Source organism: Platalea leucorodia (genome assembly GCF_965183815.1).
Source record: "Platalea leucorodia genome assembly, chromosome: 7".
Classification (NCBI taxonomy): Eukaryota; Metazoa; Chordata; class Aves; order Pelecaniformes; family Threskiornithidae; genus Platalea; species Platalea leucorodia.
In genome coordinates, this window is record NC_138829.1 from 59886403 (window position 1) to 59954000 (window position 67598).

Here is a 67598-nt window from a genome sequence, read left to right on the forward strand (position 1 = left end):
CACTGTTGGCAATGTCAAGGTAAGCCATGAGAAGACTGCAGGAAAAACAGCATTGGCTTCCAGTTCAGGTAGATGATGTGACTGATTTTTACCATGGGAATGAAATTGGTACAAGGAGATGAACACAGAGAAGTCTTCACTGGGAACAAAAACCACATGAATAACAGTTTATGACCTCTACCTTCACCATCTAGATAGCATCCAGTATTGTCCCTATTACTCAAGTCCTTTCGTGTTGCGCTTTCTCAGTGTGCCTGTTTCATCTGAATCACTGGCTTTTTGCTTTTTCAGTGCTGCATTTTCATTTTCTGACTCCACAGACAGGTCCTCTTGGGCTGCCTCTTCTGCTTCGCTGCAGCTCTCAGAGTGGAATCCAGCATTCTCTGCTATGACAGCAGGATCGTCATCCTCATAGCAACAGCAGCACCCTTCAGTGCTCTGGCTGTGATGAAGGTCCCTCTCCTCTTCACTGATGCCAGCTACCTCATCCTTTTTCTGCATTAAATCATGACTGCCCCTTCCCATGGTCAGCAGCGTTTCATTGCACAGATGCTCCTCATCTTCCATGCCCTCCATTCGTTCTGCCAGCTCTTCTGCAGAGGGCTGGCTCAGGTCAGGGTAATCTACAAGGATTGTGTCCTGTTTGCGCTTGAAGCAATCAGAGTTATCATAGACAGGATAGGTCTCTTCTGGATAACCTTAGGAATAAAGTGATATGCAGCTTAAAGTTTTACCAGCATTTAAAGATAGTACTGAGTTCAGTGATGGATGCACAAGTTTGTTTGTTAGAACAGTTGTTTTTAGCATTGCCTGTCACCTATTTAATGCCATGTATATGTCACAGTATTAAATCCATGGCAAGAATGTGCAAAACATGACTTCTTGGGAGATGATGAGAAAACTCCACCTATTTTTAGGGAGCCAGGATATCAACCTTGACTTTCGGGAGTGAATATCTGAGCTTTGCTGAAAGCTATGGGAGCTAACAGGTGAAAATTGCATGTCTTAGATCTTTAAATAGATCCATTTTTTTTGTTTCTGTCTACAGATTGACTGATTCATGTTTTGAAGACCTTTGCTATAAACAGCATTATTTATAAAGTCGAAAAAACAGATATGTCAATGACTTTGTGCCTTTCATTGTACAAAATGCATCATATGAACTTGACTTATGAAAACAGAGCTCGAGGCCACTGTTTATGCTTTATGTTTTGGATCATTTTTGAAAGCTTCTTAAAGAGCAAGGAATTAAGTCTGCATTTAAAATTATGATAGTGAGCAGCTCAACTAGGATATCTTGAAAACACATTTATGTAACAAGTAAACACCAAGGAATGGAAAGGACATTAAAATAAAGAATTTTTAAAAGACAGACTTCCTGGAATTGACTTTTACAACATTGGGAGCAAATAAAGAACAACTAATCAAAAGTAAAAACTGTAAGTTATCCAAAACATACTGATTCTGATTTCCAAGGGGTTTATGATTTTGCATGAAATCTAGCCCAAGAGAAAGATATAAACCTACAGCAGCCAAGACCCAGCAGCAGATGGAGCATATGTGAATATTCATATGCCACTTTTGGCAGCAGATAGTGTAGTGTTTACACTAAAGGAGATGCTGGATGCCTCCAAATCTATTTTCTTTCTATTAAGGTCGGGAAAACAAACCACCTCTTGCAAAGTTTTGAACACTGACTTCTGAAAAGGAAGGATAAAGTTAACAAAAAATGTTGAAAGGATCTGAGACTATAAGTACTCCTTATTCCATTTTTCTCACTGGGGTAATGGTAAGAAAGACTCTTGCTTACCTTCCCAGTCCTCCATGTAAGGAGCTTCTTCAGCTTCCTTCTCAGGAGAGATGCCATCTATGAATTTTCCTTCTTTCATAACTCTAGTAATTTCTCGGAGTTGCTGAAGTAACCTTTTTTCCTGGTCTGTTGTAACATTTTGAGTCCTGCTAGAAAATATTAGACACCAAAATTCAGCCCACTATCATTACAAACTGTTAACAGAGTTTGAACCCAACTGTCTGGTCCTTCCCAGCAGCACAGTCTGAAGAAACCTGGCTGCAGTGTGATCACTATTCCACATCTGCATGTGGTCTGCACTTCAGCTTGGTATAAAGGTTTATCCATTTATCCAGAAAGCCTGCAAACTTAAACAGGTAAAGGAAGGCAAGTACAACCAATGTGAGAGCAAGATGAAAGTGACACGCAAGCAAGAGTTATGCTACAAAAGACACTACAGAAATTTCTGGCCTTTAAAAGAGTGTTAGGTGAGAATTAGAGGGCCATACCTTGTTTGAAGCATTATTAGAAAATGTAATTCAGAACCTATGCTACATTTAAAACAGCTTGTGGGGATGATCAAAATGTCTCACACAGACATTAGTCTCAAGAGCCTAATGATCCCTAATTATGACCATTAACAGTATTATATTTGCAAGGCCTCATTAAGAACTGTCAGTTGGACAGATCATCATGTTATTATACAGAGTCAACAATGCTGCCTGGCGGGGAGGTGAGGGGAGAAGCAGGAAGGAAGGTTTAAAAATGAAAAGAAGGTGTTACATTTAACTTCAACTTGCCCTTTACAATCAGAGGGAGAGTGGGAGAGGACTGAGATTTTTATCAGATTAAAAGCAAACTATAATTTTGACTGGTTCTACACTGCTGATTCTAGTAATTACCACTGCTCAGGTAATACAATTACTTACTGTAGTAACAAAAATGCTTCCAACAGATAAGATCATGTAGTCATTACATGTTATTTTCTCTGGAAAAAAAATAGTCTTCTAAAAATCTTATGGACAAAAAAGAAGTATTTGGAGGGTGGTGATCTGAGCTCTACTAACTCCGTAGGTCAGAATGAGAAAGACACTTCCTGTACTTAGGGGTGAAAATGGTTCTGACTGTTGTGCTTGTTTCATCTTGAGTTTCAAGTTGCTCTTGAGTAGGTGTTTGATCTCTGTGTAAGTAAGTGCCAGTTCAAGCCTCTCAGGGGACTGAGGCACTACTCTGGCGCTCTTTTGAATCTCGCTGTGTTTTAGGCAGGATCTATTGCCCCTAGTTACTCAGAGAGGGTGGCTCCTGGCATGCGCAGAATGCTGAACTGTAGGTGGTACGTGAGGTCAGACAGACGATCTCTGGTGATCTCCAGACCATCGGATAGACAGATAATCTCCAAGATTAGACAGCTGCTCAGTGAATCTTAGGGATGAGATGGGAAGAGGAGAGCTGGAAACAGATTAATGATTTTGGATTTAGGTGATTAGTATCTACCTAAACCTTGTTTCAGATACCTGAATTCTCATACTTAAAAACTTGCAGCATTCATCTTCAGTTTTTCCTCTTACTAACTGTCGTGACTAAACCAGCACTTTAATAGGTACTTTGTGCTACTCTACATACATGGGAATGACGGTGACACGACAGTTACTCCACTAAAGGCAGCAGAGTCATACTGGTTTAAAGCCAAAGAGATTAGCGTCATACTGCTGGTTTGTGTGATGGCGATCAAAGTGCTGACCCTGGGCTAGATTTTGTGCACAGTTGCACACACAGTTGCCTGTAACTGAACTTAGCTCAGGAGCAGGCCCACTGGTTTCATTAGCAGCTACCCAGATTAAACTGTGATCACAAGGCTAAACATCACTTCTCTGCACTTCCCCTGAGGGGCACTTTGCCCCACAGTTTGAAAAGCTGATACGGTCCCAACGCTACACGAAGGTTGCACTGAGTCCCCTCAAGTTGCGGTGGCAGTTTGTTCCACAGAACAAGCAAAGGTGTGAGACAGCATCTTCTCAAAAGCCTGCATCATGCAGATGTAGAATTTGAGATGTGAATTAAGAGGCACAAAAAAATAAATGGTTTCATCAGCTAGCTGCTGTTGACAGAAGCTGTAATAGAACTGCCAAACTAATCTTCCTTTTATAGACAAAAGTGTATGTAATTTGAATATATATCACCTGGATAAAGACAGAGAGGCCTGTCTGTTTAGCACAATGGGGAGATATGCTAGCTCAGATAATAGGATCAATCAATGCAGCTGCATCACTGTGGCATTTCATATAGGAAAATTCCTAATATGCTGGATACTCTCATTAGAAAGCACTACTGTCTTATTGCAACAAAAGGTCTCTGTAGTTCAGAGTATTCCTCCTCCAGACACCTTGCTTAAAAGACAAATTTCCCTGCAGAGAGGGAGAAAGCAAAGCCCATGCACTATTTCTACTTCATTTAAGGCCTCTAGGAAGACTTACTGTAGGATGCTGGCAATGTATAAGAAGACATCTGGCTGCCTGCGTATGGGAGATTTACCAGGGTATAATGCACTTATGAATACTAAGAGGACAACAGATGCAAAAGGTTTACAGTGTAAGAAGAGGTCATTATTTTTGCTCTGTGTTTGTAGCTCCAACACAGCTATTACTTTTCATAGTGGCAATGCTTACGTTTTATAGAGTCCCAAAGTGCTCACTAACAGGTAAAGTAAAGGTTTCTTATTCTTACACTGAGATCAGAATATTTCCGAAAGAGCTATCATGACTGCAGTGAAAATCCATAAGCTAACATGGTATCTCAGACATGTCAACCGGCATTTTTTTCCTTCATGATCTTAAAATAATCACTATTAACATGCAGCTATAGCCCAAAAATGGCACCCCACAGCGTATAGCTTCTTTCTCTCTTCTGTATCACATTTGCTGAGTTTATGGTAAAAAGGGAAGTTTTTCCAGTTGGCAGCCTGGTAAACAGGACTTTAAAACCAGGTAATCGAGCTGCATTATTTCTGCCTTTTACCTAATTACCAGAAATAACTGAGATTTTTTTTACAAGAGAGTATTGTACCATACTCCCATTGAGAAAAATATTTACAAGTATTCAATTTAAAGTGGTTTCAAAATACCAAATTTTACAGACAGCAGTGAAAAGAATATAGGTAAGAAAGACATCTGTGAGAATGGCTAGGGAGATCTTTTGTACCCATTATATCACTGCCCCAACATTGAAACACTCTGCTAAAAGCCTGGAAAAAAGCAATATGCATGTTTTTGATGCAGAGAGCCCTGTATAACAAGCAATCAATCAAGTCTTTATTTCTGAATCATCAAATTCCTCGCAAGGAATTCCTCATCTCTGCTGAGAGATACTGGACTATAAAGGTCTACATTTAGAAACTGGAGATACTGAGGTCCCCTTAGTGATAGGATGTGATGATAAATTACAAAACTGTATAATATAAGTTTATAACCTGTTGAAAAAAGAGCTGGGAAGAGTGCTAGATTTTCTCTGAACTGTGAATCCTTATATCCTTAGGTGCTATGTACTACCCATTTAAGTGTGTGCATTAGATGATAACAATTATCTCTGTCTATCTCTCAGTTTAGGTTTGGTTATGTTGCTGAGGACCCGGCCAGGTAGTTCTTTCTTCCTCGTGCTTTCTTTACCTTCCTTCTAGTCCTTGCTAATGCATGCTAGGCCGTATTAAAAGTATCTGTACTTGTACTTTTTGAAAGTTTTGCATTTCTGCAAGGGGGTTTCTGTACTTAAGGCTGTAGCAATTCCAACTGGTATGCTGGTTTGGAAGGAGGTCTCCTTGGTTGGTTTGGAGGTTGGTCTTCAAGCCTCATTAAAAAAAAAGCAAATCCAAGTTTCTGCCTGCCTACCTTCTACAACACAGGGCTGGATAATACTAGCTATCCCATCTGAGAAAACCAGCTAATAGTATTGAGAGGTCTTCCAGCCTCACTTCACTCAAATGCTTTAGGAAGAAAAAGAAATGAGCAGGACAAGCCACAGCAAGAAACCACCACGTACACTTGCTACAGAAGAAAGCAGTACAAAATCACACAGCACAGCATATATTATCCCTTTGAAACAGGATTTCTTTCTATGGCACAGCATTATCTGAGAATAAGCTGTCCTTCCAAACTCATCCGTATTTCAAAAGCAATGTTTTTTTGAAGAAAATATACAAAATAATTAGAATGTCTTTGGATTCTAAGAATCTTCACCAGAAGGAGAAAGCCAGGATGAATCCTGGAGCAGTTCAGCTGGGAGGCAAATACTCCTGAAGTATAGTGAGAGGACACTGAGGCCCGAGCTCAGACCTCAGCACTATTACAAACACTGTGTCGTGGTGATACATCGGTTTCTGTGACAATGCAAAATACATCCTTTGGTTTGGTTACTAATACTGCACTGGGCAGGCTGGGCATTGCTTTCCCATATCTAGTACAATGGGCCATGGTCTCACCTGGGGTCTTTCAGCATTAGTTCAAATTTGATATCAGGTACTTCTTTCTCTGACTTTTCTTTTGTAAGGATTTCTGTTTAACTGCATATTAATAAATGGAGCTCAAGTAATTTTTGCTCTCTTCTTCTTTCCTTTTTATTTAAATCTATCAACATCCAGATTGAATAAGCCTAGCACTGTACTCTGTGCTCTAATTACACTTTCTAACCATACATCTTATTTTAAGACATTCATCCAGTATTACTGAACTTAATGAGCATCACAGTGTAGATTAAGAAAGCTTCAAAGTCTGGGTGTATTTGAAAAACAGCTATATTTGCTCCATCTAGAGGTGCTTTTCCCCTTCTCTTTAAAGAGGCTACATACAAAATTCTTTATTAGATTCAGATTCTGATTTCCCCTGAGGCCTTTAGATTCATCTATATAAATAGTTCGGTTGAACAAAGCAGGGAAGTTCTACTAAATAAAGGCTCTGAGCCAGTAACACAGAGTGGAACAAATACTGGATCAGACCCTAAACCCATTTTCACAGTAAAAAATATCCTACCCTGAGAGTCAGCACAATATCTGGGCAGCTCATAGCCTATTTCTGGCTGCTTAAAGGTATGCGTAGAGCATTGTGTTAGCTCTCCAAAACAGAGATGAGTAATAGTCAAAATAGCGTCCTTCTGTTTCACTAACAAAACCAGGGCTGCTTAGGGGTTCTCCTGCTGGAACCTGGCCTAACACAGGCAAGTCTGGCACCTCGTCTTCCTGAGACGAGTGCAGCCGCAATACAGGGCACGGTGCAAAGTAGGCAAAACTACATGCTCAAAGAGAATGCGGTTTGAAGCATAAATTAACATAACGTGCAAGTTTGGCACAGAATTGTTCCTACAGAATGTGTTAAAACAGGCATTGACTGATCCAGACAAAATTAACATGCGTTACAGCCTGAACAGCTATCTTTTTTGCTTGCAAACATCACCTTAATATTCATGGTATTTAAATTTTCAAACACTGCAGTTATGCATTGTCCTATTAATGTGTTGTTACGCTCCTTATGAAAAACATAGACTTGTTTCCAGTGTTTCTTTATAATGTACAATAGTGATCTCAGATTTATAGCAAACATTAATAAACATAATAAATTTTTAAATCCTGATTTTACAACTCTTTTCTTCTTTCATATTTAGAAGCAAATGCATGGATTTACTGGCTACAGGGTAGAACTAAGTTATGGAATCAGATTATTATACAATTCTGCCCTTAAAGAAATATTTTATGGATATTCTAACAGGCATTTACATAGATTATAATAGCATTTCTATTTAGAAAAATAATCCATAGAACTGGAAAATAGCATAAAACAAGTGGGTCTCTTAGGAATCATTCAGAATACTACTTTGGGCACGTAAGACTGTTTGTTTTATATGCTTTAAATGTAGATGTTTTATTTTCTGTTTACACATACCTGTCATTATCTTCCAAATAACACACAACACAAAGGGGGAGGGTAGGGAGAGTTGCTTTTCTGTTTAAGGAAAATGAAGTTGGAAAAAATGATTTATTTTAAATATAGACGCTGAAAAGAGAAAAACTGCAGAACAAAAAGTGTGATGTGTAAAATCAAATTTCTACAATTTGAAGTAGTAATAAAAATGCTATTTTAATATAGCCAATGTAAGAAAGTTTAATTTCTAATCAGAGCAGAATCTCTCCTTAAAATGCTGTAATTTGAAGCATACCTGTCATAGTTAGGTCCTACTCTGTTGATTAATTTTTCCATAGCTTCTTCTGTCTCTCTCAGTTTTTCCTGGAGTTGAGTGAGCTGATAGTCAGCTGTAAAACAAAAAATATCCCAAGATCTGTCAGTAGGAGCTTTGAAAATGTATCCCTGTCCCATTATCACAGGTAGCATATGCTGTACCAAACCAAACTGGCTGTGAGGAAACTAAAACATGCAGCTTAAAGAGTTCTACCTACTTTTCCTGGTATAAGAATGTGAAGACTATTGCCAATGGTAATGGGACACACAGAAAGCACCTTCTTTCAAAGGTTCCCGAGCAACCTCCTAATAAGCAGAGTGAGCGGGCCACTGCAAATGCCCTCGCGATTGAAGTGAGGGAAAAGAAAATACCATTTTTTTTTCCCTAAGGAAACCATAGTGTTTTGCTGTCTACTGCAGAATTAATAGTTCTCATGGAATTAAGTACTTGGGAACAGAGACAAAAGGTCACTTGAGCATTTTCTAATGAGTCTAAGGTTTGAGAAACCACAGCTTTATCAGAGAGAATAAAGTTCATGGGCTTGATGGCATCTAACCCTGCACAGGGGTGCCAGGGTAGCCAGTGAGTGCTAACAGTCTGCCAGGCTTACCAGGATGAGCAACACTAGCCACATGGTGTCTGTCTGGGGAGCAAAGCACAGTATGTCCACGGCTGCACGTTTTTCAAAAAATGTGCCCATAGTACAATAGTAGACACACATGCATACATGCAGGAACACCCATACTGGCTTTAATTTAGCCAAAAAGTGTTAACAGTGAAGATGCAACAGCATGGCTGTCAACAGAAATGCTTGAGCTCCTTGTTTGGCCTTTGTAGCTCATGCTCAAAATCCTATAGCCGAGACTTCATTGTTCACAACTGCAGAACAAAATGAAACCAGCCTGGGTTAGTTAGTTCAGCTTCTACAGGCACACCCATTTAAGCAGCACAAAGGCACAACGGAACTCTGACATAGTAAGTATGGAGAAAGCCATCCACAAACGTCCTGCTTTTGGGAAGACCTCCATTCTGCAGAGAATGTCATTACTTAATGCATCACTGATGTCATTATTTTGCATGTCTGAGACTTTAAAAATAGGGGAAGGGAAATTGGCAAAGAGAAAGGATGTTACTCCCTCCAAGTCACTATGTAAGTGGTTCCTAGTCCAGTGACTTGTCCCCTGCTCTGCTACAGCTTGCAATGAACGCTTTAGGAATACTAATGAAGAGCTCTAGAAAAAGGGAGAGTAAGTTTCATCAGTAGTTCTTTGAGTTATAATGACGGTAAATATTTAACTTACTGCAAAGTTAGTTTCTCTTACCAAGCATTAGAGAAAAAAACACAATTACCATTGCTAATAAATTGCACAAAATTGCCAGGCACGATGCAGTACAAGTGCACTGAAAATACAATCTACAGCACTGAGTACATTAGGTATTCCTAATATACGCATTAATGTCAAGATAATTACAGCTATGTTAAGAGAATTACCTTACTGCTAGCACTTTCTATAAAGCCCCAAGTACTCTTCTTTCCTATTACAATTTAGCCAGCTAAACACAACACATTTAAATACTGTTATGGTAACTACTCATCCAATCTTCAATAGTAAGCTTATTAATTTAACTAATAAATGTCTACAAATAGTTGCATCTATCCCACCGATGTTTAGGTAAAATCACAATAACATTTCAGAATACTGTTTCCTTTCTCATCAAAACTTGAAAGTTTTTGCAAAAAACGAAGGGAAAAAGTAGGGAAGTGCCTGGTGATGGCTAAGAATTCACAAATTCAAAAAAATGAAGGTAGCTTTTAATAATATCTTTATATACTATTACTAGAACATTACGGATTATAGAATAATTATAGATGGACATCCTATTATCCATTTTTAATCATTAGCTACATAGCTTTTCAGCAAATCCATACAGTTAATTCAGTGAACCTCATGAAAAGCCATTGCTTCCAGGGGAGCTCGGGATCAGGCTACTATCGCAGAGTCTCATTAGCTGAATGAGATTAGAAAGTGACGGTGCAGTAATTCACTTTAACTCTTGCTCATTCCAACACAGAAGCTTCGGCTTGTTCTTTACAGGGGGAACAGCAGCTTTACAGTGTGCCCAGAATTTGAAGAACCCAGTTGGACCGTGAGTCTACAGAGTCAACAGTTACACAGATACAACTCTGAAGTCATACTCACTGATTTTCCTCTTCATGTTTCCAGGCGCAGCAGTAGGGCATTTCCGCTCTCCAGCAATAGTTTTTCCCTTGGAAGCCAGCTGATGAGTGAAAAAAGACAACCCTTCTATGAGTTACAGCAATAGTAATATATAAGCCCCAAAGGCAATAGAAAAAGGATAGAAAACTAAAATATGCCAGAAAGTAACCACAGAAAAGCATGCCCAGCAGCAAAAACAGACAACCATGAAAGATGCCTGGGAGATCTTGCCAGCTGAAAACTCCTAAAAGGCACTTGGAACAAATGATATTTTTAAGCATAGTGAAACTATAACTCATCAAAAAGAACTTTTTCATTTTAGAATATTTATCTGTTCCAGCCTGATCCCGTAATTCTTCTGCGTATAGGAGGGAAAATTGGGCAATAATTGTGAAATAAAGGACAGGTTCTGAAGGAATTATATGTGACCCAACTTGTCCCTCTTGCAATGTTTTCCTTACTAACTTCGTACCTGCAGCAAAGTTACTGGCTGGCTCTATACAGAAGCTGCAGGCTATCTATTTCTTTCGTCTTCTCTGTGTTTGACCAGCTCACCCAATTCACCTCGGTCTTGCCTCTTGCCTATCCAGAGCAGGCTCAACTGTTTGGACACTGCATGGTCCAGATTCAGCATCCACTCAAAGGAAAAAACATTTCCACAAGTCCACTTCTCCCTCCTCCCATGCAGCTGACTGTCATCACCTAGATGCAAGTCACATCTGCATAAGAAAAAGCCATGAGAAGTTCAAATCACGGGTGAAACACTTGAGGGGAATTTGGGCTGTGCTTTTTTAAACTAGCTTTCAACCAGTTCCTCAGCTGAGGTAGTTCCAGCATGGTCAATACAACCTTACAAACTTCCATTCTCCAAAAATGTGGTGCTTTTTTTCCAGAAGGTATGCAATAATTGTACTTTCTCTCTCCCACTTTAAATGCATAACACAATACATGACATATACAGTATATATAATATGTGGTCACACATAATAGAAAAGAATACTATGTGTATATTCAAAATTAATCTAACATTGTTCTAGACATACACATTTTCCAGGGGGGAAAAAAAATCCTTAAAAAAATTGTAAGAGGTCAGAGGCCAATACAGGATTTCAGCAACCCATCCCTGCATTCTTAGCTACAGTCTTTGCAACAGCAAAAACCACAGGATACACCAATCTTTCAACCACCAGTCACAGGTCCAGCATAAGCATTTTTTTTTGAGCAAGGTTGAAATGGAACCAGGTACAGATATGGGACTATCGTTTCTGTTTGGGGGTTTTTTTAGTTGTTATTTCCCTGACTTTTTAATTTATGTTGGTCTTACCTTAAATAAAATGTACAGGATATATAAGAAGATGCCAAATCCATATATAGGGATAATCTGCCCCACAAGACCTCTCCCAGTTCCACCAGTGCTTCCACCACCACCTCCACCTGCCTTGGCTTTGGCAACTGCTTCAGCAAGGTGAGACCTTGGAAAATGAGGGGCAGCTCGGCTGTCGGGAGTGGCCTGGTAATGCATCCTCGGTGGAAAGCGACCAAGCTTCCCTGCAAAAAAACACACAACGATTATTTTTCTTCTATTACTTTTCACCCTTTTTCATGCAGCCTAAAACTGCAGCAGGTGTGGCTGACCTCTTTTCTCTACTTTTAAATGCACCACCACTGATGAATAAAGTAACTTGTTGGACTGTAAGTACTAAGTCTGTAAGCTCAACCCTCAGTCACTTACTATATGCAGTGCTAGGAGTTAGGTATGCACAATTATTCTCTTGATTTTAAGAAGAGAAAAAGCTGGCATGGCAATTAACAAAACATGGAGTTTAACAGTTATATACTTGCCCAAAGACCCTATGAAGCAGCATTCCTAACAGGATGAAAACCCGAATACTTACTTCTGGTTCTCTGCTCAAAAAAATCCCAACCATCAGTCTTCTGCTGTGAGCTTGATCTTTTAATATTATGCAAAGGCATGCTAATGTATAAACCACTACCCATCTAGCATCCTGATAGACAACTGCAGTGTTCGCCCAGTATGGATTTTTGGCTATTATCATAAGAAGTAGTATTTTACCTGATTTTACCAAAAGAGTAATGAAAGCTAAAGAAAAGTGATGGCACCTCAAACTGTTCTCCTTAAAAAGGTGTTGGGTAAAACAATGTCAGAGAGGAGATTGAATATAGCTTGGGACATATGGTCTTCAGCATTTTAGAGGGGAAAAACGGTTTCTAGCTTTGAGAGAGGCAGAGAGAATTTAAAACAAGAAAGGGGGGTGAGCATAAATGGATGCATGGATGCTAGAGTAAGACTGCAGAGAGCCTGAAATGGTGCCGTGGATGATTTCATTCAACTGAAAGGCACGACAATCTCAATAAATCTAAGCTCATGCATTATTCTATTTTCTTGCTGCCATCAATTCAACAGTTTTGAATTCACTATTTTACACCTCCGTGTACTCAACATCCTGCTCTCTATCTCCATATCCAGCCTGGACTTGCCCCTGCACTCCCTTCCACTGTTTGGGACTGAACGGAATTACTCAGCTACTCCGTCACCGAGTCTGGTGGCAGGAGGCATTAGATGGAAGCACCAGAGAAGGGGAACGCCAGGCCAGGCTGCAGCTCACCCCCCAATGCCGGCTGCAAAACTCCTCCTCCCTGGCACACGCAGCAGGAAAGCCAGGCAGCCTGGACACCGGTCACTGGCGCTGGGGCAGGCTGTATGCACTTGCATAAAGAAAACACAAAACAGGTTTGAAATAGCACCGAAAATAACTAACTTTACTTCCACAAGTACCCAGCTGCAAATATTTTTAAGAGGAGCAAGACAAGAGAAAATTAGATTAAATTAACATTTGCTCTTGCTAGGACACACCATCATAGGCAGCTAAATTCCTGAGCACAGAAAATTACAGTAAATACATATTAGGAAGTGATATCAATAATTCGTGAAGTTCTACCATTAAAACCATGCTTGTCTTTCAGGTGTTGGGTGCTGTAGGCTTTAGTGAAACTGCCCAGGTATACCACTACTGAACAAAACCTCTTTGAGATTAGCTCAGGCTTATCTTTGAGGAAGCTGTTATCATGCACTTTAATTTTAGTGAATTATTCAAAGTCTGTGACGGAAAGTATAGCATCTTATTTACAAGAAAGTCCCATTGCTCCAGCAGGAATGCCTTGTAGCAGTAGGTCACTGGGGAAACAAGTGTGATGTCGTGTAGTGAGCAGTATCACTGAGGTGGGGATGAAACAGCAGGGTAGATAAACCTTTGCGAAACATCTCATACCCATGCAAATATTCTTCATTTAAAAAAAGAGAAAGCAGAAAATAACTGACAAAGGTGAAACTGTATTTAAAGGGAATAGTTTTCTAAATTTTCCACAAGGCCTCCTTTGTGCTTTAAAAGGTTCAACTCAATTAAAGATAATCAGGCCAAAGGCACACACGCACTAGTCATTTCATTATCAAAATAATTTCAAAGGGGAATTTCATGGCGCCTAGTTGTAAATCTTCCCTGTTGATTTTTAAACTTTTATAATGATTTCCTTATTTTTAAAAAAAAAAATCTATTATATTCCATAGCTTTTTATTGTGAAGAACCCATGCAAATTATAGCGGAAATTGACAGCACAGGCAACTTGAGCACCGTATGCAAAAAGCTGCCAAATACACACTACATAAATGGAAATGCCTAGTGATTTGGATGCCACTATCAATTAAACAACATACCTCATGCTATTAAAAAACCCAACACCCTAGCACACCGGTAGGTGATGTGACTGGATTCCACATTTCCACGGATAAAGCAAACCACTTTCAAATGGAGACAACGACATACTCTCCATCAATGAAAACAAGTGACATTTCTACGCAAGCACAGAAGGGCGTGTGTTGGGTCCTTCTTTGCTGCACCATCCAGTTGCCAGTGCTGATAGTGAGTACTTCAACAGGACATTTTCAATGCTGTGGGAAGAGCATCAACCTCCATTTAGCTGTAAAAGGTGCCACAGTGCTGCTCTCCTTTTGAAAGGTTTCTCAGCTCCCCTGCGACAGCCTGAGGGCTGCCTTTACGCAGACCTGACGTCATGCTGCACGTCGTAACTCCTCCGAATACACCCTACCTGCCTTTGCAATCTTTTTACCTAAGGTTTACCCAAGATATTTAATAATTTGTCAGTTTAATGCTTCAAATCAACTTTGCAAACCAGCTACAGGGCAAGCAGAGCATGTTTTGTCTAATCCTGTCCCTTCCATAACTTTAAGTCCAGAAACGAAATTATGCCCCAGCTAATGTTTGTGTTGTTTAAGAGACTGTGGGTTTTTGAATGTAGATGAAGTCCTTAATAGCAGCATCACATTAGAAGTACTGTGTTTTTTTAATCTTTTAATAATATTAACACTCAACTGGAAAAAGCAAATCTTAGAAAGTATATTTATAGCACATCTAATACAACAGCCAACCAGCTGATAATATTCAGACCATCCAAGTGTCTTTTTTCCAAGAAAGCTCTTTTGTGTTCTACCTAATGGGGTTTAGGAGTTGCTACTGAGACCAACTTGACTATTTATACAATTATTTAGACTTAAGTTATTGTACGATTCAGCAACTCTTAGTCTAGATAATATGTCTTTCTGCAACATCTGACCAGCTGTAAAATGCTGGGATACATATATACGCATATAATAAAAAAATAAAGTTTGACATACAGGAAGTACCTATGGGCTGTTGCTATGTTCAGCTTGCACTCCATTCATCAGGAGGTTTACGATACATGACTTCATTTATAAAATGTGCATGTTCTTCAGACCCCAGGAAGCATAGGAGGAGGGTTAGAGATGGGAAATGACAGTCTGGGAAGTGCGTGTGACTTGTCCAAGCTGACAGCAAAGCAGAGAACGCTGTTCTCATAGCTCCTCAAATCTCAACCAAGCTGCTCCTCAGGAGGACAGCAGCCACAGTTCTGCTCATGCTCTGCAGTAGGCGCTCTGCTTTTTTTCTTCGTTTCCATCCCAAACCCATGGTTACACTATTTTGGTTTAGAGATGCTAAGATTAAGTGTGTTTTTTCCAAGTAAGACATTTACTATTCCTTCCTGTGCATGCAAAACCAACGAAACAAAAAAATATAGCCCAAGAACAAGCCAGCTAGACGTTTTGCAAAAGCTTTAACTGAAAAAACATGTCACAGTGGGATACAGAACTACCCTCCTGCCTCAGCAACGCAAATTCCAGTCCTCAAACCTATCTTCACACTGTACTCTAACTAACTCCCACGTTTAGGGGTGCTTAGGTGACATTTACATTTTCCTGGTAAAATTTTCATCATAGTGAGTGAAAAAGAAAACCACCGCTTTTTCAGTCACAGGGATCAGAAATGAAATATGCTCTGTGAGAATCAGAACTCAGCGTTTTGTATGTTTTTCTCCCCTGCTCTGTTGGACTTGATATTTAAAGAAGACGTGTGCACTAAGCAAAGCTTTTGCTAAGTAGGATATGCAAGACTTCCTTCTCTGGTAGATGCCAATAAAGAGGCATTCGTACTGAAGCCTTCTCAGGACACTGGAATCAATCTTTAGCCCCTCAGCAGTTTTGTTTTCATAAAACATTTATTTTCTCTCTCTCTGCGTCCAGTGAGATGAATTGGCCAAAGGGTTCTAAAGCTGCAAGTGGGAACACACAGAAAGACACATGGACTCCATGATAAAGTAAATTGATCTTCTCTAGACTGAAAGTGTCCTCCTAGGTTTTCTTGCATAGCTTCCACATTTAGTATAATAGCTTAGAATAATCTATAAAGAGACTGTTTTCTTGACATTTAATCCAAATTCTCTTTCAAGCCACTATATCATTCCTGATGCTATTCTTTAACACCCTCTAATTTCCCCAATACCTCTGCCCACAGAAAGCCCAAGTAATTAATCCTTTTCATAACACTACAAGTTCATGTTCAGTTCATTGTTGAGGCCACTCTCTACTTCAGTATTATACACTATCACAAGACCCATGTTTTAGATTTTTTTTACACGTGCAGTGTAATATTTTTCTCTTCTAAATCTTTTTGTAAATACTTCCAATTCTGGCAGACAGTGTAACAACAAGATGAACTGGACAAACAGTATGCATTCATTTAGTTCTTGCTCTTTTACTGATATTTACAAAATAGCTCTAGCTGCGTTCCCAACAACACAACTTTAGAAAACTACCCAAAAAAGGTTAGAAGGAATGACAATTTCAAAATTCTTATTTTAAACCACTGCACAGGTGTTTTTAATGGATACAGTCAAATGCCTCAAGATTTTTTATTAAATACTGCAGGTGGAGGTTAAAAAGCAAAACACAAAAACAACCCAAAATGGAAATAACTTAATTTTCTTAAGTAAGGACACCTGCAGGCAACTGATGTGTGCATTGCACAAATCCAAGCTAGGCAGAGGTGTCACCTGAACAGTCATGTATTTTTCTTGTAAAGCTGATGCCACTTTATTCTTCATAAGAATGCAGACAGACTATATACCTATTGCCATGGAGCTGTAAGGTTTTTCTTAAACTACCAACTTAGAGAGTAGTTTTATAAAATCCATGGCATATATTTATGAACACTAGACTTCAAAGCACTTTTTAAACTGGTAGTAGCTCTTTTTTCCCCCTTTGCAAAAGATGTAAAAAAAAAAAAATTTAACACCCGTCCATGAAGTAAACTAGAAATGTGATACATTCACAGTAAGTGCTTTAAATAAGTTCTTTCATATACATGAACTATTACTATGAAAAAGAACAACCTTCCTGTCTGAAAGATAATATTAACTTCTATAGTACTGTGCTCACCATTTTCCTAAAAGAGACCTCTGAAAATGGCTTTATTAGAGAAAAGCATTCCCATGCTTAAAGCCTGTTTCGATAAAAAGCCTTTGGTAACGCTGAGTTCTAACAAATGGTAGTAAACTTTAAGAATGTTTTATTCAGAGGCATTTTGCCCCCAAGACTACAATAAGCATTTTATTAACTTCAAGAATGACATGATTACTTCAAGTCCCTGAAACTTTCATCAGGTAACTGCAGTTACCAGTTCACTGAAGAGGACAACTAATGACAGAGATATGAATTGAACTGTTCAATCAAGATTTATTCTTCCAATAAAAAAATAAATTCAGGTGAAATAAAGTTTGGTCTACAGAGCAGGTGTAATGAAATTCTTGCTATCAAGTTGAAAATATGGACTATAAATCCTCATCTGAAACGGATCAGCTGAGGTGAGGTATTACATCCTCGGCCAAAGACAGGTGCTGGGGTGCAACAGAGGAGCATGCCGAGCGTTCACTCTGCACCAGGCAGACACCAGCTCGTGCTGTCCCATGATCTCCTGCAGGGTGATGGAAAGAGTATTTATGCTACCTACTGATGACGGAAAGAGTATTTATGTTACCTATTTTAAACATTTAACTGTGGCTGTGATTAGTCAGCTTATGACAGCACTGCTTAAAGCAGGCTGTGCTAGAACAGGTATGAACGTCATCCATCAGACAGATATCACTGAAAGCAATTTGGGGGCAAGTTTTTTGTTTGGTTTTTTTTTTAAGCTAATTTTTATGTCAGATCAATTCAATCCAGTCCATCCTGCAGCCAAAGAAAGAAGCACCAGAACATGAACTAACAACTGCCCAAGATTGCACTGCTGTGGGAGAACAGTTTGTCAAACTCCATCACCTGGTATCACTGTGGGATCAGTCAGGAGCTGCACATGGGCAGAAGTTAACGGAGAGACAGGTACCACCTCTCAGAGCATCTGTTCCCATCTCTGCTTCCAGCAGGTGACTCCACAGTCCTCACCGAGCCCCTGTGCTGCCTGCTGCGCCTTTGCGGCACCCAGCATCATGCCCTCGCAGTACTGCTCTTGATGTGCCATCAAAAAAATCAGCTACCATTCAGCTTTTCAGTGTTAGAGATTATGGAATGAAACTCTAAACTTGTAGATCTACAGTGCTGATGAACATATATTCATGTTCTTAAAGACCAAGAATATACACAGCAACAATGGAAAGGTAGCCATACTATAGAAGTCATACATTTCAGTTCACCCTCAGCATTGTTTCAGCAGTAGCTTCAGCCTGAATGTCCTTAAAAAACCCTGCTCAAATGAAATCAGCGTCACTCAAGTGTACGGTCACGTAAGAACCAGGCTGTTGGAAGGATGCAGAAGATAAAGTCACCGAACACAAGTCCCTGTGGGACACCGTCCAGCACAATGCAGGAGTGCTCTGTACTTCCATCAGCCTCACCTCTGGCTTGCGGGCAGCCCTGGGGAAAACTCTTTCTCTGCCAAGGCCTGGGGCTATGATACTAGCTGCTTTTGAGAAGCGCCTTGGGGAGAAAAACCTACAGGAAAAGGCCATAGGAGTACAAGAATGGGAGATGCTTGTATGAACCCATTCCTCCAGAACTTAAGAGGGGACATGCAGAGTGGGAGGGCAGGCAAGAAGCACATAGCTCAAGGGACTGCACGGACAGGACCTGAGTCTAAATGAGTCATCACGTGGCACATTTTTACGAGAATCTGGTGCATGAAAGCCAAGTTTAAAATACTGGAGTAGGAAACTAAATGAAGATGATTCAAATGAACTTTTATTTCATATGCAACAACAAAAGCATTCCGTACAGAAAATAACAAAATAATGAAGCTTTCAAATAAAAAGTGATGTATCACAACACAAAAAAAAGTGGTATGAGTATGCCTCTTTTCAGTAGCTTTGTTACCCCACTCACATAAAACAAAGTGAAATTTGGACGATTTAAAACTATCTTTTCTGAAGGTAAAAGATAAATTACAGCAAAGATGGAATAATAAATTCAGCCTTTGACACTCCACACGTCTTTAGGGAGAGAGCATGAGAGAGTGAGATGACTGACACTTATGGGAAGGAGTAACTACGCTACGTTTCCATACCAGGCTGCCGAGCACCTTCCAGACGCGCCGTGCAACCAAGGCCCGCTCACGCACAGCCCGCCGGGCGGCAGCGGCACAGCCGCGGGCCGAGAGCTCCGGGGCCGGGCCCAGCGCCTGCCGGGCCGGCGGAGACAGCCCGCCCCGCCCCGGGCTCACCGCTCAGCCGCCCCCCGCATTTTACGCTCGGCCCCCGCGCAGCAGCCGAAACGCGGGCCTCGGCGTACCGGGGCGGCGGGGACCGGCGGCCAGGAGCGACCCGCCCTCGCCTCAGCGGAGCCGCCGGCGGCGGCGGGGCCCCGCGGCGGCCTCTTACCCTCGGGCGGCGCGGGCGCTGCGAGCGGCGCAGCCCCGGGCTCCTGCCTCCCGCCGCCCCGAGAGAAGAAGGTCCGCGGCAGGAGGAGGGAGACGCAGAGCACCAGGCAGGAGACCACGGCCACCCTGCAGCACGTCGAGTACGCCATGGCGGCCCGCGCGCCGCGGAGCCGTTACCGGACCGTTACCGCACCGTTAGTCTCTGCGCAGGCGCGGGCAGCGCGCGCATGCGCCCTGCGCCGGCCCGGCCGGGCGGGAGCCTGAGGGGGCGCGGGGCCGCCCCGGCGCCTGAGGGGCGGCGGGCGGGGGCGGCCTGGGCCCGCAGCGGGGCTTGCCGGGGCCGCTGGCCCTGCCTGTGCGTGGGGTGTGGGAACCCCCGGTCCTGGTCTGGGTTGGGTCCTTATGGAAACGGCCCTGAACCTCAGAAACGCAGGGCAGGGCAGGACAGGAGGGGCCCTTGGGAGCCCCTCTTCCCAATCCCGCCATAAGGGTTTTCCAGGTGCTGTGTCCCCCAGTGACTGTAGCACTACGAACTTACGGGGGGAGGGAAAAAACCCCAAACATTGAGCCTTTTTTTGTCCCCTGTGAAGGGTTTCAGTGGTGTCACAACTGCTGGTGGCAGTGATGGCGGGATGCAGCAAGTGGGCCCTGGGTGCTGAAAGCTCTGCGGCATCCCGCCATGCTGAGAGACGATTTCGGTAGCAGCAGTGCGGTTACCGGTGCTCTCCCCGGCCTGGGAAGGGGCCAGGGCTTTACCTGGGGGTAAGGTACAAGGCTCTCTACAACTACCTGAACGGAGGGTGTAGCAAGGTGGGGGTTGGTCTCTTCTCCCTAGTAACGAGTGATGGGACGAGAAGAAACGGCCTCAAGCTGCGCCAGGGGAGGTTTAGGTTAGATATTAGGAAAAACTTCTTCACCAAAAGGGTGGTCAAGCATTGGAACAGGCTGCCCAGGGAAGTGGTTGAGTCTCCATCCCTAGAGGTATTTAAAGAACGGATAGATGTGGTGCTCGAGGACATGGTATAGTGATGGACTTGGCAGTGATAGGTTAATGGTTGGGCTCGATGATCTTAAGGGTCTTTTCCAACCTTAATGATTCTATGATTCTAAGGCTGCGGTAGGGGTAGGAAAGAGTCTTGGCTAAAAAAGCTGGTTGATGCTATGGCTCTCCTGGGCTCTCCATGTGGAGTTGTTTCCGCCCTTTGAGCACACAGGACAGATGTGGAAGAGTCCAGAGCATATTTTAAATTAATTCAATTTACTGCAGCTATCTAAGAAATTTAAAAATTATAAATATACGTATTTTTCAAGAGAGAATTTGAACTTTGCATCTTGTCAATGCATGTGTTTAGGTTGCTGCCGTGCAAAGTCATTCTGAAACCACCCTCCCATTACACTAACCATCAAAGATCGAAGTAAAAAAGGAAGTTCATTGTTTGTACTTGTTCATTTTCACTGACTTAAGCAAAAAACTGCCAGTCATGTCAAATTAAATTATATGGTTTTGTATTCCCTTATATTTATATTACACTGTATTACTGTAGTTGAATTAGACTATTTTCCATGGGGTCTGGGCTGTGACTACTGAATTTAACTCACTTTACGCAAGAGGTACCCTTAATTAGACTTGAGCCGAGGCAGAATTGCTTTGACTAACGCTGCAGACCACTATGGCAGCAGAATACCGCAGACTCTTAAATTACTACAAAAGAGATATCTGCTGTCTGAACGGCTGGAACTGGGCGGACGATTCCAGAAATCGTTCTTAGTGAGCACCTGCGCCCTAGGGAGACGGCCGCCTTTGGCCGGGTCCCCCCAGCTGTTGCCAGACTAACCTGGCTGGACTGTCTGCTTCCACAGCTCCTTTACCCACCAGTCATTCACCAGTTCTCGGGTACTTCACAATAGGACTTCTGGGACTCCCTGCTCTGCTCCTGGAAATAGGAATAGTTGGAACTATCGGTTCGGCATCTATGCCTCTTTCCTAAAGTTGTCAGCAGCTCTTGATGCCTGCAGTGGCAAAGTTAGCAGGTAGGGGCATCAAAAGGAGCATCTCCCTGATCAGAAATGTGTCGTTCGTCCACTAACAACAAATAATTCACTCAATCTGTCACGAAAAATATATTGTTGTTCTCTGGCAATGATGTACTACCATGAGCAGCAGCTTTGGTCACTTCATTGAAGAGGAACAACTTTTTAGCATGGTACAGTGGTGAGATTTTGCAGTTGCTTAGGGCAGTCATCTTCAGCGGCTGATGATGCTGAAGTTACCCAAAGCATCAGTCCTTAAGCCAAAAGCAAAACAACCTTCCATGCCCACAGGGAGACCAGCACTGGCCTGGCACAGCACCCCTGGGGATCGCTTCTCTTTCCATTGTAACTCTTGGGATGTGCAGGAAGGACAAACAGCAACTGGGAGAGCAGCAGCACCACCTGAGCCTTTCAGGAGTTAGCTGCAACTGTCAAAGGGTGGTTTCACCATTATAAGTGCTCTGGGTGATGTCAAAGCAGTCGATTCAAAATGCTGATACTTGGGGGCTTCCTTGGTGATTAGGTTTGGATGAAGCCGATTGCCTTTCCACTCTTGTTCCTAAGAAGGTCACTGGAAGAAATAAATAAATGCTTATGGCAGTTTTCTCAGTATTTTTCCCCACACCATTCAAAGCCAAGGAGGAATGGGGAGACCAATGTTCTGTAACTAGCACTTCACGTGGAATCACTGGCTTTCTGTTCCCACCATGGCATTTGGTCCATAGCCACTCAAGAAGCCTACAGCAGCTGAAAGCCAAAGCAAGGAATTTAATACTGGGGTTATACGTAGAGGCTGCATAGATGTAATGACTCTTTGTGAAGTCTTCAATCATCAAGAGTGATGTTTAAAAAAAAAGGAGAACTTGATAAAACCCATTTTTCTTTTACAGCCAAATATGGAACTCCTGCAGGGGAAGCCTAGGGTATAAGTCTTGGGCTTCACAAAAAGGACAGGTCCAGTCCTGCGTCTGTGGAAGCTGCAGGTGAAATCCTTTTGGTTCAGCTTGCTGTAGACCCGTTTCTAATCGTACAAAACAACCGTGAAAATAGCATCCTAACAAAAAAGATTAAGAGGATGCTTTAGGTGATTTTACCTTCTGGAAAGGAAAAATACCATAAATATATTCTGATCTGAATATGTTTTTTTCAGACCACAGTCTTGAGTACCGGTCAGCCTCGTGAAGTGGACTTTGCTGTATTTATATTGCTTTGAGTTGTGTTTGCCATCACGTAGAAAGAGATGTTTTCACAGAATGATGTCTTCATAAGTGCTAATATTCATAAATATCCTGTTTGATTTATGTTTCCAAACTGATACAAGTACAGCCTTTATAGTATTCTGAAACAACACTTACATAGCAAAATACCTTCCAGGTAATATAATAGATATTCAGAAGGTATCGGTAGCAATCTCCAACAAATGATTTATTTTGAACTTCTGGAAAGGAACATTAGAAATTAATTTCGTTTTCTTGTTACTTTTTTAACCCTGATGTTTTCCCACTTACCTGCCTCTCTGTTATCCCGTGCTTACTTCTCCCACTTTCTCCTTATCATGGGACAAATGTTGAAAAAGTTTTTAAAGACAATTTATCCAGTATGAATCAGACTTTTTTTCCTTGTTTTTATGCTTTTTTTCTTAAGGAAAAGCTACTTTATTTTGCAAGAAAGCTCAAAAACCAGGAAATGACAGTGTGAGTTGTGGAAATTGTACATGTTCATGCTACTATCCACACTGGCAATATCAGCATCGAAGCAACCATCCATTTGCACAAATATTTGCAATTTACTGTAACTTTTTCCTTTCATAAGGGAAGGGCCATCTTCAGAAGCTTGAACCTTTCTCACATGTGCAGGTAAAGATCTGCACAAAGAGCAACTACTTGGAGCCACAGTCTATGGCTCAATGAATACCAAAATACAGATTATGTAAAACAGTATTCAACAGTTCTGAAAAACAGGAAGGGCATGAATGCTCGAGTATGATTGCTGATAATTTAGTGAAGATGATAGATAAAATTAATGTGCAAGAAGTTGAATGAATCATTTTAAGCCTGTCTTTTTTTTGGTCTGCTCATTCTTGACTGGCCACATATAAATTGCTGTAAAAATGAACAATCTTTCTTTGATATAAATGTAAACTAGGATCAAATTTCTTAACTTAATCAAACTAACAAATAACTCAAGAGCCTCCTCCTATGTCTAGGTCTTGCCAAAAGCTGTGCCATCACAGCTTCTCTCACCTAACTTAGGAAGGTGTCAACGTGCATGCTGCAAGCGTACTTCTCATTGCAGAGTATCTTAGCTGTAAAGGGCCAAATGCTGCAGTATTGGGTAAATGCAAACACCAGAGCCTGAGAGCTTTTTTCTGAGGAAGAATGTAATGCCCTGGTGATTCCCAAATCTGCTGATTTGCTGCAGAGCAGACAAAAATCAATGGTTAGGCTGCCTTGGCAGTGTTTGCTGGGAAGACCACCGTGGTGTGTTGCTCGCTAGTCTGCAGCGAGGATTTTGTGCACAGCACAAGAGCTTGCACAGCTAGCGTCCTTGCGGTGCGCTAAGCCAGCGCTGTACCTAAGTGGTAAAAATGGGTCACATCCTCTGTGCCTTCTGTGGGTAGCCTGGAACGAGGGTGTGGTTTCTTGTCTTCTGTGCTTGAGCAAACCTCTTTGGCATATCCTCAAGTCTTCCCCATAGTGAGAATTGGAGGATTTGCCCCTAAAGGAGCAATCTTGGCTAGAGGCTGCCTGCATGTTTGCCAACCCCATGGTGAGCTGATAAGGTAACATCAGGTAACAGATGGGATTGCTTACACACTGTGAGCAGGAACACATTATAGGGGATGGTTTAACCTATGGACCAGGTGATGCCTTGCAAAGGGAAGACCCTTTCCCTGCATCTTTCTTGCTGTCATTGATCAGCAGAAGGAAAGCTCAGACTTGAATTCTGTGGGCCTTCTGTCACAACAAAAATAAGGGAAGTAGTATTCTGCTCCAATTAATTAAACAAACTGATATAAATTCCCCGCTTAAGTCGTACTTTGCATATCCATAATCTCTGCACTACATTTTTATGTATACTTTACCCTTGGGTAAAAATTTGTGAGCATATAAATGCTTTCTCATATAATCTTACTAAAGCACGCTCTTGCCTATAAATATTCATACCACTGCCAAAACATTTGCAAGCTTTCCCCAAAGGTGAAATATGTGTAATGTACTTTGCCTTCTGGGTATAAATATTATCCAATACATTTCGGTTAATATGAATACACTAATTATTCTTGTAACCCTTTTTAAAAGGGTCATCCTCATGATGTGAATTTTTTAAAAATGTAATTACAGTAATTGGATACTTAATCTAATTAAAATTGGCTTTATCTTTAATGGGAATTTTTCTAAAGAGGCAGAATGACAATTGACTTTCTGATAATCACTGTTTTCTTTCAGCTAGAGGATGCATTTAGTACAGTAGGAACGAGAGAACATGGTCTCTTTACTACATGCCAGACACCTTTAGGGCCAGTTAAACTATAATTTTATCCATTACCAGGCAAAACTTTCACTTTACTTCTTAGAAATAAAAGTTCTTCATCTTGAATCGATTTCATTGTGGCTCAGGCACAGATAATTTCGGGAGTGTTTATTGCACTGACTACAATGCAAAGTATCCCTGAGAGGAGACGCTGTATGGGCGAAGGTGCCAACCTCGCAAAGCCTGCCTCTTTTGGTGGCTGTAGGCACAGTCACATATGTGATGAGCTCTGCTGTCTTCAGGAGGTGGACCTGGATGGACCCCAGCATGCTTGGGGTGCATGTAAATTCTCACTGAAGTCAACAGAACTCCAGCGGAGAGATAATTGGGATTATCTCCTGGGTGTATAATTGGGATCAGCATTTCTAGTGTGCTCTTTAAAGGCATGTTCCTTGCACAGTGTGACTGGCAGGACTGTCACTGTTCAAAAAGTGAAAATTATTTTGAGTCCACATTGCCAGTTGTAGGGAGCATCCTTTACTGTGGGAAGCCAAGGAGAACAAGGCGATGGGAAAGCTGGGGGTTATGTAAGAATGAGACTGGAGAAGTGGATTCGTGTTGCTAGCTTCAGATACCTGTGACATACATGTTTATGTCTGAGGCATGTTTGTATTGGTCAGTGGGAAATCGGTACTTTTAAGGTATAATTCATCAGATCATAGGTGGAGGTCTACTTTCAGATGTGATAGATCACACTATATTTTACTTCCTTGACAATAAAGGGTGCGGGGGCGCCTTGCCCAGAGGTTGATGGGCACCCTGTAGATGTGAATATTGAGTCAGATGAATGCCACCAACTGAAAAGCAACACAAACCCCCGTCTGTGGAGTGCATCAGTTCACTCAGGAAGTGCAAAAGAGAATACCAGCATTAGAAGCCAGGCAAGGTTCATAAAGTTTTGCTTTCTGGATTTCCGAAGATGCAGAAACCCAGCTGAAAGCCGGTTTTGAGAGAAGTTAAAAAAAAAAAATACCTTGAGAAAGAAATGAAAATGGAAATTCCCTGGTAATATGGGTGATTTTGAACTCTCATAATGAAACAGTTCAAAATTGGGGAAGAGCTTCCCTGATGGGCTCAACAAATAAAAATCTGGCAAAACAAACAGGAAAGGCAATTCCTGTGAGCAAATATGACTGACCCACCTCTGGTGACGTTACAGAGATGGCACTGTCAGCAAAGACACTTAGTCATTGGACTGGTGCGAGCCCTTGACATGTGGTTTGATCCAGCCATCAGGCTGAACTAACTCGAGCACAACTAATACCATGCCCTGGAAAACACAGCTTCAGGTTGAAGTATCTGGAAGCAGATCTGTTATAAAGCTGCTGCACCTTTCAGGGTCTTTGCTTCTAGCAAAAGTCATTACTGGAAGTCAGGCAAGAAAGAGCTTCTAAGAAAATCAATCAACTGTTTTGTAGGCTCAGCTTGCCAACCGTGCGTCCCTCATAGGCTGGTATGTTTTCACATGACTAAAGACAAAGAGAGATATTTCACAGAGGAAAGAAAGATTGTGTAGAGTGGGCCAAGTCACCACCTAGTGCAAAGAGGCCTCATTCGTTTTGGAGGTACCAGTACTCAACTGATGTCAGTGTCAGCTGGGGAACGATGCAATTGCCAGAAGAGTCCTTTGGGTTTCAGCCCCACCGCGTGGTGTCTGCTACAGCGAGACCCGCTTGCAGGATGGCTGTGGCAGTGTCCGGTAGAAAATCTGTGACCATTTCTCTGTAAATGCTCTCTGTGCCTCTCACAGCTGCCCAGCTGCTGCGCCTGGGGAGTCTGTCTGAGCTGACGGACCAGAAGCACCAGCCCGACAGTTTCTGTAGGAAGTGAGTTTTTTGTGCCCAGAGAGCTTCTGCTGAGCTCAGCCCTCTTGTAGTCTCCTCCAGGAGGTGATCAGCTAGTGAACAAAGAGAACAGGTTGTATTACTGTATCACTTTTTGGGTCAGGGTGAATAAATGTGTATCTAGTTCTGTTGAGCATGATGTGAAGTAACAGTGACTGCAGAGGAGCTGAGGAAAAGGAGGATGGAGATGATGCTGTGATTGAAATGCTATGTTTCAGCAGCAACCTGTACATAATTTCATGATCGAAAAGAGGCTTCTCAGAGAGCTCATGACATTTGTGTATTGAGGAAAATCATTAATTTGGGAGTGACATTAGCACTGATGAAAAGAAGCATTTCTATTAAAGACAGGTACTGGGAAAAGTTGATCATAAAATGAGTGCATAAGTTCAAAACAGCATCAAAAATACCAAGGAAAGCCTCTAGCTTCATTTGAGAACTGCTGGTGGTCTAGAACTGTAGCTTTCAGCTTATTAAAAACATTTGCCATATGAAAAAGTTGGTGCTGAGAATATTGAAAAGCATGCCGTTTCCCATCAGTTTATTTTACCGAAGTGTTATCTTTGTGTAAGCTAAACCATTGGATCAAGAAGTGATGACATCATCTTGTAGCCTTCACTAAGTTTAAAGCTTCCATACTGAAATTAAACATGGAGGTAACACTTACCCATTCAACTGGGGGGACTTCTAGTGGGAAAAAAACCAGTGCAATAATAAGTAAGCGACCCTGTACGTGAGATGCACAGAAATGTGAATGTGGTGAGGTTCTGTTGCTATTACAGAAAATGTGTTTGTAGGTTTGGCAGTACCTCAGAAGTGGTGCGGGAGGTGAGGAAAGGGAGTGTTGTGATGTTCAGCAGCGTGAACTGTTACATTTTCAGAGCTGAAGATCCTTCCAGTTAGGGTTTTTGCTTTGTGGCCACTATTGGCTACTCAGTACAGAGGAGCTGAGAGGATAATGGCTTGCTAGAAAAATCTGAGCTTTTCGGAAATAAATTTTTGGATTGTCATAGGAATTTCTGTCCCTATTTACAAGGCCAGTTTGAACTATGCTTCTTGCAATAGCTCGTGACTGAGGAATCTTGGCAGATGCCCGTCTGAATGCTTAGAAAAACAGAAGCAATTTGGTTTTGCAATCTGTCTTGGGTAAAAACTCTGCATCGTTGATGTTCTGTCCAGATAGGCTTATTGGGAAACTAATATCAAATATTGCCCGAAGCATGAGAGAAAAGTATTGGCGGCTGAAGGGAATAAATGTGTTCGGGGGCGGGGGGAGTCTGTTGCCTCTCTTCTCTTTGCAGACATACAACTGTTCCTATCCTTCACTGGTCCAGTTGCAGGAGGAGACTGCCAGCTAACTGACCTTGGCATGTACATATCCTACAATGCCAGAGGAAAAGTTTTCTTGTCTAAGAGAAAACTTGAAACTTTAAAGAGTTCTTGTAGGTTGGGAAAAAAATCCTCATAGATATTGGTACCAGTATCAACTGGTTATACTGAATGTGTTTAAAAGAAAGTGAAATCCTGGTGCTATTTCATGATTTTAAAAAGGAAGGGCAGTCTGAAGTTACGAAAATTTTAGCAAGTCTATGACAAGGATAAAGAACCTTGCAAGGATATAAGAACCTTGCAGAGGAGCTTAGGTGTTTCTAATAAAAGGAAAATCCTCAACAGACCGGACGTGACTTTTGCTTTGACCACATTCAAAAAAGTGGGTGCCACTTTTCACAATCCTACTATCTACAGGATTATTTCAGAGAGCAGTTCGACACCACGCACAGTAAGAAATGAACAGAGTGTGCAACTGAGTCCTAGTGACTTCCTTTGCAGCAGCTTTGGTATCATGCATGCATCGCAGGCAGAAAAAAAGATTTGAATCCAAAGTATTAGTGAAAGGCTGTGTAATTTCTAGGTGTCTATGAGGCCGGCATCCCTGCAGCATACGGAGCGTGATGGGAGGGGGAACCGTTCAGCTGGAGCTGTGTGCGGCTGGCTGACCGGCCAGCCAACATACCCGTATTCCAGCACTGCGGAGACGGGAATGGGACCAGCTGAGGCAGGTGTGGGAGTAATGAGTCGCCATTACAGCAGAGTGTGGATAATAAAGCATGGATAGTTCAGACACAGCTTCTCCCCAGCAAAGAGACAGTAATTGTAAGAGGAATCTGGTAAAAGAAAAGCTTGGTTTTGACAGGAAATGTGAAAATACCCTGAAAACAAGGCATGGTGAATTTGAAAGTACTTAGAATTGTATTCTAATTTGGGGGAGTGTGTAAAATGCATGGTGCCACAGGTTACCTGATAAGTGCAAGTGAGTAAGAATTTCATCTTTTGTAGTTGAATGCAGTTCCATAATTTAAGGAAGCAGTAAGAAACTGATTCGCTGAAACAAGAGCAGCCTTCCCCCAGCCCTATCGTTATGCAAACAGAAAAGGCCTGCGTGCAGTAGCTGGGCCTGGAGGGGGATTTCAGCTCTGCTTGAGAGATACCACCACTGAGCAGCTACGTGCTTCACCTGTCTGTCTCCTGAGAAAGAGCAGCCCCACGTGAGACATGGGTGCCCATCTCCCACTCATTTCTAGAAGGGGCAGCTGAGGCAGGGAGAAGAGTCCTCTTCCACTGCAGGCAGAGCCACGGCTTCATCCTCTGGCTGGTCTTGGACCCAGACCGAGAAGCTAAGCCTGGGAAGAGTGTGAGGGGCTCTTGCTGCAATTCCTCCTCAGGCTGAAGGTCATACACAGTAGCCAGAGGTCTAAGCTAATTGATGGAAAAGCTGGCATTGGGGCAGAGGACAACTGGGGATATGGACAAATGTAAAATCTGAGTAACAAAACTAATGCAGCACCTAGAGACATGGGAGGTTTGTCTGGACTTGGGGGAGATCCTTCAGTGGCAGCCAGAACCACTGCTTAGTAAGTTGGTAGGATGATCAACACTAATTATCACAGGGTGGCTCAGGAAAGGCCAAGGAAGCAGACAAAAAAAATACCATACCATACCATCTCCTTTCAAATGAAAACTGCAATACAAACCTCTTTACTGCTAAAATCCCATAATCTGAAAGTATCTGTTTCTGGGTTACTGACTGCTGGGGGAATTAAGTAAAGTGATACCGCACCATTTCTTGGTGGGCAATTCATGATGAACTTATGTTTTGTAAAGAAACACCAAACCACTGGAGCACCTAGCTGTTCTCACCATCTCCTTTGGATAGGAGTAGCCCATAACACTCCAAACATCACAACCATTCTTGTTCCTCAGCAGAATCCTTTGATAACAAAGAGCCATGCAGCCATTTCTAACATTGAAACCAGCTATCTCAGCAACTGCTAACCCCTTAAATTTAAGAGGTTGTTGGCTTTTGTACTTAACCTCTTGCTATTGAAGTTTGTTTCATCTCAAGGTGAAAAATTTGGCAGCACAACTTCTGTTTTTCCAGGAGATGGCAGTGCCACTACAGAGAATAGCTGAGCGGCTGCTCTCCTAAGGTGACTGTTCTGTAATTTGCCGGCTCAGAACTCATATATAACAAGTTTTGATTTTTTTTTAAATAGATGATCAGATAATTATACTTCAATGACTGTCAAAAGCAATAATGATAGCACTCATTACAACTTGAAAGTGTGTCTGGTTTCCCAAGGGCTCACAATAAACGTTAATTCATCTGAATGGAAACAGGAGACTTAATTAGGCAGTAACTCATTTCTATCACATACAGTATATGCTATAATTAATTTTTGCTACACGTGTTCACACTGGATGTTGAACTGCCCTCCTAACACCCATCTCCTGTTCCCCTACCTGGGGTAAGCGTAGGTGTTGCAAGAGTTGCAGTAGCGGGCAAGTAGATGTAAACCCTGGATTCAATCCGAGGAAATGGCATAGCACATCTGGCAGCACGCGGCAGATCTGAAGCATAAAGCAGGCGAATAAACGTATTGAAAATTAATAAGGAACACAGCACTGCACCAGATGCAGCGGTATGCTAACTACATTGCTAAATAGATTGCAACATGCTAACTAGACCATCTAAAATATATTCTTGCTTTCATGAACTGTGTGAGCTGATGCCTTTAATTTTCAGGTTGAGCTTGATTTCTGATTATTTTTGTCACCTCATATTTCAAGGATTTTATGTTATGATTACATGTGATTTACTAAAAATAACAGATCAATGAAAAGATGCAGAACTTACTGTGCTTCTCTTTCCATTCATTTATTATATTTTCGTAAGTCTTTCATTACAAAAAAGGGCTCTATTCACACTAGAAAGGCTACCTACCAGTTCAGTGAGAAGAAGGCAAGCAAAGAGTTATTCTACACCCTGCTAACATATTCATATAAAACTCATCCAATTTTGTTAAGACCTTTTGTGGAGAATCAAAAGTTAGCGAAGATTGTATTGTAATTCCTCTTCCTGACCTGAAAGTCACACAGCTGGATTCAAGTAGGCCAGAAATGTGTGCTTTATAGAAACATCTTGTGGTTTGGTGGTTTTTTTGAAGCTCTGAAAGTTTATACCGCTGACCCTGCCCTCCGTACCAACAACCGAGTCTCTAGTAGGAACTCATGGCAGAAGACAATTTGTCACAACTGTCAAATAGTCGGCGGAAGGAAAAATCCACCTTGTTTCATCAGTGTCAGCTTCTACATTTTCCTTGTAATGGGGCAAAAGTTACGTCCTGCTCATTAGACCTGAAATATTCTAGTTTTGTGGGACACAATCAAAATTTAAATACCCTGGAGGAAAATCATTTGCTGCTTGATCCAACAGCGCCTTTTCAAGTCAGTGTAAAAATGTTCATTAGCATCAATGAGATTTGGATTAGATCCTTGTTTCGTAGTCAGCGGCAATATAACATAATTGGCTGGTCAACATCATCTTTTGCAAGTCATAGGAATGCATGGAAAGCCATGTCAACAGCAATCATCTCATTTATTGTAACAGCAGCAGCAGCACCCCAATGCTCTTTACAGCCTTAGGAGCATGCACGTTGTACCATTTGCATCCCTCCTAGATGGTGCTAAGGCCTGTCCCATACTACGCAGGAACGTGTTGCAAACCACCCACTGCAAATTTCACTGGTGCGTGCGGGTAGAAGGGGTTGTAGCACTCGTGATAATGGAGATAACTAAGATATGAGAAGGAAATGCAGGTATTGCATAATATTTTATATATCAGTTACCTTTAATTCTCAGTGTTAAGGACGATGGTGAAGTAACTGGTAATGGTACTTTGCATTACATACATGATAAAAACATCAGGAAATTAATGTGTGTTGTGGGGAATCTCCCCATTATTTATGCCTTTCAATTTATTGCATAGACTTAATGACAAAACACATAAATAAGGTATTTAAATATAACTTTTAAAATATAACATTCCACATATTAAACTGTGCATTGGATGATTAAGACAGGTCAGCACTAAGAGCTAATCAAAAAGGTGCTCAGGTCCTATGACTGATACTCATCATGTTAGGAAAAAGAAAAATATAAATCATACTGATTTCTGACTAAGCAGCACTCCAGCCAGCCTCGCGAAGTCCATCGTATGACTCTGCGCTGGTGGGTAAGACGACAGCTAAGCAGGGCTTGAAGACTGCAAGTCAGTAGAGCCACCTTGTTTTATATCCACTCAGGATTTAATTCAGCGCTTTTATGAAATGCTGTCATTTAATGCAAGCAGTGCCAACACAGATGTCACGGACCATATTGTTCAGAGGTGTTACTCTGTACATGTGAACAACAACGACGAGCTAATACTGGAGGACGTTTCAGTGCGATAGCCAAACAGGCCAGGTGTGTGTGGAGTGTGAGGCATCAGAGCTAGCAAAAAGAGCACAGCAGGTTTCTGTCACACGTGAGAAACAGCCGAGTATCAGGGGTAAAACATTTCTCATGCACATACCTGACAGCACGCAAATGCACAGGCCGTAAAACTCCAACCACATCCTGTAGGAACCCTTCCCCGAAAAACGATGGAGCTGGAAGCAAACTAGAAGAAGGAGACTGATGGATAGGGTGTTTGTAGTCATCTGTTATCACCAAGGTAATTTTCAGAAGTGAAGCCCTGCGCACCTCCCACCCAAGCTCAAGTGCAGCTTACTCTGGGCTGTGATTCAAATGCCATTTTTCTCATGCAAGAAATGCGTGGACAGCCCAACTCTGTACAGCACATCCATCCCTCTGCAGCTCTGCAGCACCAGGTAGGACTAGTCACCAGAAGACAGGCAGATGAAAGAGCAGAACATTAAGGAAGGTCACAGGGGACTTGTTATTTCTGGAGCAGTTAACTTGCTTTCCATGTGTCTTTACTTAAGTCATTCAGGCACTCTGTGCCTTTTTTTTCTGCTTGGTTGGGCTCCTCCAATTACTACCAGGACTTCAGCTATGGTCCCCATTTTATATGTTTAGAGCCTGTGGGCACAACACTATTGCTACTGCTGATAGATTATCCCCACAAATGAGAAAAGGAAGAACGACACGAATACGTCTTGCTGTAGAAAGTCCCACTCTCAGAAACTGTAAGAGGAGGAGGCAGCCTCAAAGAGAGACACTGCAGTCGCAACAGCATAGGGATGAAGGTAGAATCAAGGGCTTGACAAAAAGGGTGGAAATGATAGCTTATAATTTTCAATGATAAAGGCTGAGAAGACATTCAAGTTTAAATAATCTTTGGATGTGCAGCTGTAGGGACAGTTAATACGGAGTTCCCATTAAAAATCTCTCAGGAGATCTTGTAAGATTAAGTAAAATTAGCCCAAAGGCCCAAATTCTACCTGCAAATCAGGCATCATCCACTGAAATTAAAAAGCCCCTGAAAAGCGCAAGATCAGACCAGCCGCATGGTCTGGCAGTCACGCCGTGCTTGTCTTCCCCGCGTAGCCTTCCCCCTCAACACCTCCGGCCTGTCCTACCCGCTCCGTTCAGCTCTGGTCCTGGCCACCGCGACAGCTGATGCTCAAGCTTGTGGTTCTGCTCACGTACACAGTTATGCTTTGAAAAATGCATTGAGAAATGGCCGTTAGCTGATCCCACAAGGACCAAGGCTTGCGCTAGCATGGCATGGATGTGCCTTATGCGACTGCTCTGGAAAACCTGAAAAGGCTGGACACCTGCCTTTCAGCTAGGTACGGCTGTGAGGGCTGGGACTGTAGGCTCACACATCAGTGACTAATAACTACAGTGCGTACCTCTAGTGTTTCCTCACTTCTTATGACTAAAAATTGGTGTAGCTACAAAAATCGGTGCTCTCAATTTTACATTAAGTGATTAAAAAAAAAAAGGAAAGAAAAAGAAAGAAAAAGAAAAAAAGAAGAAAAAGAGAAAGAAATAGAAAAGAAAGGGAAAAAAACCGCAAAGAATTATTAATGAGTATGAGCTGATGCGGCAGGTTTTCCTTACTTTCCCCAGTAATCCCCATTACATCCTTAGGCTGTGCATCAGACCATTGCGTTGTGCAGCAGCCTGCTTTTCAGGGTGTTACAACTACGGCGATGAGGCGCTTCTCCTGATTGCAGACAGTTAACTGGTGGAACCGCTGCCGAACTGGGGGCAGGAGATCTGCGAGCCGTGGCTTTGTGGCGTGCCCAGTTTGTCTAACACACTGGCCAAACTTTTTATGCCAGTCATTACCGCCTGCATTTGGCAAGCCCTGGGTATTGCCAAGTACCTGCACCTGCAAGTAATTCCCTGGGAGTCGCTGGCATTGCTGGTGCGGCTTGGAGCTCAGCAGCCTTGCTGCTGGTCCATTAACTCCGAGAGATGTTTATTATGAAGCTAAAATTTATTCAACCGGATCTCACAACGAATAGAAAGTGTAAAAGATAAATATTAGGGCTGCACTCGATAGAAACAGTACAGGATATGCTGTTTACCAGGGTAGATATGAATGCTGTTTAATTTGTGTCAGAAGTAGTTGCAGGGGGAGACCTCACGACATTGCTACAAAGCACAGCTTTAAGCAGACTTTTCCTCTCTGCTACTTAAAAATATTTCTGTGCAGAACTTACTTACCTTTCTTTTTTCTTTTTTGCCTGGAAGGACTAAAAATTAGTACCTTTTCCTTTTAGTAACAGATTAGTCCCCTGACAGTCTATAGGGCAGGTGAGTGGTTGAAAATACTCACGTACTTTCAGAGAGTGACTTGAGCCAGTCCTTAGGTGCAGATCCTTAAAGTTAGGTAATGTCCAACTCCTGATAAGAAATTACACTAGTGGGAGTTTCTCACCTGTGCTCCAGTCATTGGAAATGCCGTAACCAGTTAAAGGCAAGTGCCACAACACCTTGGGGACCAAAGGCTTAAGGTCAGATTTTAAAGGCTATTGGTGTGCCTAGCTAATTTACAGAGCACCCCAGGGCAGGCCCATGCTGGCTGTTTCAGCCCCCTCGGTGGGGCTGTACCACTCCGGGTCATCAGCAGGACATGGACATTGCTCCACATCTGCCTGTTTCAGGAGCGTGTCCCCGTGTTTTCGGCCACGGGCACTAGGAGTGCCCAGATGCGCCTGTGCTCACAAAGCTGCAGTGATCTAAGGATGAAGCTGGGGCTCTTAAATCTTATCAAAAATCAATGGGATTTAGGCTAAGGAGGCTTATGTGTTTGAAGACATTCAGGTGCCTCAGTCTGGCTGACTGGCTGGTTGGGGCTTGGGACATAGTGGCTGTGCACGGATCCGTCCTGCTGCACTGCCATAGTCCAAGATGTGGTGTAGCTTCTCCAGAAGTGAATCTATACACATCCATCATCAATAAGGGACAGTTTATAGATCGAAACAGAGGATAATGGGAGGACGGTAATTTAAATCATAGTACTTAGTTGGACGTAAGGATTCCTAACATCCTCTTACTTTCCTAATTGCTAATATACTTAACACTTATTTTATCAATAGTCTATGATATATAAAATTACTTCATATCGGCTCATTAGTTAATTAATTAGGGGGGGAGGGGGGAAAACAACAAAGCCAAAAGTAGATTGAGGACCCAAACTTCTCCTTGAGTGAAAGGAGGAGCTCTGCCTCTGGTGCATTGCTACTAATTCTCCCTGGCCTGCATGTTTTTCAAGTTACGTATTTACAGCAATGCAGCTTCGCAAAGCACAAGCAGGAAGGAGATGAGGCCACCACGCCAGAACCAGCCCTTCTTTTCAGCTTTTTGCGACTTTATCTTCAGGGTCAAAGAAGTTCCTGGGTGAACTGCAGCTCAGAGCCGCAGGCAGCAGAACTGTGGCTGAATTAGAAAAACTACAGAATTAAAATTAATATATATGCCAGTTTTTTAAAAAGCCTCTAAATAGCTGAATGGGTATACTAAGAAATGAGATATAAAGTTAGTTTTTCTATGGGAGTTGATATCTCGGCTAAACCAGAGGAGACAAATATTAGTTATAACTACCCAGACAAGCACTCCAAGCTGTTTACTGAATGCCTTCTGTATGACTGTTTTTGGTGCAAATGCAATACCATATATTTTTCCTACATTATGCAAGAATTGGGTGAACTGAACATTTCTGATTACCCAACCCAACAACATAAAGGCATTTCAAGCCACCACATTTTGCTTCTAAAATAAGCTTAGAAAGGGACACAAGGCTGTTAAATGCAGCTCGACTGATGTGCAGTGACCATCTAAGTGATGGTCTGTCTGTACCTGGAGGTCATCTCATTTATTTACAAGTAAAGTTAGGTAGGATTGGTCCCTAGGTTTTTTTGGTTGGTTGGTTTTTTGGTTTTTTTTTTTTTTTTTCCTTTTTTTGCTGGTCAAAGTGGGACAGGAAATGGAAGAAAGCTCCTGCTCCAGTCGAGGGTTTTCATCACACACTGATCTTCCCTGTTACTCTCTAGTGAGCCAAAATTAGATCTATTCTCTGTTATTAACATCATCTACAGAGCGAAATGATCACACTTTCTTCCCAACACTGGCAAATGGATGGTTTCGTTTTCCTCATCTAGGATGTCCCCAGACATGCCTTTTACTGGGATGGAGACCGCTCTTCCAGCCCATTCTTGGTCTTTTGTCCATCACCTTCTGCGTATGATATATATAAAAGGATCTCTACCACAGAAGAAAATCTGATCACCCCACTAAAGCGAATAACGTGAATTTTAGATTTGCAGCCTTTCGATTTATTATCTACAGAGAAACCCAAACTCCAGCGTTGCTTCATGCTGATTATCCTTCTGGGAATATAAAAAAAAGCATCAATTTCTTTTACCCTGATTTCCCCATCACTGCTATGCAGGCAGTCTATAGACACAGTTACATGACTTTTTCCTCCTGTTGAAGACAAAAGTGAGGATTTTTTGCAGCCACAAAGTGTTATGACTGCCACTGTTTGTGCCATTTCTCCCCCCAGCCTACATTTACCCCTCTGGTTTCATGTGATGATTTATTGCTAGAGAGCGTATTTTCCATTAGAGGAGAAGAAGAGGGGGAGTACCAAACAAACTCCAGTGGCTGCATTCAAAGTGTAATGCTTCTTATCACAAATAATTTAAAAAATGCAAGAACCCCAATTTGCAGCTAGGAGGCCCACTTGAGGGATCAGTTAAAATTTACTCCTTTATACGCATGCCAACTTTGACTTCAAAAAGACTTTATTCCCAAGGATAAACAACCCAATATTTGTGTAATATAATTAAGTGAAGGCATCTTTAAATGTCATACCAGCTTGTGCCATGCTTTAAATTGTTATGCATCAACAGAATTTAACGAGATGGCCAAGGATCCTGCTTCCTGCGTGAATGCGATAAGCCACAAATACTGTATAGCTCTTTAATAGATTGCCAAAATAAAGCATTTTGTATGCAAATTATTCATGGAGTGGCAAAGCTAATATAGTGCCAAAATTACGCCCACTGGTCCTCTGCAATTAGTAGTTAAGTTGAAGTATCTTCAAACTGCAGAATTTCTTTCAGTGTCTCCCAATATTTGAAACATCTTTTCATTTATGAAAATAGGAAATAGCAGCTTTTATTTTCCTTTTAAGGTTTAGGGTATGTGCGTTATAGCAGAGAGGTGGCAAACAGGATCTAATCAGTGTAATTGCACATAGGCTACCCTGGAAATAAATATAAAAATCCAGTGACTTGCAAGAAAGTTGAAGGAGAAAGAAAAAAATTTATTTCCCCCTCCCCAGCCCATGCCCCTAAAATAAAGTATGTGAGCCCTGTGAAGTCGGGCTGAAAAAGTTAACTGGAAAAACCACAGTGAAGACTGAAGTGAAAATACAAGCATCTGGCTGGTGGCTTGGAAGGGCTGACAGTGCCCCCCATGTACAGCACCTTCTCGTCTCCTCCAGAAGTTTCCCGGTCCAAGAAACACCCGTGTCCTCCTAACAGCTCCGGGAGAAAACTTCCTCGGGGGCACCAGGCAGAGGAGCCACCACGACAAAAGCCCAGCACCTGTAAATCATTTAACCTATAGCTTCGCTGGCAAGAAATCACGTGAAATGTTATTTTCCAGCAGATTCAGGGATAAACCGTCCATAACCAGGAGTCTCTGGTTTCAAGTTAAGTACACAAATAACCAACAGGCATGTCACCTGGGAAATACTTGCAAAATTCTCAGTTTTTCTTTTTAAGTAATTATATTCTCCTCTGAGTATCAGCAACAGGGATCCTTTGCGGGAAAGGGAAAGGGAGAAAGAAGGAAAGAAAAAGGATTTCCTAGTCTCCAGATTTCCAGTGAAAAACCTCTTTCCCTCCTCTTCTGCCCTCCAAGATCATCTCCCAGACAAACCTAGGGCCGGTGAGGGAGCCGTGCAAGGGGGGGAAAAGAAGAATTGCTCCTTGATGGAGAAGTTTTTGGAGAAACTTTTAACAGTTGAATTAGGCAACTGTGAAGCATTCAGGCAACTTTTACCTTCTTTGGTGTCGCTTGCAATAGCACATGGAGATGAAGCTCAGTGAAGAAGTGGAGGGGCAGCTAGGTCCTGTAGATCATGTCCCCATTCTGTAGAGTTAACGCCAACTGTATTTTTCATTTACAACCTAATCATCAGAAGAGTATGGTAGATGTCAGGGACTTGGGATAGTGATTTAAGGAGTCTGTGTCAAACTGCTTGGACTTAGATGGCCTCTCTAAGGTAACCCGGAGGATTTACTACCAGCTAAACAACAAATGTAATTTCGGTCACAAACTGTTTTATGAAATGTTGTGGAATACCATAAACAACGATATTCAGCCCAGTGAACTCCAAAAGCTGTAATCTACAGCTTTCTCTTAACCTGGAGGGCAGCGGGGGGACCCAAACCCAAAAACCCCCTCTTCCATACTTTGATATGAAGGGAAGAAAGAGATAGCAGGTCTTACAGCAGGAAACGGCAGTCCCTTGGAAAAACAAATAAGAGCAGCTACCACCCGTAATAACACAGATCTTGCATTTTGTCCTTTTTATAGTGATGCCCGTTTAAATGTGTCCTTTTTTATGGTGATGCAGGTTTAAATGTCCGCCCCACAGAGGCGAGCATCACCGCAGCATCTCTGCTGAACAAGATCCAGTGGAAGGCACGGGGAGTGCGCTGCCCCGGCACCTCCGCGTGTGCCCGGCCGTGGCCCACGGCGGCCCTTGCGCCGTGGGGAGGACTTGCTGGATGCTATTGGTCCGGGTCCCACACTGACAACTTGTCATCGATTTTGTTAAAAAAAAAATAAAAAATGGCAACCAATGAAAATCAATCTTCTGATGCTCCGCTGCCTTAAATACCAGTAGAGCAAACAAACAGCCCTAAACAATACAGCAGAACCCATATATCAATTACCCTAAATGCTCAAGCATTTTTACTTCACGGCCTGCAACATCCGACTGTGGTACCCGCACCCACTGCGCCGAGATGATAATGGTGCTGCATTGTTCCTGGGCGCCTGGCGGCCAGATAAGGGCTGCCTGCGCTTAGATGATAATGAAAGTGGGCAGACTTAACATTGTGATTGGAAAATTTCTTGGGTCTCAGAAAAAGGTTCTATTAAGCCCACTGACCCCAATTGAATATTAATTAGCTAATTAACAGATTTATTGTTCCACGCAATTTCTGGAGAGGCAATTTTTTTTCAAGTGCCATTATTTTTTTAAATTATTTTTTGCATTGTGTATAATTGAATCTTTGCAGCTGCCAGCATCTTCTGCATGATTTGGCAAAAAAAAGAAAGAAAAAGCACTTATAGCTTTCCCCTTTTTTTCCAGACCCAAATGTTTCCAATCGCTTTAGTCAGTGTTTGGGGGTGGGGGAGGGAGGGAGGGGAAAAGAGGCAGCTGATCTATGTCGCATTCTACAGATTTATTTATTCTTAAATGCTTAACTTAAAAATGTCCACACTTTTCTTCTCCTGTTATGATTCACTTGTCTGTCTTTTAGCCCGAGGTTAGCATACAGTGCACTATTATTCCCAGGAAAGGCACTGAAGTCTGTGCCCTGCCTCTTTATACATCCTTTTAGCGTTGCACGTCTTTCCTCTCATCTTACCTGTTTGCTCCTGCTCTTTTCTGCCATGCAACGACTTTCTGCCCAGCTGGGGAGGGCAGGGGACTTGGGCAAGCTGGTCTCTGCCCTTCCTGCAGGAGGGTCCCTTGCATAGACTGACACAGTTCACATTTTTTTGCAAAGTATTTTTCTAAATACTGAATTATTCGTGAAGAGAGGCGAGATGATATTTTACCATATGGATGATTTCTGACCACTTCAAAGAAGTTATTTGGCACAGACCGCTCCAAGAGCTTCACACTGAAGTGAGCAAGGGCCCGCAGCGGTCTGTCGCATGATGCTATTACCAGGGCAGGGGGGTTCATTGCAGATTTCTTACAAATCATTTACTGCATCAAATCTTTTCCTAAAGAAGCAGGCTGTCTCTTAAATAAACCATGGTATTTTTGCAAGTGATGTCCAAAGACACTATTGTAAGCACCCTTTAAAGTTCTAGAATTAAAAATCAAGATATTCTTACAATGTTACCAGCTGTAGTGGAAGATGTCAACAGAGAACATCATTATCCTGTTAAAAGCAGAAAAGACAGAAATAATCTTACATTAGAGAACAGAAAACATGCAATTTATATGGTGCAAGAGAGCGTGCAGATCTCTTAAGTCCATGCACCTGGGCTTAGGGCTACTTCTTGTGTCCAAATCCAGGATTTGTACAGTCTGCTGTAGCAAGGTTGGCTCAAAACTGAGACCTGGATCTTCTAACAGTGTCTTCTTATAGGGCATCTATCTTCCTTCTCTGACCACCATGTAAATGCACCAAGACAGCTATATATTAAAAGTGTGGTTAAAAGTTACAGAAAGAGATTTCCTGCAGAGGCCTGTGAAAAACTCCTCGGCACCAACAGAAGTGAAACCGCATTTGCCTCGTCCCCCATGGACAGAAGAGACTACAAGAGGGACAAGCTTGTACCTGCCACAGCTACAGCTGGGTCCAAAGCCAGTGAATGCTCACAGATAGTTCCTCCTCGGTTTCCTCCTCAGACTGATGATTTTTCTGTTATTTTTCTTTTATTTTAATAAAACTGCCAGTGTTCAATGAAATAATTCATTCGTAGCTTCTAAACAATACATATTTCTACAGCTCGCAGTCATGTTTGGAAACCTGTGAAACAGGTCCTCGATGACTCAAGACACTTTGTGGATCCACAGAAGGGCTGTGCTGCCAACTTGAACAAGTCAAAATACATCCATCAAGTATCTCTTTCAACTGTTACGGGTGACACTGGTGCAGATTATGGACTATACTGCACAGTGACATAAAAAAACCAGCTTGCAACCCCATTTCTGAGGGGAAGACAGACAATTTCACTCAATATCCAGAACTAAGTTGTACGACCAGAAGAATACAAGCCACCAGACGCAGCTCTGGGCCCTGGCTAAATTTGGATCCAACCAACGGTTTTACCAGTCATGGGAAGTGTTGGTATCTGGATGCTTTTGTTCATCACAGAGGTATAACAACTGAAATAGTCAAATCTGGATACGGGGCCCATGTTCACAATGTTTTGTCTAGGACCTGCCTCAGGTCCCATGCGATGCTCTTCACCAGATTGGCCTAGGTGAATCAAGATATTTTAATGAACTGCTGTTGTCATAAACTTATTTTTATTTAGATTTCTGTACCTTTTTTACATAACCTATCTTGAAATACGCTAGTTGGGGAGATAGTGTTTAAACCACATGATCATTTACTTAAAAATATTAGATGAAATACTACTGGGGCTCCAAATGAAAACTGATAAAAACAACAAGAAATGTGATTTCTATTTAAGTATAAAAACATAAGGAATAGGAAGGAGAAACACAAAGCTTGCACTAGGATTATAGAGATATGTGAACTGTGTCAGTAAAGAGCCTGGACTAGTCTCATCAAAAGGTTGGTGGATATTATTTCATATTGACTTTGACCTTCTACTCTAATGTAATTACTAGGAACAATTTAAATAACTTTCTTTTTTTCCCAGAAAAAAAAAGAAAGCATTTTCCATTGCTTAAAACTGGAAAACAAAATGTTTGATTGAGGTCATCTTGACATCCATTAGTGTGATAAATGAAGTGGAATTCAAGGCTGCTCCATTATCAAGGTTCATTTTCGTTGTTCAGATCTGGTTTCCCCCTCTCTCTCTCTCCCTCTCCCTTCTGTTTTTTTTTTAAAACAACATGGCCTCAGACTCAAGGCTGATTACAATAATTACATTTTCTACCCATAATAGTACAAATGATTCAAAGAGTTATTCAGAATGTTTCAATGTCAGCACTTAGATAAATGCTCCTTCTTTCCTAGGGATTGCATTTTTTATGCAGAAGGTTAGTTAGCAGCAGCAATAACGGTATAGCTGTCAGAAAGCCGTGAATTTACGTGCCCAGTAACTACATTCACAATTGTTTGGTACTCAGCGTGGCAACAAGACTGAATGGGATACCAGATAATTTATAACTGCTCCCCAATACAGGAAGAACAATTATATTGTGTGCAGTATAAAATGGCTATTATTTAGCTCAATTTTTAAAAATTATTTGAACAAAATGCCTATCCTTTGCAGGGCTATTTTCTTCTTGGGTCTAATTAGATACCCAAGGAATACAGGATATATAAATTTTAGCCAGCAAATATATTTATGGAATTTTAATTCGCTTCTTGTATACCTCTGCCATAAACCTTGTAAGCCTTCTTTGGGAGGTTTTTAATCTTAAAGGTAAAAAAAAAAAAAGAAGTAAAAAAGTGAAAGAAAGCAATAGTCATACAAAAGGTAGCTGCCATTTTTCTGATGAGCAGCAAGCCCCTGGCTGTACGTCTCTCCTCTTGTACCATAAAATTACTGCTGCGTGTTTTATGAGAACAAGTTTGTTTCTGCAGACTTGACAGATTGCATCTCCTTGTAGGCAAGAGCAGGGCCGGCATTGGGCAGAGCTTCAGAGGGGCCTCGAGCAGGCGGGGGTCTGCGGGACCCTCCAGTGCTTGGGCTGAAGCCTCAATCCCCAGCCTCCATCCCCTGCCCCAAGCCTCCCCTTTCGAAACAAGCAGCTCACATTGCTGTGGAGGAAACCTTTTTATCGCAATCTTCCGTGTAGGAATTGTATCATCTCACAGAAAACGAACCTCAAAACAGTTGATGACCGTACGACTGCCCACCTTCCTTTGGGGGTGACAGAGGCAGAGAGGCTTCGCAGCGCACGCCACACCTGGCTGCGGCTTTGGTAGTGCGCAGTTTTTTGCGAAACACGGAAATTTTAGTCTAGAATGCAAAATTGATTTCCATTCACAAGGGGGGTACTTTTCCTCTTTTTCTTCCAAAGTATTTCAGGGATCGACAAAGCATATAACCAAGTATGAATTGGAGGAGAGTCAGGTTTCACCAGTTTCTGTATAATTGTCACCTAGACAATTCAGCTAGAGAAGGGACAGAGAGACAGACAGATGTCAGAAAGCTCAGACTTGTTAGTAGCTGGGCCCAGTTTAAGACCTTGTCGAAACTTAAATTTCACCGATTTTGAAAGGAAATTAGCCATGCTATTACCAAGATGGGCTTTCAATCAAAGTCTAAAATTAGTCTTTCTTCTCTTGAATGAGACCTTAAAATATCTAACATATATTAATCTAATCCAGCTGTCTAAGAGTTGGTATCTCCCATCACCGTATCACCAAGTTGCAAAACATTGCATTAACCCTTGCCTTGGTGTCCTGGTTTCAGCTGGGATAGAGTTAATTTTCGTCTTGGTAGCCGGTATGGGGCTGTGTTTTGGGTTTAGGATGAGAACAATGTCGAGGATACACTGACGTTTTGTTCTTGCTAAGTAGTTGCTAAGTGGCGCTCACAGTGGTAAAGGACTTTTCAACTGCCCATGCTCTGCCGGGTGCACAAGAAGCTGGGAGGGGGCACAGCCAGGACAGCTGACCCAGACTGGCCAAGGGGCTATTCCATACCATATGGCGTCATGCTCAGTATATATATAAGCTGGGGGAAGAAGAAGGAAGGAGGGGGACATTGGGCATGATGGCGTTTGTCTTCCCAAGTAACCATTACGCGTGATGGAGCCCTGCTTTCCTGGGGATGGCTGAACACCTGCCTGCCCATGGGAAGTAGTGAATGAATTCCTTGTTTTGTTTTGTTTGCGTGCGCGGTTTTTTTTTTGCTTTGCCTATTTAACTGTTCTAATTTATTTTACTTCAATTATTAAACTGTTCTTATCTCAACCCACGAGTTTTCTCCCTTTTGCCCTTCTGATTCTCCCCCCATCCCACTGGTGGGGAGTGAGCGAGCGGCTGCGTGGTGCTTAGTTGCTGGCTGGGGTTAAACCACGACACTTGGGTAGGAGGTCTTTTATGGGATTGCATCTGCATCCGTCTAACTAAAGCAAATCCAGTCACGTCTCTTCTAATGGAAAAAAAATTATCTAGGGGAGGCTGGGGAGGCAGCAGGCAGGGGAACGGCTGCGGCGGTGTCCTGCCAGCATTTCAGCAAGGCTGTGCCGCAGCAGCTCCCACCTGCCCTTTCCTTCAGAGAGTCCAAGGGTACGGATGCAGGAGAGAGCTGGGATGAGAGGCTGTGCTGAGTGCAATTAATTTATATCTCCATTTAAATAAAACCCTCTCATAGTCATAGCTTGGGAGGAGACAGCGCCACTTGGCAAACAAAATTGTATTAAGTGCACTCCACTAGAAATGTTTATACTTTGTCCCTGAGAAATGTTTATGCTGGAGTACAGTATTTAACTTATCAATTTGAAAATGAATGACGAGGAGAGGAGTACAGAGGTTTTCTTATTTCAGAAACATTTGTTAAGTGCCTTTCATTTGCAACAGCTCCAAAGTCAGGGTAAGTCATCTTTGTCTAGAGGAGTCTGCAGTGACCAGAGCAATGCTGAGTGTGCTGGTGGGGACCCTCCAGCACATGTATACCCCAAAAATGAATGATGGTTTGGGGGAATTTCTTCATTTCTGATTAAATTCCTTTCTTCTCACCCTCTCCTGAGGCTGACTTGGCCTCGGGAGCCTAAGATTATAGAATCATAGAATCATTTAGGTTGGAAAAGACCTTTCAGATCATCAAGTCCAACCATTAACCTAGCACTGCCAAGTACACCACTAAATGCTAACCCACCACTAAATTACATTAGAACAGCCAGACCAGGGCTTTGAAATGTATGAGATTGTACCTGTGAGTATGAATTTCCAGAAGACTCTATCGATTAATATCTCCAGGTTAAACTCCAAATTCCCAAAGGTCAATGCACCCCCTCACGTCCTTCCCCTGCAATTTGAGCACAGGGTGCAATTGCACTTGGTCATCTGTCTACAGGGGTGCAGGAACAACGTATGCCTCTGTCCAGCATGTGCATTGCAGACTCTCTTTCTTGCCAAGGGTGGCTGGCCTTCTGCTTTAAACACTTTTTTTCATAGGAGAAGAATAAAACCCTTCCTGTATTTACCATCGCAGTCTTTTTCCCCTGCAGAGTGCACAGGATGAGTGTAAGCTAGCAGAATGCTCCCGTAGGATCCTCTCTGGGATTCAGGGTTTTGGATGCTGCTGAATAGTCCATTTTGCAGCCAACAAGAAAGTAGATCCCCACTCTGACCACCCCACAAGCTACCCAAAGATTTTGGCAGCAAGGTCACCTCTGTCCCTCCTACTGAGCAAACCAGTGCCACCACATTTTGGGGGTCCAGCAGCCAGCTGTGTCCACCACCGGCGTGGGTGCTGCTGCTGCTGCGTTACTCTGCACGTTTCTGGGTCAGCCTGCATGGGCTGGATGTGGTGCTTGCAGAGCCATGGGGACCTTTCACTTGCTTTGGAGTTCAGGTTTTGGTCCATGAAAGAGTAAGGCAGCAGTTGCACTGGGGTCATGGCAGGCTTGCCTTTGGCAACGAGTCTTATTCAAGGCCAAATTAACTGAGCCGGGTCTCTGGGAGCACGTTTTTGTCCGAATGCAAACCTGTCTATCCCTGCGTGTGAACCCTGGATATCAAACTGCTGGAGAACCCAAATTACATTGCACATATTTCACTGTACCATCATACCTAAAAATAAAAAGGCCAAGTGTGGAGGTAAAAGACATTGGTACTACATTTCAAAGGGGAACATGCCTCTTAACACGCATTTGCATGAAGGGTGTGTGCCCTCCACCTCTTCTACCACATCCAAGTAAGTGCACACGTGCTTGAGTTCGTGCTCCCATTTGCTGGTAACTTATTCCTTGCAGGAAAGCCTATAGGCTTCCCAAGACGACCATTTTGCCAAGGTGCTCAAGGTATTCTGGGAAGGCAATGGAGTGGTAAAATCCAAATTAAACATTAGTTTCTGCAGAAGGACAATGCAGGGGTTTCCTGCATTGGGCAGCTCCAGGAGGCTCCAAGCCAGGATTATCCTGTCTTCCCCACACAACAGCCCAGCTGCTGGCTACCAACAGGAGTGACCCAAACCATGAGCAATCCCAGCCACCGCAAGAGCAGATTACTCTGCTAAAGGTGAACCAGAGCAGGTGATGTGTAGTAATGGTTTAATGCTCCTTCATGTGCTAGTTGGTGCTACAGACCCCAACTTCAGACCTGAAAAGCTGCCGTACGTCGACCCTGGCTGTGCTGCCGTGCAGGCACCGGGGCAGGCCTGCAGCCCTCCCTGCAGCCGGGCTCCCAAAACAACCCGTGGATGGCCATAACCACCAACCACCCTACCAGCGCTTTAATTCCCCAATCACAGCCCAGCTAAGCTGCAAAGGACCATGCTGCCAGTGTCCCAGTTGCTTTTGCATGGTATAATGAGGATGGGGAAAAGATCCACTGCAGGGGGGAAAATAAACTTAAAAAGAAAGAAGGAATAGGAGCAGGAGGGGAAGGAGCATTGCTCACTCTAACCATCATCTGTAACATCATATTTGATCTTTACGTGAGGCTCCCAGAGAGACAAAGAGAGATGGTGTAAGTATGAATCCAGGAATAACAATGTGCACTTAATAGTTCTTATCGTATGATGAAGTACGACACTGACATTTTACCAGTGTATCTTCAAAGAGTGTTAACGAGGGGAAACCTGCCTGAAGCCTACAGCCCACAACATGCCAAACAAGCGAAATGATTGTTTCCATGAGGAGAAGAGACCCAAGGGAGGCAAAGAAGAGGCACAGAACAAAACCCCTTATGCAACCACAGGATGTTTCAGCGCCCAACAACGAAGAGCAAAGGAGGGGTAACCCAGTGCCGGAGGGAAGGCAATGGGAGGCATTCAGCAGGTCATGGAGGAGGAGGAAGAGGAGAAGAGCTGCACCTCCTCGTGGCAGCCTCCGCATTGGGCATAGCATCAAGCAGGCTCTTCATTGCGTCCCTAATGTATCTGTCCCTGGTATTTTTTCTCTCCGCAAAAGCTTTTCTTTAGAATATACATGACCTGGGTGCATGAATCAGCTCAGGAGCAGCAGCGTTGTGATTAAAATAATAATTATAAAAAAAAGCAGCATGCACGCAGAGTGCGAGAAGTGCGCCCAACCTCTGAGAAACCCAGAAGACTCTGTAACTCTTGGGTACGAGCATTAAATGAGGTTTAAAAGCTTGTCACCCTCTCCAGCACACGTGTCAAGAGCAGAGGTGGTATAAGATTGAAGAAGAATAATTTGCGAAGGAGGAGTGTAATTTATCAGATTCTGGGAAACTCATCACTTCGTGTTTGTCCTGGTTTCAGCTGGGATAGAGTTAATTTTCTTCTTAGTAGCTGGTAGAGTGCTGTGTTTTGGATTTAGGATGAGAATAATGTTGATAAGACACTGATGTTTTGGTTCTTGCTGAGTAGAGTTTACACTAGTCAAGGACTTTTTAGCTTCTTGTGCTCTGCCAGGTGCATAAGAAGCTGGGAGGGAGCATAGCTAGGACAGCTGACCCAGACTGGCCAAAGGGCTATTCCATACCATATGACGTCATGCTCAGTATATAAGCTGGGGGAAGAAGAAGGAAGGGGGGGACGTTCGGAGTGATGGCGTTTGTCTTCCCAAGTAACCGTTACGCGTGATGGAGCCCTGCTTTCCTGGGGATGGCTGAACACCTGCCTGCCGCTGGGAAGTAGTGAATGAATTCCTTGCTTTGCTTTGCTTGTGCGCGCGGCTTTTGCTTTACCTATTAAACTGTCTTTATCTCAACCCATGGGTTTTCTCACTTTTACTCTTCCGATTCTCTCCCCCATCCCACCGGGGGGGAGTGAGCGAGCGGCTGTGTGGTGCTTAGTTGCTGGCTGGGGTTAAACCACGACAGTCCTTTTTGGCGCCCAACGTGGGGCTCGAAGGGTTTGAGATAATGACAGATTTAATTGGAATGTGCTAGACTGAATTTATAGCTGTTAGTGCTGTTTAGGTATGAATCAGCAGGCTTCTGTACTTGCCATGGGGCTTGCTTGCCTTACTGTATATTAGAGTATAGTGCTCGTTAGTGGCTGCTTTTTGCTTTTGCTACTTGCTGAACTGCTTATCATCTTACTGTGCTGTGCCTGGGAACATTTTGATAACAACAACGGCCATGCCCTGGGCTGGCAGATGGCCAGGGCATTGCTGCTGTTTCTGCGCTGCTGTACTGGACAGGCTGGAACTCCAGTGTGAACTCGAGTCAAAGGGACTGTGACCTGTGGATGAGTCCATGTGGGAGCAGGACACCCCGAAGCGCCTGTGGACGTGGATAAGCCCATACCAGAGCAGGTATGTCTCGAAGAGTCTGTGGCCATGGTTATGTCTGTGCCACAGCAGGTATACTTCTTGAAGGGATTGTGGCCCAAGGATAAGTCCACGCTGGAGAGGGTACACCTCGAAGCATCTGTGGCTGTGGATAAGTCCGTGCTGCAGCAGGTACACCTTGAAGCATCAGTGGCTGTGCATGAGGTCATGCTGGAGCACCTCAAAGCGTGTGGCCATGGGTAAGGCCATGGTGGAGCAAGTTCACTTCTGAAGAGACTGTGGCTGCGGGTAAGGCCATGGTGGAGCAAGTTTACTTCTGAAGAGACTGTGGCTGCGGGCAAGGCCACGCTGGAGCAGGTATATCTCTGAAAGCATTGTGGCCCATGGAGAAGGTCATGTGGGAACAGGTGCACCTCTAAGTGACTGTGGCTGTGGATAAATCTATGCCACAGCAGGTATACCCCTGGAGAGACTGTGGCTCATAGACAAGGCTCCGCTTGGAGCAGGTAAACCCCTAAGGGACTACAGTCTGTGGATAAGTCCAAGCCGAAGCAGGGGCAAGGGGAGGAGTCCATTGCAGTGTTAAACCCAATGGTCTGGTCCAAAGGGGCCAGGGGTGGAGATTGTAATGGAAATACCTTTAAATTGTTGTAACCCAGGATTTGAGTTGCATGTTATGAGAATTACTATAACAGGAACCCCTTGTTGCTAGCCAGGCTAGGAGCAAGGGGAGGAGTTCATTGCAATGTTAATCCTGGCCCAAAGTGGCCAGGGGTGGAGATTGTAATGGAAATACCTTTAAATTGTTGTAACCCATGATCTGAGTTGCATGTTATAGGAATTACCATAGCAGGAACCACCTGAACAAATGGAGGAGAAGCCTTACAAGAAGCAGTGCAAGTGCAGCAGTAACCCGACCTGAGCTGGCTTTGGTGCCCAATAACTCCACGCAACACACCACCTCTCCTGTCCTGAGTGATCACCATCACCGATGGAGCCCAGTCACGGACTAAATGAACCCAATGGACATTATGTGGACATTTGTGGATGTTTATGGACATTTTACAGACATTTTACAGGAGTGGTCCATAGAATAAGTGGGGTGGTGGTTAATGAGGATGTATTGGATAATGTGGGACCTGAGCATGACGTAAATGGTATGGAATAAGGGGTGGATACTGTCCTGGTTTCAGCTGGGATAGAGTTAATTTTCTTCTTAGTAGCTGGTAGAGTGCTGTGTTTTGGATTTAGGATGAGAATAATGTTGATAAGACACTGATGTTTTGGTTCTTGCTGAGTAGAGTTTACACTAGTCAAGGACTTTTTAGCTTCTTGTGCTCTGCCAGGTGCATAAGAAGCTGGGAGGGAGCATAGCTAGGACAGCTGACCCAGACTGGCCAAAGGGCTATTCCATACCATATGACATCATGCTCAGTATATAAGCTGGGGGAAGAAGAAGGAAGGGGGGGACGTTCGGAGTGATGGCGTTTGTCTTCCCAAGTAACCGTTACGCGTGATGGAGCCCTGCTTTCCTGGGGATGGCTGAACACCTGCCTGCCGCTGGGAAGTAGTGAATGAATTCCTTGCTTTGCTTTGCTTGTGCGCGCGGCTTTTGCTTTACCTATTAAACTGTCTTTATCTCAACCCATGGGTTTTCTCACTTTTACTCTTCCGATTCTCTCCCCCATCCCACCGGGGGGGAGTGAGCGAGCGGCTGTGTGGTGCTTAGTTGCTGGCTGGGGTTAAACCACGACAGTGTTGGACAGGAACTTGCAGCAAAAATAGCCAGTGGTGATGTGCACGTTTTAAAAGAGGCAGCTACTCAAACAGTGCCCTGTATTACACAGAAACAGAAGATAATTTTAAATTAAAAATAATTTTGCTTTCCCCATCATTCATTTGGTCTCATCCCACTAAGTGAATTAGACAAACAAAAAAGAAAAGCTCTTTGAGAAAAGTAACATGCCTTGGCCCACTGTTTACATACAGAATCATATAGATTCATGTAATTGTAATACCAGCAGCTTCAGCTTTCAGTCTTATTCTCCACCTGTAGTTTCCATCACATCAAATTGTAATGCTGCAAACACTGAGTAACTGGGCAGAGGGAGGGAAAGTGAACCAAGCTCCTGCGCAGATGTGAGTTTTTCAGTAGTTAGCACTAACCTGAAGGGAAAGGCCAGATGCTTCATTGAGAAGAGAGGGATTTTTTAAAAAAAAAAAAATTTTTAAGAAGAGTGGCATCAGATTTGAGATGGCTCAGTTGAAGTACTTTGGAGATGTTAAATAATTAGTTCATTATTTCATAACAAAAACAGGACGGAGAAAAGGATTCGTTTAGGAAAATGTGGGAAACTGTTGTTTTGACATCAGACAACAACAAAATAGGAAGCAGTGATGCCAGACTGCATTAATGCTGTATGAGCTGCCCCAATTCATAATGGCGTGAGCTGGCCTGTCCTTATGCAGTTTATAGCCGGGTTATAAATGCACAAGCTCTCACCTGCAGGACAAGTGTCCTGCGTGATGCACGCCCATGTCACCCTACCGAGGCCAACAAAGCTGCTGCCTTTGGGAGAGCTTGGTCCAAAGGTTGCATTTTTTTCCTGATTTATTTTAGAAAAATTATACCTCATTGTTAAAAGCAACATTCCTCACCAATGCTTAAAAGCATGTTTGTTAGCCTTGAACTACAGGAAAAGTTGTCTCCTGCTAATGGCACGTGCTCCCGGGGATGAGACCTCATGATCATGACAAAGCTTAAAAGATCATGCGCCTCCTCTGGCAATTATTTCTGACTCTGACACATGGTGAACTATGGCCCTGGCATAAAAGCTCTTTTCAAGGTATCGGAGGGGGGGTTGACTGGTCATCGTCAGAGTTTTCCAAAGCAGTGAATCCGCCATGCACCTTAGGCGGCATCCCGGGGTGATCCCTGTTTCTAGCCATGGCTGCTTGCCGGTGCCTGCGGTGTGATCTCACCTAGCCTAGTCCAGCCTAGTTATTTATTTCAGTCTGTCTCCACCACAAGTGCCAAAAGCAGGCGGTGTGCTGCTGAGGCCAGGGTGCGCAGGGCTCGCCCCGACTGTTCCCAGCCACTTGGAAACTGGCCTTGCATCAGCTACCACAGGGCTGAACAAAACCATCCCCCCCATGCGAAAAGCCCCAAACTCCAAAGACAGACCATCCTCCAAGGGACCAGCACATCTCCCAAATGCACAGGGGCAAGACGCACAGCTCAGCAGCAAGCACAGCTTCATGCCTGCAGGGTCCCCAGGGAGCACCAGTGCCACTGCTCCCCCATGCCGGTGGCTTGGCCCCAGGAGCAGAGAGGCATAGTCAAGAGAAATACGGAGTGCTGCCTGGCCTGCCCCCGAGCAGAGGAAACTCATCCTTTATAAATGCTGCCTGCTCCCAAGCTCAGAAACCGCAGGGTCCCTCCTGTTAACCCAGAGCTGAGATTTATATGGCCAGAGGCAGGGGAGCACAAGCGCGCAGGCTTGAGCAACTGGATACCCTTGGATTTATACTCCATTTGGGATGATAATGAGGTGGTTAATACAGAAATACAAGACAGTAATAAACCACTGACTTTTATAGATCTCAGTGTGAATCTGAATCCTCATTTGGCGACCAAGAGATGGGTGATATACAGCAGCCCGTCCCGCTCCCGCTCCTCTCGCAGTTTCCTGGGAGAGAAGCAGCACAAGGGACCCTGCGAGCGCCAAGGCCAATAAATCCTTCCCAGCTGTGACGGGATGGTGTCCACAGGACAGGATTTGTTAATGGAATATGGATCAACCAATCTCAATTAAAAGCATGTTCTTTTTGCATAGAGATCCCTTTTCCTCCATGCAAGTTGTGCTCATTTTTAAACCCCTACTGAAAATGCACGCTGGTAGCTGAAGGCAGATTTTGCTGCTAGCTTTAATAAAAGGACTAGAAACGACTTGGTTTTTGATGGGTGAGAAGGAGCATTAACTACCACTAAATGATCTACTTTCAGGTCACATGAAGTCATCTAAACTTGCATTAATGTGCTTATAACTTTGAAAAATCACAAAACCATGGAATAAGTGTTGCAGATGCCTGAAAGTTCATATGAGTTCAAAAAAAAAAAAAAGCAACTGGACAAATTCATGGCAGAAAAGGTCCCTCAAGGGCTACGATACGACTCTCCCTTACAGCTGCCCCGAAGCAGACACTGGAGGCTGGAAAAACATTGCGGGGAGATGCACAGCCCTGGGTGCTCGTCTGGCATTGCTGCAGGGCTGCTCTTGCAGACGTGCCCTCGGCTGCCGGCTGCTGCTGCTGCAGACCCACTGCCCCGCTCCAGTCCCATGGTCCTGGTTTGAATGAGCCACAGCTCTGTCATGGGCTGGGAGAGCCAAGAAACTTTATATAAATATCTTTCAGAGTGAAATGGTGAGTTTAGGGTACTCAGCTTTAACAGAAAGCGTGATTGCTGAGAGCAGACACTGTCAGCAGCTCCCAGCAGCAGAGGTGCCTGTGAGCTGTTGCCAGCTGGGCTTCCCCAGCAGCAAGGCAATAAAATCACAAGCAGCTTCCAAAAGTATTCTTCCTTGTGCATGTGTGTATTTTTCTGTGAGAGAGACTTAGGAGCTGAAATGATATTTCATTAAGGTAGCCAGAGCTAATCCTTCCTGTCCCTATTCTTCTCGGAGGCGGTGCGGACAGGCAGGGCTGGGGCGGCAGGGCTCCTGCTGCCTCCAGACCCCAAACCTGCCAGTTCCTCTGGGAGTGGAATATATGAGGATTTATATGATGGAAGAAAAAAGATAAAATGTTAGAGGGAATGGTCCAGAAATGCTGAAATAGAAATGAAGGACTGAAATAATCTACCCATACTTTATGCAGTGGCATAGATATAAAAAATACCTTTTTTTTTTTATTGAGAATCCTTTTTCTTCCCAAGCAAATTGTTTATGCAGAATCTCCCGAGAAGCTTCATTTTTTATTTATATATCCATATATATGAGTGGTGGTAATTTGAAGTCCTCTAAACAATCACCTGTAAATTACAGTCTTTCTAAGCAGCGATATATATATCCACAAATCAGTCCCAGGACACTGAAGCTATATGTGAAAAGGTCTATTTATGTCACTGCAGGCAGAGGAAAAAAAAATTGCTTGGTTTTATATAAAAGAAAATTTGTTATTAATGTGTATAGTTAATTGGATAATAAAAAAAGAAGAGCTCTTTAAAAGACCTGGGATGACTAGAAAGTTAATCTACTGAACTCCTGGGCAGTGATACCCGTATCAGGTACAGATTTCTCTGCTGCACAGCACTGAGCACAACGCCGGGTATGGCTCTTGTGCTGCACGCACACACTGGGAGAGCCGCCGCGGCACTGGGGAGGGAGCCGCCGCACTGCTGAGTGTTGGTCTACAACAGAGAAGTCACCAGGAGTGACTCTGCAAAAAAGCCCTGCAAAACCCAGGGCAGAGAAGACATGAGGGGAAGCAGGCTCAGAGCAGGACGCTGAGGGGACAAGACCCCCAATCCCAAATCCCCTGCTCTCAGCAGCTGTGGCCGGCAGGCCCACTGCTGTGTCAGCCCATCACCAGCCGCAGGAAAGATGTACTGCTTTCAGCTATTGCTAATGGGAATAAAATCTGAACTTATTTTACTTGCCCGGTGTAGTCAGCCATCACCATATACACAAGTAGGTGTTGCCCATCACACCTTCCTGCTGAATAAGCATCTGCCCAAGTTACCTCCTTGGGACCCAGATTTGGGAAGGGGTGGGCATCAATGGGCAGAGTTAACTTTGGCCAGATCAGCACCGTCGGTGATCTGCATGTGAGGAAAGACAACAGCAGTTCGAAGCATGGCGTGTTTGTACCTGCAGCATTCTCATAGCCGTTATCTTACCCGTGGCCCATATCTCCTGCTGCAAGTGCAACGTTTTGGGGGTGTGAGGGAGGCAGGTGTCAAGAGCACTGCTAGATCATGTTACCAGCAATAAGGGAGGTGAGTTTCCAGGACCTTGAGACTCCTCATGTGTAACAGCAGAGTCTAGATCATATACATGCACTTTTTAAAATACGCTTTTCCTCGGGGCAAGCTTTTGGAAGAAGCCGCTCATGAAGCCAGCAAATGACATCAACCAAAAGTGCCATTCAACAAGTGGGCACTTAAGTGGCAGGAGTACTTTACAGAGGACAAAACATCTGATTGCTGCAGCTTTTCCTCCCATAAATTACATTCTTGGCTTCCCTCTTTTCCTCCTCCCGCCCAGCTGAGTGCCACCGAAGATGCAAAAGTAAACTACCAGTTGTAGTTGGTTGAATGTATGAAGTTAAGAATTACTGGGCAAATATATCCAGGGAATTCTCTCAAGCACTCAGGTGAGTTTAAACGTGAGCTTGCAGGAGCCCTGCTTAGATGACTTTTGTCTTTGTCTTCTATCAGTGATCAAGGTTTGCCTGCACTGTCTTCTGTGTTAGGTGAATATTAAGCCTCTCCTTGCATTTGCCATATTTTCGGAGAAATGGAATGTTTCTAGGGCCTTCGCCGTGGCCAGGCAGAGGGAATGTGCCGGGGTACTCTGACGAGGTACCAGAGTGAACAACTGGTGTAAGCCATCACAGTTTGCCAGGACAGCCTGAGCATGGCCGGTGCGCTCTCACCCGTCCCAAACCAAAAGGCACAAAAGCAAAATCCATTAATTCTGGGCACCAACAGATTTGGGAAAAGCACAGCCCCCCCGCAGACATTCAGAAATAGGAGCTGTGTTTGTTGAAGAAATTCTTCTCTGTGAATTATTTGTCCTACTAATAAGCTGCTTTCTCTCCATGTCTCACACTCACCTCTCCTCCCACATACGTGGATATCAGTGGGGCCTCGCTCCACTGAAATTACCAGAATCACCTAAAAATTACAGCAGTGCTGGGGCAAGGAGGCATCACCAGCATGCGGGGGCCGAGGGGAAAAGCCCCTGGATCTTAATGCAAGCGAGGAGCCTCTGCTGCAGCCCCGGGCTTGGTGTCAGGGGGCCGTCACGCCGCAGGGTTGCTCTCCTGGAGCAACGCCGGAGCCACCTGGTGCCACGGTCTGTCTGTGGCAGTTTAATAGCGGGAAAGCGAAGGGAGCATATGCTGGGGGACGTGAGGGGATGGGGGAGCGGGATGCTGGTGCTCAGAGCAGATGGTGACGCCCAGAAATAACCATAAATCTGACTTTACAGACAGCGTGCTCCTTCCTGTGGATTTCCCAAGCTGGGGGTTCTGATCGTGAATCATTCCCTGTGGTACCCCACCACCAGGATGGGGCTGCAGGGCAACTCCTGCAAGGCGGCACCATCCCAGGAGCCCTGTGCTCTGCTGCGAGTCAGCGCGGAGGTGGGTCGTGCACTCTGTATGCTGTCTCCGCAAAACTGCCCACTGAAAGTCTGCTTGAGCTTCGGGCTCGATTCTGCAATCCCTCTCCCACACTGCTGGCCAAAATCAGAGCGGGGCCGACATGTTCCAGTCTTGGGGAAATTACAGCCAAAATGGGGCTCTCCCTGCTGTACTGCAGGGGACAGCAAATGCCATCAGGGTTGAAAGGCTTCAATAATTCAAAGGTTTTTGATCTTGCAATAATCCCTTTGCACAGTGCAACTTAGACCAAACTTTGATTAAGGGATATCTTGTTAACTGATGTTTAAAAGAGTTTTGTTTTTTTTTTTTGCAGTTTTTGCTTTTTTAAGAAGGGTTTAATGCTTGTGCTGTCCCCACGCCCGCCTGAGCGCTGTGACACAGCTGGGCATCACAGCAGTCTGGCAATGTCAATGTCCTCCGGCTCCTTCCCCCCTTCCAGCTCCAGACATTGATGAATTTTAAGCTAAAAGGCCAGCCGAATTTATTGTCTTCCATTAGTCTGATACAACACAATTTATTTTTAAACAGCTTCTCTCATGCAAAAGCATCCCAAAATGATTCACAGCAGATGACAGACTCTGCATGCAAATCCGGGCAGTTTATACCCTCCTGTGCTACGTTGCACGGATCGTCCCGCTGGCTGGACCGCACCCAGACAAATTTAATTATCCACTAAATGGCATGATTGTGCTTTGTCCCGGAGAACATGCAATCAAAACAGTGTAAATACGGGCAACAACAGATACAGGCAGAGCCAGGGAAGAGATCGACGTGGATTAAAACACAACACGAAGGTCGAGCAAATCACACTGCAAATAAAGATGCTCAAGAACTTGGGAGGAGAGGGGAGGAACACAAGGAGCGAGCAAGGTGGTGGGTGGAAACCGGCGGCACAGAAAACGGGAGCTCCTAGGGAGGAGCAAGGAGCCAACCCAGGACTCGGAGGATGAGAGCGATACAGCGACTGGATGGGAGATGAGCCGATTTGCATCAGTTCAGGATCTATCCTGGTGCATTTCCACAGACAACAAGCAATTCCCCGAAAAGCAGTTACAAAAGTTTGCCAGCCAAGCCTCTCCCCTGAGTTGTGGTCAGGAGAGGCTTCTTTAAATGATGGGGAACCCCCCGCCGCCCTCCAGCACAAGGGCACGGCTGAGCAAGCACCCCTCCTGCAGCCCTTGCCCCTGGCGGGGGGGCAGTTTTGTGGGATCCCTGTGACCAAAGAGGGGTGTCACTCCCTCCCGCAGGACTGCATGGTGCAGGGCACGTGAGGAGGGCTCGCCCCAGCTCACAGGAGCCACCGGGAGGCTTGGCACAGTGGTGAGCGTGGCCAAGAGGGCCCAGCACCAGCATCTTCCCCTGGCCACATTTTAAAGTGATAAAAATGATAGACTGGCTGGCAATTCAGGAAGGAGAGTTATAATACAGCAGAGATTTGTCCTTTGACTGAGGGGATTTGACTTAACTGGGGATTTGGCATTTCTTCCCTCACATACCATTGCAGCTCTTAGCAAGAAGTCAGAATTACATGGCACCTCCACATACCACATGCCCATCACCTCCCTCCCCACAGGGCTCACCCCATGCCCCAGGTGCACTGCAGACATCTCTTGCACTTTCTTCAGCCCAAACAAAAGCCCCCAAAAGCCCAGAACATCCCTCTGCCATACCAGTTCCTACCAGGCACTCCCAGCATCACTCCCCCAACCAGGTCCTCCACCACCTGCAGAAGCTGTAGCCTGGAGCATCTTGCTGCAAACAACCCACAGCTGTTCCAGCACAACCCCTTGGGACAATTAAAGAGACAGGATAACGACCTGTGGGAAACAGCATGTCAGAAACCTGCCTTTGCCCCCATCGGCAAGGAAGTCCATTTAATTTCCCTGGACTGCCTGCCCCTCTGCAAATAAATTAATAAATACAGTTCAAGGATCATCAGGGTGAGCTGTGCCGCTGATAACTCATGTTTATAAAAGCTCGTCAACGGGACCCACCAGGAGCATGTGGGCTGTCACACCAATAGAGCTGCTCACCTGCTGGAAGTGAAAACCAAACTGATGGCCGGGCAGCGGCACAGGGTGAGTTGCACCACAGAGCGCTGCCCGTGGCCGCGCTGGCCAGGAGGAGACCATCCCCGCAGCACCTTGTCTTCATGCAGTGGCACATGGTCCCTGAGCACACCTCAGCGAGGGTCGAGCACATATCCACGTGCACTGGGGAGGCTCTCCACCCTCACTGGTGTTTCAATGAGGCGCATAGAGGGGTAGTCAGGGTTTGGTCAAACTCAAGGTAGATGCGAGCTGGAGGTATGTGGGGTCAAGGAACAACAAGGTTCCCCCAGAGCATCGTTGCCTTTAGCCCCATGCCTGACACTCGGTGACTTGGTGAAGCCTTATTTACTATAGGGCTTATAAAACATGCATTTGCACCTAAACTGGCCCCAGAGAGCAGCAGTGTCAGAGGCATTGGTTTGGACCGGTGTTGCTGCTTGGCTGCATGCAACAGCCTGAGTTCACCTTCTGGGTTCATCATGTGAAAACTTGCACAAAACCCACCTCCTCCAGGTTGTCTCCCCCATTTCAAGAAGTGCAATAATGTCCAGACACAGCGAACATCCACCTCCCCGGCCCCTGAGGGTGGAACCGCCCATGGAGCGGGGCAAGGTGGTTCCCCCTGTTCCCACCCACGAGTCCTAAAAGTTTTTCAGGATTTCATACTTTATAATTTTATCTAGCGATTTAATAATCATGGTGCTTCAGCTGTTTCTAAAAAGGACAGTGACTCTGAAAGAAAAGGACTTATTAGAAAGCTCATTCTTTATTGAAAAGCCAGAATAAGGTTCTTTGGGGAGAAATTAAATCATGGAAGTAAAGAGCCATGAAAGAATAAAAGTGTGGGGTTAAGCAGTATGTGGCTCAGAGCTTGGCTTTCCCGGCTTCTGGGTAAACTCGCCAAAGCAGGGCCTCCAGAAAGCAAGGGCAGTAGTGCAGGCAAGCGGCATCACCTGCCAGCGGCATAAAGCATCTGTAAAAGCAAAAGAAATCATTATTTGTGCATGATCACATACTGTAGTAACAATACAGCAATTGGGGAGCCTGCATGACCCAGCAGGTCATGGTAAAGCGCCATTATACCACCACAAGCCAAAATAACACCCTACCCATGGTGGGTGCCCTTCCCCGCTGTGCCTTGCCCGGCTGCCAGCCCCGGCCGAGCAGGGGCCGACCCCTCTGCCTTCCCGGAATGCCGGTGCCACCGGCTCCACGCCTCAGCCCCTTGCGAAACCGGGGCCGTCCTCAACCCCGGCTGCAGGTTTGGGGGCACCACTTGGCACACGCTTTCACATGTTTTATCTGGAAAACGATCCCCTAGGAGTTATTTCAAGTCAGACGCCCCAAAAATCGAAGCATCCCGCATGATTAATTGCATCCCACATGATTAATCGCATCCCACATGATTAATCTCATGAAAGCTGTCTTGAATGCCTTGATTATTTATTTCTTTCTCCAAAAAGAAACAGACAGCTCGTGCCATGTGAGAAATAAATTTTTCTTTCTGGTTTTCTCATTGTCTGTAGAACATTTATAAAGTGGAAAAGCCAGCGGCAACGTATGTCAGAATTGTCTTTTAAGGGGTTAACATTTGTAAGATGAATGCTGCGAGAACTTTTTTTTTTAATTAAAAAATATATTTCTGGAGCAAAAACACAAGCAATAAAGAGTGTTTGCCTGTTGGGAGGCTTGTTTTGTAATGCGGTATGAATAACCAGCTGACAATCCCGTTTTTTGTTTTCTCTTCGTATGGGCAATGGCCACGAGCCAGCCAACTTTATTGTCCTTGAAATGTCATGATTTTGAGTATGCACAGAACTGCCCAAATTACTGCATAACATCCCTTTTTATTATATGGCAACAATGTGATCCTGGGCTCAAAGACTTACTAGTTAAGAAGATTATGTGTTTTCCTTTTTCTGTTTTGTTAAAGTGCCAAGTCTTGCATTTTTGGCATCTTCTAAAGAATAAAATGTCTTCTGAAATATTCTCTCCGAGCACAGAAGTTACCTCAGAGGAGCTCAGCAATGCAGGGCTTTTCAGTACTTTCTCGTTTGCTCAGAAGTTCAGACGCATTTCTTTTCCTCAAAAGCTTCCAATTTTTGCCTCTTTGTGTGTATTGACAGCAAAAAAAATTGTCCTTCATAAGTTTGTGTTGCTTTGCTTTACTTTACTGATAATTTATTTCTCTCTTCCCCCCACCCCCCTTCCCAAGTGTTGAACGCTTGCGCTAGTGAGCATGAGCAGGCAGGCAGGCGGCACCGTCGGCTGCACCCCGCACCCACCGTCACAGCAGCCCTGTCCTGCAAAGTGCCTGCCGCCCCATAGCCCGTGCTGGGGGTGCACACCCCCCCAGCCCACCCCACCGGCATCCCCACGGCTCGGCCATGTGCGGTACACAAGCGTACCGGGAGAACCAGTACAGTTTTGGCCAAGTTCAGCCCTGGCACAAGTGCGAAACCCTCCGTCGGTGGGAGATGGTCCCATTGAGAGCGGGAGGGTGCTGGCTCCCGCAGGTCTGGTCCCCAGCAAGTGGGGACGCAGCTCAGCCGGAGAGTGCGGGGGTCTGTCACCCCAGCCCTGGGCTTCAGCGCCGCGAGAAACGCTCTGACTTCTCCGAGCTGCCTTTGCAGCCCATCTCCTCTGGCAGCTCGCGCTTCCCCAGGAAGGGAGCCTTTTAAATATGTTTTCACCAGCTGACATTTAAGTATGAATAAACAACTATTATGCATGCACTAAATAGTCATGTTTTACAACATTGCCATTACACTGAGGAATTATTTATGAGGCTGCTGCTCCCCACCGGGCTGAGGGGACGCAGCGTGGCGTGGCCAGCAGCAGCCCCCGGGCCTGCCGGTGTGGCCACGGCTGAGCAGTAACGTTGACGTTTCTTTCTTGCCAAAGGCTGGGGTTTCCCAGAGCCGCCTCTGGGGTGCAGAGGCAAGACGTCCTGCTTTGGAGGAGGTTGTGTCCTGAACCTTTGTGTTCCCATCGGGACTTTTGGGACACCTTTCCCCCTCCTCTGTGGCAGGCAGAAGAGGGCATCACCTCAGCTCCCCCCAGGGCTCCTGTTGCTGCACCGGGTGTGCTACCAAGGCAAGACACTTCACTGCCTCTCTGGGCTGTGTTTGGCAAGAATTTAAGAAATAATAATTATAAAAATAAATTATGACAAAGATATGCTCTTTAAAGAAAACCAAACTGCAAACAGAAGTCCCCTCTTCTGAACCCAAGTGTTGAACATTAAAGGGGTTACTTAGGCTAAATAACAGACTTACTGAAAAGCCATTCTTAAAGACTGGTGGTAACGGCGGCATGGTCTCTGTGACTGGCACGATTTGTGCATGTGCCCAAATGCGCCGTGGTTCTGCAGCACGAGCATTCGCCTGTCCTTGACCCCAGCAGCCCACTGCGGGCAGGGTCAGTCCTCCCCTTTCTACAGCTGCTGCCGGAGGATGGGGACAGGGACGCCTCGGACAGTGTTTTGGCCACCCATTGCCCTTGAGCCACCGACTGGAGGCCATGGCTGGAGGAGTCACAGCTGCGATGGAACCCAAAGCCGAGGGGAGAAGAGTGATCCATCAGCTGTCGGGACGGATGCCGCCCACAGGCTGTCCTTGGAGGGTGGCAGCACGTTTCTGAGCACCATTGGTGACGGCCCCATTACCACTAACAGGCTATGTGTAACTCCACTGGGATAGACATGGATGGCAAAGTGCATAGGGAAGCATTTTAAGGGTGAAAAAAGCCAGGTGAGCTGCAGAGGGAGAGGCAGACCGGAGGGAATTGGTACTTTCCCTGCTCCTGCCACACGCAGGCACCTGCTGCTGGGATGCACACGGGTCCACAGGATAAGCCCCAGAGTGAAAACACAGTTTTCTATGGTTTCTAGAGGGATGTCAAGACTTCTAAGTAAATACCTGATTCTGTTTAATAATGCTATTCCCAAGGTAATTTTCTTAGTAAAATCGCCCATAAAAGCTCAGGTTGCATTAGCAACATCTCTTTCCAGGAGTATAAGCAGCGAGGGCTAAATGAGCAGCAAGCTGCGTCTGCCCGCCCACAGGCAGCCGGCGGGCAGCACCCGGCGGGCAGCGCCTGCCGTCCCAGCGCTGGCCTGGCTAGCCTGCTTGGGGAGAAGTGACTTGCCTGATTGGTCTTGCTTCTGCATGGCTTGGTGATAAGAAAAGGTGCAAACTACATGTGTTTTGCAGTGGCAAGAAACAAAAGGAGCGACCCAACAACTTCTTGCTCTTCTCAAAATAAATTTCTTTTGGTTAGCAAAGTGTTCATGCCAGGCAGCTCCTGGGACTTCGGCTTCATGCAGCCAGTCAGCTGCGGAGCCTAAATGCGTATTTCTGCATTGCCACTGGGCGTGCGAGGTGACCACGGCCCTGCTGCAGCCCACGGGTGTGCTGCCAGACTGTGCCCGCCGGCTGGCAGCAGGCACTGCCTGCCCCGGGGCCTGCCCACATGCCGCAGCACAGGCACCAACCCGTGAAGGGCAACATTTCTGGGGTGTCTCACACCTGGTGTCTCCGTGCTGGATCTCCAGGGCCTGAGGGATGCTCAGGGATGTCCTGGGCAGCAGGGACGGTACCTAGCAGCCGCCAGCAGAAAAGGGACAGGGGTGATGGCGACGTGTGCCCCAGTCTGGCTGCAGATGTGCAGGCAGCTTGCTGGCTGCGTGCAGGTGGATGTGCCCCAACACCATGTCCCCTCCATCACCCGGGGGGAAAAAATTGCCCGTGGCTTAGAGAGGATGCGTGTGTGTGTACTTGAGTCTGAGGCACACTCCTTTTCCAACATCCGACCTGTTTGCCTGCTTGGCAGTATTTGTCATGTGTTGAGCTAACGGTGCTATAGGCAGGTGGGGGCAGATCCGGCACCGTTGGAGCCCCTGGCTTTGGCACTCAGCTGCTCGCACAAGTGAAGACCCTGGGAAGTGAATTTTCAGGCCTGAGGTGGAGGGAGGGTTGGCCATCAGGAGGGACTGCAGACAAGCAATGCAGCAGCAACTTAAATCATCTCCCCACCAGGGAGGTTTTGCTGGGACGACCGTGGGAGCCCACACTGGCCTCAAAGCCACAGGGCTGTGGTCCGTGCAATATATTTATAGTCATGTTATTTATATTTACACTTATATTAACATTTACATTACTTCTGAGATGTTTCAGAGTGCTTTTGTGGCAAAATTGATCTCTATTTTGGGCACTTGCCCTCCAATTGCTCACAATAATCTACCAATATTCCATACTTTCATCCACAGCTGATCCCCTACTTCGATCTACCTCTCTGGCTCCTGCTGCTTCTCCAGGACCAAACCTGGCTCCCAGTGGCTGCTCCTCCTCCTCCTCCTCCTGCTTTCTCTCAGACCTTCACTAAAAACCTTCTTCAGCATCACGAAGCAGCCGCCCTGTCAGGCACAGAATCATAGAATCGTAGAATCGTTTAGGTTGGAAAAGACCTTTAGGATCATCAAGTCCTACCATTAGTCTCAGCCTGGCCAGAGTCGTCCTTGGCATCCTTCAGCATTTTGCTATTAAAACCAGAGCAGGATGGACAGACAGACAGAGGAGTCATTCAGTTCCTGTAAGCTGCAATACCTCAATTGAGCTGTGCAATCCAAGGCTCCCCTGGAAGCCGGTGCCTCCGGCGGGGGCCCGGCCCTGCCCCGGGGGGTGCCGCAGGGGATAGCGCTGGTTCTCACGGGGGCTGGTTCTCACTGCCTACGGAGAGCACGGGGGTGTGCGCCCCAACTTCCCTTCACTGGGTCAATTCAAGTGCGGCTCAACCAGAGAGATGAGTGCCAGCAGAGGAGACGCTGGAGCCACCTGAGTTGGGGCACAGCGGCACTGGGGGCTGGGGACCAGCCCCACGTCTGAATGGGCTCCCCTAGCAAAATGTTTGCAACCTCCTTCTGCTAAAAAGCTGGTTTTGTGTGAGAAGCTGACGTCTGGGACGTGGGGACACAGGGGGTGAGGGGACAGGGTGAGTGGCATCACCCCACTGCTGTCCCTTCTCTTTTGGAAATAATATTACAAACGCAGTGCAGGCACCTCCGCTGCTCGCTGGCTGGTACAGCGGAAGGCAGCGATTGCTAGAGCAGGTAGAAAGCCAGCGCCCCATAAGTAGAGGCAGGGTTTAGCAATGTGGCACATAGTGAGCTAGCCAAAAATTAAGCCAGAAACTAACACTTGCAAAAACCATCTCTGTGTCCAGCAGTGCCACATCCCCTAACCTGGGGGGGACCAGCCTCAGGCACCAAGTCACTGATGTCACCTACTGCCGCTGCGGGGCATCCCCAGCCCCGTCCCACCGCCCCTCCCAGCCCCGCAGCCTGCTGCTGGAGAAGAGCCTTCCCATCTGAGAGCTGCAGGGGGCCGGGAGATGGGTCGTTTGGGGAAGTGGCTTTTGAGCAGTCACTTGGAGGGCTTTGCTCGTGGTTGCCCCCCCGCCACCCCAGCAATTTGGAAGTGAGGCACATAGGCCTGTGCTGGTGGACAGACCTCGGCAAGTCCCTGGCGTGTGGCAGGGGCTGCTGCAGGAGCACCCCTTAAAAGCCTGAGGAACCTGTTGGTGTTGCAAATGTCTGCTGCTGTGCCCATAAGTCTGCTGATTTCCATACTAAAGACATTTACTGTATATGTTTGCCACCAGGGAAAACTACTGTCTACGGCTCAGCTATATTACTGGAAGAGCAGCAGCAGTATTTGTGCTTTCTGAATATTACATTTCCAGGACCTGCTCTATGGCTTTCGAAATCCTCCTTCCAACTCCTCATGTGTCCCCCCCCAGCCAATTAGCGAAAATGCCCGGTTAGGGTGACGGCCCCCTCCTCCGCACGGCAACGCCACACCGAGAGACTCGGGCAAAGCAGCGTGAGCCATCCCTTCTTGGCATTGGGAAGCACGGTTCGCAAGCCAATGGCAGAGGGATGAAATGCAAATAGAGCATTTCTTGTAAAGTAAATTAAGCTAACAACGAGGTAACAAACCGCTGTTAATATTAGATTAACTTGTTTGGCAAGATATGAAATCGTGCGAGCTGGATTGTCGATAGCAGTCCTCAACAGCACTAATGCTGCTCAGGGAAGTATAACATCCCTCTGAAAGACAGAGACACACACCAAAAAAAAAAAATTAAGACTGGAGGAAGAGCCAGAATCTGTGCAGCAATTACACCAGCATTAAAGATGAATGGAGAAGAAGCTTGAGATTTTGATTGCCTTTAAATACTGACTTGTTTTTAATCTCAAAATCAGACTGTGCTGTGATCAGCCATTAGCCCCAACTACAAAAAAAAAGAAAAGATCCTAGATTTTTAACATTTGTAGTACGGACTTAAAATACCCCTTTGATCTAAGATAAGGAGGCAAATGGCAGATAATTCAGAAGTTAAAGCCAGTTGCATGCGGTTGGCAGCTGGCAGCGGCTGGGCCGACTTTGGGAATGATGGAAACTTGGGCAGAGGGGTCACCAGCAGCCGTGTCCTCAACGCAGGGACAGAGGCACAAGCTTAAATGTCATACTATATGCCAGTGGTCACTAAACTGATTAAGCAGTGGTTATCTTTAGCAGTAAAAAGGCTATCTGCTAATACTAAATGATTAGAGTCTAAAATGCCATTTACTCTGCTCTGATTCCTTGAATGAATATTTATGCCAAGTGATGACTATAACACCATCAAAAGGTTTCCGTGCTCTGCTCCGTAGAGTGGAAGAGATTATTCAACAGCAGGTCTGCACTCCAGCACTTGTTTCTATTAAGCAAATTTGCAGCGTTCAGACAAAAATTCATGATTGCATTGTCCTCCTGGGATTTTTATTTTTAAAGAATTCCCACTTCCAGCACTCTCCGGGACACGGTCTGTGGCAGGTGGGCCTTGTCCACTGCGCAGACACAGAAAAGCAGATACAGATGCTGCACAATTTCTACCTTGTATTTTTTTTTAAATGTAAAACAACTGGACATTTGCTGCACCCCATTCAACAACAAGCTGTGTCCTGTCCCAGCCTTTCCTCCCACCCACCAGCCGGGGCTTTTGCATAAAACAGCATCGTCAAATTCTTCGTTAGGCATAAGGAATTGGATCCACAGCCACGGTGACAAATAAAGAGGGCTCCCCATCAGAAATTAAGCCCCTGCACCCTGGCAGGGGAGGCACTGCCTGCGTTTCACAACAAGGGCAAGTACAGGGAGGCAACGAGATGCCCAGCGTGCTGTTGCACGTGAGTCACGGGCCAGGGTGTAACTAACCCCCCCTTCCCCAGACAGAAGGGTGTTTTGACAAGGTGTGAGTGGGTCCAAGCTGCCCTAGCGAGGGAGGGCTCCAACCTGGTCCGTGTCGGGGACCACTGAGCAAACCGAAGAGATGCTGCCATCCAAGCAGCACGCTGCTGGACCTTGTATTTAGTGTGCACGACTGGAAGGGAAGTTGTGCCTTTGCAGTGCTGGCAGGTGCCGGCTCAGCATCCCTCTGCGTGATCCCTGCTCCCACGTTGCTAACCGCGTCTCATCCTTCGTTCCAGGCTCCCTCTACACCACGTCGCCGTGCTGCCTGTTCCATATAGGTGGCAACCTCTGAGACTAGACCTTACCGTAGCTGTTTCAACTTACTCATTATTTTGACCCATTTACCTGTCCATGACCCATTTTTTTCTCCAAGTTGCTGGACCGTCTTCTGCTGGGTTTGCTGACAGCCTGTTGCATTGCCACATATCAAAAACCCCCCACCAAGCCACCCCTATCCCTAGACGCATCCAAACGTGCCCAGCTGATTCGCTTCCCCCGCAGAGCCAGCATGGGGATCGCGTACGCAGCAAGGCATGGCTCACACCAACCAAGTGCCATTTTTATTCATCCAGCGGTAGAGTGGGATTTCCCCACACAAGCGACCCTCCTCTCCAGCGTGCTCCTGCCTCTGGGGTGACATTGCTGCAGCTTTGCCAGCGATGTATGAGAGATCTGGCAGCTGCAGAGCTGTTAGCCGGCATTAGCCAAGCAGCTCTGAAAAGTTACGCTTTCTTCCCCCCTTTCTTCTGAAGCAAGGAGATCGCCTGCTTTCTAGAAGGTTTAAGTACCATCCGCTGAAGGACATTTTTGTTTTGTAAACTGGTGCCAAAACTCTC

General features: G+C 44.7%; 1 protein-coding gene across 1 annotated transcript; it reads right to left on the bottom strand.

Annotated features, from left to right (window-relative positions):
• Positions 1 to 216: 216 nt before the first annotated feature.
• On the bottom strand, positions 217 to 19633 carry RIC3 (RIC3 acetylcholine receptor chaperone; the record flags this gene model as incomplete). Its single annotated transcript, XM_082316610.1, has 6 exons — positions 217 to 698; positions 1811 to 1959; positions 7988 to 8081; positions 10210 to 10288; positions 11552 to 11775; positions 19486 to 19633. The coding sequence occupies 6 exons, from the start codon at positions 19631 to 19633 to the stop codon at positions 217 to 219; spliced, it is 1176 nt and encodes a 391-aa protein (XP_082172736.1).
• Positions 19634 to 67598: the final 47965 nt, after the last annotated feature.